The sequence below is a fragment of the Lycium ferocissimum genome, chromosome 10 (genome assembly GCF_029784015.1).
Source record: "Lycium ferocissimum isolate CSIRO_LF1 chromosome 10, AGI_CSIRO_Lferr_CH_V1, whole genome shotgun sequence".
Taxonomy (NCBI): Eukaryota; Viridiplantae; Streptophyta; class Magnoliopsida; order Solanales; family Solanaceae; genus Lycium; species Lycium ferocissimum.
Genome location: NC_081351.1, coordinates 1,179,695 through 1,242,188, shown reverse-complemented (window position 1 = coordinate 1,242,188; position 62,494 = coordinate 1,179,695). Strand labels below are relative to the sequence as shown.

General features: G+C 36.6%; 1 protein-coding gene and 1 long non-coding RNA gene across 6 annotated transcripts; both read left to right on the top strand.

The window, feature by feature from the left end:
- The first annotated feature begins 4,884 nt into the window (after positions 1–4,884).
- Positions 4,885–30,800, top strand: LOC132035405 (protein kinase and PP2C-like domain-containing protein). Of its 5 annotated transcripts, none has more exons than XM_059425668.1 (12): positions 4,886–5,086; positions 5,166–5,283; positions 6,383–6,549; positions 7,433–7,500; positions 7,641–7,864; positions 9,590–9,641; positions 19,262–19,793; positions 21,602–21,671; positions 21,783–22,002; positions 22,081–22,185; positions 27,600–27,695; positions 30,320–30,800. In XM_059425668.1, exons 1-12 carry the CDS (start codon positions 4,987–4,989, stop codon positions 30,512–30,514), a joined length of 1,947 nt encoding a protein of 648 aa, XP_059281651.1. In that variant the 5' UTR covers positions 4,886–4,986; the 3' UTR covers positions 30,515–30,800. The 5 variants fall into 5 exon arrangements, 3 of the variants coding, with proteins under 3 accessions (XP_059281651.1, XP_059281649.1, XP_059281652.1); XM_059425666.1 differs by having other exon boundaries at positions 9,539–9,641; XR_009409238.1 differs by lacking the exon at positions 27,600–27,695 and having other exon boundaries at positions 4,885–5,086; positions 9,539–9,641; positions 21,783–21,997; positions 30,320–30,457.
- An 11,594-nt stretch (positions 30,801–42,394) lies between these two features.
- Positions 42,395–43,477, top strand: LOC132034529 (uncharacterized). Its single transcript, XR_009409139.1, has 2 exons — positions 42,395–42,988; positions 43,116–43,477. It is a non-coding gene; the product is annotated as an uncharacterized LOC132034529 (long non-coding RNA).
- The last annotated feature ends 19,017 nt before the right edge of the window (positions 43,478–62,494 follow it).

Sequence of the window (62,494 nt, the reverse complement as noted above, 5' to 3'; positions counted from 1 at the left end):
GTATTTCGTCGACCCCCTTTTTCGGGGGCCGTTTCACGGGTCGGTCTCATTTGGGTACCCCGGTTTGGATTTCCATTGGCTATCTTGGAGCGCTCCCGTTGGACCTATATTGGGTGGGGACACCCCCGTTATATATATGTGTATATATATACAATTCGGGGTACGGCGGGGGCCACAATCGTCATATGATTACGTTATTACTCTTGGGGGTCATGGACATATATGTGGGTTGTGGTGGTCTTGTTCGTTGTGTACGTGTGATTTGTGTTTTGGACGTCCTTGTATTATGATAGCCTTGTAGGAACTTACATGCTCGACATTATGTTGCTAAAAGTTGTGCCCCGTCTGTATGTATATATATTTGTGATAGCTTTGGGGCGACGTTTCACTTTTACGTATGTATAAGTTATTTATCTTTTGTTTGGTTAATGGGTGTGTACGGGTGCCCGGCTCGGGCCTTGGCGGCCTACGGGGATGAGTCGTGACATGCGGCCCTCGGATCAAATGGAGCCTTTCTGTCTGATCATTAGTCGTAGCTTAAAGATGCAGTCTACGTATCTGTCTCTCAGGCGTGAGCCTTGGCAATCCACCAACAAAGAAGGATGTCGTTACGAATAATGTACTAAGTATGTAAGGCGAATAAGCAACATGATGAAAGCATAAAGATAACATAAGATAAAGAGGACAACACCTCACAATACCTCTTAGACGATTTCCGTGCATACTTAACCTTTCTACGAAAACATTTCATACATATACATATAATGCTACCATGCAGGCCATTATAGGTTCGATTGTCCTCCACCCCGTAATGAAGGCTCGGTGTTGTCCATACCTGACTCTAGTGATGTGGCAATGAGATATCATACCGAGCCATTATAGCTCGGTGTCGCAAAATAACTCTTTGTCATATATGACGTATACGAGTATCAAGGAAACATTCTGACTGTCGGGGTGACATAAAGTCAGTAAACCCCCGATTTCTATAATAGAATCACCATCATCATTATCATCATCACTATGGAGAGCTTTTACCAATTATATCATAAGAATCTTGAAAGTCATGGACTTCTAGCATTTGTAGGAATATGACATTACGGATATCTTAGATGGATTTACAATAAGGAAATCCTGCCTTTAGAAAGAAGGGTTAGCCTTACATACCTTTACGTCTTCTTAACTACTTAACATTCTCTCACTCCGAAGTCATGAAAATCTACATTGAAAGAGGATTATTACTAAGGTTAAGTCTTGAAAACATTCTTAAGTTCAAACTAGTGCAATTAACGAACTAACAAAATTTAGGCGAGCATTTCCTATTTTATCAACTACATTAAAATTACAAATCAACTCCCGAACAACAATAATAACATTCACAATACCATATTCAAGAAGTTACATTCAATTCGATCTCAATTTATTCAAAATCCCTTTTCGAAGTTCATACATGAGTAAATGCACTTCAACTTTGACACTTTATAACTTTTCATGAAAATTCTTTTCCTTTCAGAATTACTAAACCTTTATCAGCTCCACCTCATTTAAATAATAGGAAGAAAATAACTTATATTAGAGGAACTGCCTTATACGACTTCTTTTGAACAAGTTTATCCATGACTTTGAAGAGAAGCAAAAACAATCTCCTTCCATGGATTGCCTTTGGGTTTTGATGTTGATTTTCTCTCTTGATGATATGGAAAGGTTTGAAGTATGGAACCTTGAGAACTCTACATAAGTGCGGGGAAATAAGGTGGGAAGGTTGGTATGAAAATGGGATCTTTTGGGATTTAAAAAGGTGGCAAAGTCGCCACCCCGCACCAACTTGCGGTGGAGATGCGGCTCAGCATATGGGATACGCGGACGCATCTCCCCTCCTATCCATGGGATGGAGGTTGGGCTGTGAGGGCTGCCATTTTAGGGGGTTTGCTGCCCATATGCCGTCAATGCGAGTATGCGCGGCGTATATTTATTTTTGCCGGTTTCGCGAAAATGTGTTCTTTTCGATTCGTTTGACTTCTAATCCTTATGGAACCTTCTTGGCACTTGTGTAAAACTTCATTAAACATCTAAGGGGGCCTATATCTCCCCCTCAAGGAATTACTAAACAATTTATAACTCAAATGATGCGAAATCTTCCCAAAACATGACTCAAATTCCAATTCCTTCGACGAACTTACTTCGCGATTCATATGACTCCAAAACCTTAAGGTACGCGCCAAATTTATCAAATGCCAGAAAACATAAGGACTTCATGTACACTTTAGACTTGCGTTAGTCTACTCATAATGCAAACGACACGATATTTCCAAGATGTAACAGACCTCTCGTTGGTTGTCAGGCGATAACATAACGATCGATGATAACGATCAATGATAGTTTGACTTGACGAAGAAGTCGGTGAAAATCCTTGATCGTCGGGTTCGCAAGTTGAGGACGAAAGAAGTTGCTTCAGTAAAAGTCCTTTGGAGGAGTCAGAAAGTTGAGAAGGCTACGTGGGAAGCCGAAGAAGACATGAAGTCCAGATATCCCCATCTCTTTAAAGAGTCAGCAGAAAATGTTGAAGGTAATTTACCCTCCCATTCAAATTTTTATTCTATAGTCTCCATGTCTTTTCAGTATTCAGTCAGTTTAGTAGTCACTCAGCCCAGTGGTCGTTGACCAATTCGGTAGCTGTCCGGTTCGGAAGGCTAATCGATTTAGTATCTTTCGGTTCGGTTTTCATGTGTTCATGTCGGTTAGTGTACACGTATCTCGGCGATCCTCTTACCGAACCCGTAATTTGAGGACGAATGATCCCGAGAGATATTGTAATACCTCAGACCTTTAACTTAAGCTTTGACCATGATTTTAGACTTAGAAAATTAGATAGAGAACGTTGGAGTTGGAATTTTTGCTACTGTTCAGCAAATGGAGTTTTACAGCCAGGATTACGGACCATAACGTTAGATACGGACCGTAACTCGGTCCGTAATTATTGATTTGGTCACTGGTTTTGGACATGAAAATTACGGTCAGGAATTCTGAAATAGTAATTCAAATTACGGACCATAATTAAAGGAGTGTTTGGATTTGGGGCATTCTGTTTTGAGACATCGAAATTGCGCATCCGAAAATTATTGTTTGTAATTTGAATTATTGATACGTAATTCAGTCAAGTAAAACTGTCACTTTTTGAACATAAATACCTCGTTCCGATCCTAATTTTTATTTTTACAAGTCACAAATACAGAGCAGACCCGTTCTTCTCCTCAGTCTTACCAAGAACACTAAGGTAAGCTATCTAACTTTATTCAGTGATGGATTAAATCATGTGTTAAATCTAACCTAATTAGGGAATCATTGTTCTTAACCTAGGATTTTCAAGAAAACCCATATTAAAGGTTTGAGACACAAGCTTTTGGGATTCTTCTCAAAGTTCAGACTTTTATTGTGGATTGTGAAGCAGCTAAGGTATGTGAGGCTAACTATCTACGTTTGAGAACGTTTATGATTTTCCCTACACCTCATTCTACATGCTTATCAGTAATTTGACTCAGAATACAGTTTAGCCCTAGTTTCTTGAATAGTTGTAGAATTGCTATCTTCTAGGGTTATAGTTTCATAATTCGTTCATGGTGATCACTTTGAATATCATGAACTCAGTACGTAATCATTATAGACTTGTGTATTGACACCACACGAGTCTCAGTCAGTATATAAATAGTTATTTGTTTAAGTTCCATAATAAAAAACGATTATGATGCTATCGGTTATAACCGATCTCGATCTTGTAAATTATTTAATGTTGAACAAATGTATACGTATTTTGGGCCACTAGACCCGGTTTATGCATATATATTGCTTGGGCTTGAGGCCACGAGTTATATTCTGATCATACGGTGATCACTTCGTTCGAAAGCAGTCTTGGTCCTTTCTGTTTAGTTCAATTTCAATTTCGGTACTTATATTTCTTCTTTCGATTCTTTACATACCAGTACAATTCAAATGTGCTGATATTCCTTTTTATTGCTTGGGGGCTGCGTCGGCAACCCGATATAGAGGTTGACGATTGACTTAACTATTTCTTCCGTGTCGGTGATTGGTGAGCCCCGGTTCCTCCGTGGCGTTATCGCTTTCGTAGTCCGGTTTTAGACGGTTATATTTTCGGTATTCGTAGAGAACGTAAACGTAGTGCGATCGATCGGATATTAAGCGATTTTTATGTATTAGCTTTGTTGGCTATTTATTTAGATGTTTCAGACTTTAACCAGTATTTCCGCATTTAACATATTTTCAGTTAGACTTTTAGTAGATCAGCATGTGTTAGTCTTATTTCTATTGTGCATGTTTTGATATCGCGTGTTGATTGACCTGACTATGGGTTCGCTCGGTCGCATACGATTCGGCAGGAAGGTGTCTTGTTGCGCTGGAGTCGTGAGTTCGGTGATCTTAAATGTCAGCCAAAGATGGTACAAAATAATACCATGAATATTTTATCTAAGACATCCTACCAAACGGGCTCTTATAGGTAGAATATAATCTTTGTTATAGAGAAGTAAAATATAACATGAAAGATTGATTCTAAAGAAAATTATACCGTTATAGTAAAATGCTCTTATAACGAGGTTTGACTGTACATATTACAATTAATTGAAAGTACCCTAATAATAGAAATTAGTACTTAAAATAAGTTTAGAAATGTAAAAATTCCTTATTTCTTTTAGGACGGTCTGAAAAAAAAAAAGATAATTAGCCGTTACAAAAATGTTGATTTGATGAGATGGTGGGCCAATGGTGGACGAACTTGCTTACCAACCGCGGAAATTTCCTCCAATTGGGTCACTTGGGTCCCACCTTTTTTACTCAAGAAAGAATACGGTCACAATATATATATATCTGTTTCTGAGCTTCATCATTGTTCACGTGCCCATTGCTCTTCCTCGCTGCAATCTTGATTTCCTAATACAATTTGAGGAGAAAGAGAACTGGAAGAGGGGCCTGGAAATCATGGAACCAAATACGTGCATTCGTGGTTGTTGTACCAGCCAAAATATCCCCATTCATTTCCCTCCTTCTTCTTATTCTCTCTCTCACCCTATTGCTCGAGGTCTTATTCTTCAAATCTCTACACACACATGTAACTGACTATATACCAATTTTACTAATCATGATGCATTTGGTTGCAGGGGCTGAAAGTGTGGTCTATGAAGCCATTCTTGATGGTCAAAAAGTTGCTGTCAAGAAACCCATCCTGTCCACATCTGATGATATTGATAAATTCCATAAAGAACTCCAATTATTATGGTCAATTTTCCTCCCTTTATTTTATTTGACTATACTCTGAAGAGGGTACTATTTGTTGTCTCTTTTGCTTTAGTTTTCTTGATATGCTGATGTTGTTTCTCCTTTACTTGAGCCGAGGGTCTATCACAAAAACAGCCTCTCTACCTGCCAAGGTAGGGGTAAGGTCTTCGTGCACTCTACCCTCCCCAGACCTCACTTCTGGGATTACCTTTGGGTTGTTGTTGTTGTTGTACTGTGAAGAGGGTGTGTTGATTATACGTTTGAGCTTTGATTAATTTGTTTCTTTGTGCGTTTTGGTGTGAAATGTGCTTTCTATATAGCAAAATAGATTATCCTGGAACAATAAAGCAACTAGTTCTTACTTTTTCCTTACCTATGGGCAAATTGTTGGTGTGTGGGCTTTTGATTGAGCTTCGTTAATTTGCTTTGAGTGAATTAACCCCACACACCAACAATTCTAATAAATAAATAAATTGTTTTGGGTGTCTTGTTGTGAAATATAGTTTGAGTGTTCACTTTATACAACAACAACTTACCCAGTGAAATCCCACAAAGTAGCGTCTGGGGAGGGTAGAGTGTATGCAAATCTTACCCTTACCTTGGGAGGTAGAAAGGCTGGTTTCGATAGACCCTCGGCACAAGGACAGCCAACTCAAACCAGTGTAAACAAGCAATGGCAACTCAAATCCACTTTATGTGGCACTATTACTCTTTGGGGAGTCAAACAACTTTTTATTTGACCAAAACTTTTTCATATATGTTAAATACTTTAATGATAAACAGTTGTGATTTATTGTACTTGTTATTAGTTTTTGATCATGTAAATTTTAGTTAAGAAGATTAAGAATTCAATGTTAGAATTGAGAATAACAATTAGAATTAGCAAATTGTATCGCTTAAAATAAAAGAATGATATACAAAATTGCCATTTCTGATTGGCGAAGCCTAGAATATCTACCTTATCTTTCCATATGAGAATATTCCCTACTCGTCGTTGTTGTTGTTTTTCCGTACAAGAACATTATGATTTATGGTTATGTTTTTGAGCTTGATTAATTTATTTGTTTGTGAATTTTTGTTAAAATGTTTTTTGATATAGCACATTAGATCATCCGGGGATAGCAAAGCTAGTGGGGGCGCATGCCAAGCCGCCAAATTACATGTTTTTCTTTGAATATTATGAGTCTGGAAATCTTGCTGGGAAACTACACGTGGATGAATGGAGCCCAAGTATCAGGCAGGCACTTGAAATTGCAACTCGTCTAGGTGTGTTATGCATGTGCATTTTCCAGCTGCTTGTCTTTTCCGTGTTATTGTGGATAGTGACAACAAAAACAACGTACCCAGTGTTATCGTGGATAGTGAAAAAATATTTTTTCTTCATTGTAGGGATGTTTAACTTATCTAATAGGCTAATGGTGTGAAGTTATGTCAAAGAATTGATAACATTTTCCACGAAAGATCATGTTAGCAATTAATATTGTGAAACTTGCATTTAGAATGCTATGCTATTGTGTGACGAGGCAAGTATTTATCAAGAACAAGAGAAGATTGTGGTAAGGGAAACATAATAATTGAGCTTCTATTGGAAGACTACAATATCGGATTGTCATAGATGATGGCACATATGGACTAAAAAGGGAACGAAAGGGCATTGGATAATACTAGAATCATTACTAGACACCTGAACCGGTATGAGAATTTGTAGTTTAGTATATATATCAACTATTGAGAATTTATTTAACCATGATGAAATATATAGAAAGAAAAAATCATTGGGTGGTGGAGGTGAAAGAGAAAATTTGGAGGAGGGGAAGCAAATACCAAGACGATTTAGGAAATGCTAGCTAAGATGTTTTTCCTACTAAATTCAAGTATCTCTCACACTCTTCCTCCTTCCTCAGTTTCCCCCTAAAACTGCCCATCTTTCCAAATGGCTTTAAACATAAAAGATGTTTGCTGAGATGGCATTTCTTTCTCCTAACTCTTTTTGATATCGAAGCTCATCAGCTACCCTGCTGTTGTTGGCTACATAGGAAAGCTGTATTGAATTGTCTAGGCTACTTTTTTTCTCTCCTTTATTTCTCTCGCAATGAAAATGAATCAATTCAATTTTAGCAAAATTTACAGAGCTCTTTTCCTTCCACAGCAAAGGCCTTAAAATACCTACATAACCTTGGGATTGTGCACAGGGATGTGAAACCAGCAAACATTCTCGTAATGTCTTTGATCTTCCTGATTCTTTTGCATTTTTTATGTATATCATTGTCAACTTTAAATAAGATTAAACCCTTTTAAATCCCTCTCGCAATTATATAATGATATACTTCATTGGCATATTTTTTGCTGTACTTCAGCTTGATAGAGGGCTCCAACCATATCTTGCTGACTTTGGTTTGGCCGAATACAAAAAGAATCTTAAACTAGTTTCCACTGAAAACTGGAAATCGAATGGCAAGCCAACTGGAGGTTTCCATAAGAGGAATATGGTGGGTACGCTTATTTACATGGCACCGGAGGTGCTGAGGAAAGAGATACACACTGAAAAATCTGATGCATATAGCTTTGGAATAACAATGAAGTAAGTATTGCAGTCACCAGCTACTTTGCATTACAAAGAGAAATGCAAGTGATTCTGCAAATTTACTGACCCGCTACTAACTAGTTATGCCTGTTTTCAATGTAAATATATGCTGTTTGGATGTTGTTTTGCTTCTAAGCAAGTAGCTTCCTTTATGCTTTAGCATCACTGCTTTGTTGTCACAATGCCGGGCTGGACTTCTCCATGAAGATGGAGTAGCGAGAAGACAGGAAGCACAAAGGGATGAATATTTCTATTAAAAGTCAAATGAATTCAATCCAAATAAATAATTTAGGGATCAGCATAAACATGACACATGCTCTGTTTAGGGTAAAACGATCCATCTCTAGCAAGTGAAAACTCATACATTCCAAAAACATGTTCTGGTCTATCTTAAACCAGTCCACATGTTCATCTTACAGATACTGGAAATTTATAGACATTTAGGGTCCAGAGATATTTTGTAAACACATTAACCCTCAACCTTCATACAGAAAACTCCCACCTGAACTGAATGTTCTTTATGTAATGATATATAAAGCATAAACATGGATAAATACAACAATCTGAAGCTAAAAGATGCTCCAGAAAATTTAAATGGAATGCTTTAGATTTGACTTCATCAAAGTTGCTTCAGTTGAAGAATCATTGTTTTAGTGATATTGCAAGGTAGATATTTCTCTTTTGATAGCTGTCACAAACAGTGGTGAATTGCCTGGGGAATAGTTGGTAATTTATGTTCACATCACGTGCACCGCTTGCTTATCAAAGCTGGATTGACTATTGGTCCACCATGTAGCTCTTGTAAACTTAGCAAATTATGTGAACTTGTTGTCTTCCAAAAATAGTCGGTACATAAACAAGCTCGAAACATTTAATGATGTTGATTCATTGATTAATGCCAGCTTTTGTAGACTGTCCTACTTTACCTCATTATCTTGATGTCGTATCTCTGCAGCAACACGGATCTGTCGAGATTCTTGTGTGTAGGAGCAAGTTAATCAGCTACTCTGTATTCTCTCTTTCTGGACAACCCTAATTATTATCAGATAGAAGAACTGCTCACAGAAAGGCCTTCTGAGTTGTCAAATGTGGTTCGGCCATTGTTTTCCCCAACTTGAATATAACTGACTTCTTCATACTTTGCATGCAAGATGTTTCATGGGTAACTGCCCAAGTTCTGTGTTTCAGTCTTAATTATTGAAATGAACATATTAGCTTTTCTAAGTGACATCCCTCTTACCACCTCTATAATATTGTGGATAAGAATTTAAGAACTCCGTATGGGCTACTCTTGCAAGCAGAAGATTGTGCAACCTCTTACGGCCTCTGAAATTTATTCCAGGAAGTGTGGTTTCGGAATTTTTGTGTGTCCCATGATAATAATTTGAGTCACATTGATGTTTGCACCAGCATTACGTTTATTTTCTATTATCTTCTTTGCGAAGGATCATGGCAAAGACCAGGTTGTTCCCATAATGAGCTAGTTTTGTGTTATTGTATCCAATCTACTCGCATATACTTTCTCTTTTGTTAGTAATGCTATATTGTCAAATACATCGATGGGGCTGCTTGCAGCAGCAAGGATTAACCTGTCCTCATTTTGTAGTTGATGTCAAAATATGCACGGACTAACTCTTGACGTTTCTTTTGTTTTGAGAACTTTTTGTGAAGCGTAATTTTGTATTTCAACATTCTAAGAGCTTCTGGATTCATCATGTGCAGTGAGCTTCTTACTGGTGTAGTTCCATACACTGATCTTCGTGCAGAGACACAGGTTGGTGTATTTTCACTTCCCCAAATTCTCAACATTTGGTTACCATAATAGTTACACCTCAATCTCAAGCTAGTTAGGGTCCGTAAATTGTCAGCCTTATTTGACCTATCAAATTTAAGGTAATTTTTACCTTTCATAAAAACCAAAAAGAAAAAGAACCTGTATTAGGTAATTAATTACTCTTCAGTTCTATTTCCTTTTGTTGGGTAAACAGTTATGCACAATATAAATGAAGGTCTCTCCAAGTCCAGATGTAGAATGAGAAGAAGAGAGGAAGAAAATTGGTAATACACAGCTTGATCATTCTCTCAAGCCATTGAGACTTTAAATATTGCACATGCTCTAAAATTGGAAGGATTATAATGAATACCTAGTGAGATGAGGAGAATCTTCCTAATTTATTGTCGTGGATCTATCAAATTGATATTACAGTACATTTGCTACTCCCTCCGTTTTAATTTATGTGTCTTACATTCCTTTTTAGGTCCCTCTTTCTCAATTTAGTAAGTTTATAGTTCCAACATTTCCATTTTACCTTTAGTGACACTCCCTTGTAAGAATGACCTGACTTGTTTAAGTCCACAATATTCAAAAGGGTATTTCTGTTATGTCATACACACCTTTAGTGTAAGACCACAGGATTCTAAAGTCTTCTTTACATTTTCAAACTTGGTGCCTAGTCAAGTTAAGACACATAGTATGAGACGGAGGGAGCATATTTAAACACTTTACTTTAAATTGAAATGTACATATTATTTGCTACTATCTTGTTACGAAAGGTATTCGTTACTTTCTAAGTGATTTTGTAAGGATATCAGCAAAAGTATTCATTTGAATTGACGAAACTAATAATAGTACATACTGATTCGATCTTTGATAAAGTTGACAATCTATTCCTATGTGATTTGGTCTTCTGTGAAACACGGGGTATGAATTCATATTTATTGTGGTTTGATTGTTAACAAATCAGTGTTATTAATTCTTTCCTTCAGCGATTCTTGATAGAACGGTTTTCATCGTATAAGCTTACATTGTTTCTCAAAAGATATCGTATAAGCTTACATGTGGCTAAATCTATGGCTAGATACCTTACACTTGATCTGGCTATACTTTTGCAAGATATAAGATTACTGCCATTGAAAATGCAATATACTGAGGTGGATCGTCTATCTAAAGGAGACTGTGCCAGTTTGCATAAAAAATACTCAACAATCTTTACATGTGCGTTGTTCTCATATAACAGTCCTTCCAGGAGACCTCTAAGAATGGGAAATACAGCACTCCATTAACTATCCCAAGGAGCTTGGAGAAACTAAGCACAGTAAAATTGAATGAGATGTCGGTTCGTGTAATTATGAGAGGAGTTAGTTAACATGTCTCCCGTATCAACCTGTCCTTTAGAGGCCCCTTCTCCCAGGAACAAGTTAAACATTTGGGGTATCAGTAGGTTTGCAGTCCCTAACACCAGTTTCTTCCAATATATCTGACATGTACTTTCATCTGAAATGAAAAAACCACTACCGAATTGTGCCTTTCGGCTTTCGGTGGCTCAAAAGTTTTTCAAGTTCCAAAAATCCTTAGTTTGAAAGTAACCGGAGATATTGTTTAACTAGACTACTGGAGAGTGATATTTTCATGATCACCTATTATGAAAACGTCATCAAAATAACTGATCAAGAAAATGTGTCTGGCGTGAAAAGAATGTATGTGAAATATTGAAGATCTGCTTAACTTGAAAGTATGATGAATTGTCAGACAACAGTGCTGAAATGGCGAAACCGTGATCTTAGAGATTTTTTAAAGCCATAAAGGGATGACGCATCAATGCATTAATCTGGACTCCCTTTGAGCAACAAATGCTGGTGGCTATTCAATATAAACTGCCTCAGTACTGTCCCATACTTAGGTTCTACACTGGAGTAGACCAATCGACTAAGTTAGATCAAGAGGTTCTTGATTTATGTGCTAATAGATATTAAATTGTATGAATATTGTGGGCTACAGGACTCAGTTAAAAGTAATGAGGGAAGAAGGTGAGGCTCACCTATTGCATTAACTATATATTTTGATCCATTAGCTACTATAACAGGGGAAATAGTCGAACGTGAAGTATGTAAACAAAAGGTTGTTGTTGGATATGCGATTGTTGGAACCAGACTCTAGCATCCAGGACTCACAGGATGAAGATTGTGTAATTTATGAATTGATTACCAGGTTGTCATTTGGAAACAGTGGTGCACATTGTTGTTTAGTTGTTTGGACCACGCATAGTTTGTCGTAATCAACTACAATTAGAATAATAGAGTGAGGTGTTTGGTATGAAGGAAAATGTTTTTCCGCGGAAAATAAGTGGGTTTCTTAACTTATTTTGCGGTTTTTGGTAAGTAAGCAAAAAGTATTATCCCAAAACATTTGTATATAATCTAAGCAAACATTAAGGGGGGATAGGGGGTAAAGGGTAGGGGTGGTGGGGATGGGTGCTATGGAAGGGCGGGGGTGGGAGTAGGATGTATTGGAGGGCGGGGAGGAGACAATCGATGTAGAATGCCACTGTGGAACTTGTTTTCCTTACTTCCATCAAGGAAGACATTTTCACTATTTTTAAGGAACTTCCTAGAAAATTTTCCAAAATTTTTGACCAACCAAACATGGGAAAATTGGAAATGCACCCAAAATGTCAAACTTTACAATAATTGTAGAAAAGAGATCAAGAGAAAAGATAATTTTCAATTTGATTTTTAGTCATCATGGCTTCTTTGCCTTCTTTCTTTTTTTCTCCCCTTTCGCTTTTTCTTCAAATATGAGGCATAAGGCTTTGTTCTTATGTAATATCAGAGCAAAGTGTAACAACGTGAAGCAATTGAGTTGAAGGAAAAGTAAGGAGGATTGAAATCGAAGTTCTTACTGGACTTCGAGTTCCAAGTGGAAAACCTGAGAATTTGAGCCATGGGTTGATTTGACTTTTTGAGCACGAATTATTGTGATTTCAAAGATCTTTGTGATTCAGAAAGGTGTGAGAGACTGAAGGAGGAGTGATCATCAAGGAGATTTGGTTGAAAGACGTCTCATTTGTAAATGCATGATATCAGCAATGACATTAGTAGTTCATGTGATGATAAGTGGAGAGAACCTGAGAATTCGAGCCATGGGTCATTGATCTGACTTTTTGAGCATGAACCGTTGTGATTCCGAAGTCTTTGTGATTCAGAAAGGTGTGAGAGGCTCAAGCAAGGAGATTTGGCTGAAAGACGTCTCATGTATCTGCGCATGATATCAGCAGTGACATTAGTGGTTCATGTAATGATGTGAAGCAAACATGCCGCCACTGGGGATGGTTTTCTGAAAGCAAATTGGGAAGGATTTAGGACCGTGTTTATGTAGCATGTGAAGTGAAATGATGCTTTGACAGTGAGACTGATAGTTGGACCATATTTCATCATGAGGTGATGCTTTAACGGTGAGATTGATAGTCGGACCATACTTTGCTGCCAGGGATTGATGATAAGGTTTACGTAGGTGGCAAAGTTACATGATGCTTTGAAAATGAGAGATCGATAATCAAGACTTTCATGGAAACGTGTCTTTGCCTGAAATGCCTTTTTTCTAATATATATATGTAGAGCAGAGAGAAAACTATTTAGAGGTCGACTAATATGCTAGCTCTGAGTGGTGCAGCAATTCGTACTAGGAAAGTTGCTAGGAACATGCTCGTGTTTTGGAAGAGAGTTGACGAGAAGATGGTACTTAAATTATACCTTTCTATATTATTTCATCTGAACTTATTGCTATTACGGATTTACTGTATGTATGAGAAGTTGCTATTCAGGAGCAACCTGAGTAGCCGGAGTGCAAGGAGGAAGGAAAAGTCTGTCACTGTTACCTGCATCCATTTTTTTTTAATCAAACATGGTTAATTGCATCCTCTTTTTTGTTTTTAATCTACGGAGAAGGGCCAAAAATGCCCCTGAACTATCGGAAATGGTCTAAAAATACTCTTCATCCAACTATTTTGCTAAAACTACCCTTCATCCACCTTTTTTGGCTCACTTATGCCCTTTGACTAACAACACCGAATTAAAAAAAAAAGTTTATTTAAATTCTACGTGGCATTTTATTACCGGTCCAATTTTTAAACTCTAGCCCAATTAAATAAATCTATCCACCCGATTTTCTCACTCACCCGATCCGCCCAGAAAACATAAAATATTGGCGGAAAATCATTTTCGGTCATTTTTGCTCTACTTCCTCATCTTCTTCAAGCTTTCTCAAAAACCTAACAATGATGTTTTTGAGATTATTTACTTAAGTCTTCCCATCTAGAAGTTATTGTTCACACTCATCTCCTCTTCATGATGCTTCTGAAGGTCCTGTTGCTATCGATTACCAGTAGGTTTATTGTAGTAACAACTTTTAGTTCCGATTACTTGCTTCCAACTTCCAAGTTTGGGATTTTTTGTTGATTTTGCCGAGTACTTGTTGTGATTATAGAATTTGCTTGAATAGCTGGAAAACGAAGATAGAGTGTTTATAACTAGAATTTCTTAATCATCAATTTTCTTGAAACTAGTTCGATCTTCTTCATTTTTTGTTGCACAATTGGGCATACGACATACCTTAGGAAAAGGGGTTATACTGGCGTGAAAGGGGGAAACTAGAAAGGACTGAGTTTTCATTTTCTCATTTCTTGGCACCCTGCTTGGCAAATTTTGAAGGGTAGGCTATGTTTGTTGATTGTGATTTCTTGTTCTTAGGAAGACTTAAAGTGAATAATCTCTCAAAAACACCATTGCTAGTTTTTTTAGAAAGCTTGAAGAAGATGAGGAAGTAGAGCAAAAATGGCTGAATGATTTTTTCAGTGAGATTTTATGTTTTCCGAGTGGGTCAGGTAAGTGACAAAATTAAGTGGGTGGATTTATTTAATTGGGTTAGAGTTGTAAATTGGACCAGTAATAAAATGCCACGTGGAATTTAAATAATTTTTTTTAGTTCAATGTTGACCATTAGTCAAAAGGTATAAGTGAGCCAAAAAAGGTAAATGAAGGGTATTTTTAGCAAAATAGGCGGACGAAGGGTATTTTTAGACCCTTTCCGATAGTTCAGGGGCGTTTTTGGCCCTTTTCCGTTTAATCTAACATAGTTAGCTGCATTCTTATCCTTTTTTCAAACTTGTTTTCATAATGCTTTACTTGGGCCGAGAGTCTTTCGGTAGCAGTCTCTTTACTTTCACAAGGTAGGAGTAAGGTATGCGTACACACCACCCTCCGCAGACCCCACTTGTGGGATTACATTGGCTATGTTGTTGTTTTTGTAATACGCTAGCTCTGATACCATATATAATAAGAAAAAGAGAAAGAAAATTGAAGAATGAGATGTGAAAGAGACTATAAAATGGCAAGGGAGGGAGTGTAGCAGTAAAGAGCCTCAACCTCCAATCGCGTTTGAGTCACCAAAAGACTAAAGTGGGAATAGTCCACTGTTTGACTCCTGGTTTTGTGGGTGGAGTTTCCCATTTCAAAGAATGAGAAAAAGAGGAAAAAATTTAGGAATACTCAACTTTGTTATCCCTCAAGTTATTTGGAGTTTTTTTTCATAAGGTAGAATTTTATAAACGTGTGAGCATCAAGAATATCTTGGGTAGGAACATAAGTGTAAACCAAAAAAGTTCCTAAAGAATGTGTAGATAACTTATAAAGTTAACCATAGCTTCTACACCATCAGTATCATCTACATTTGCCATGTTGCTCCAAAAAGAAAGCAAAGAAATACAATGAAATCTAAGACTAATAATATCACGACCTAAATTTGGATTTAGGCCACGACAGGCACCCAAAGCCACTAGCCATTTGACGAACTGTCTAAGCTAAAGCATGCTCAAAATGTAGAATCAGAGGAGAGAATACTACTAATACTGTCTCAAATAGATATAAGTGAGCAAGCGCAATACAAAGTAGCGAAAGTCAACCCATATACAACCCAAAAAGAGATTAAGTCATGGTGTACTAATTCTGAATACAATTGATACGAGACGTAGCTCGACAAAGATAAAACACGAAAACGGATAGGAGCTTAAAGCCACCTCCATGGACTAATTGTGGCTCACCTCAACTAGATAGGACTTACAACTGGCTGGAATCATTGGTCAGGAGCTGGATCACCACCTACTATACCTGCACACACGCAGTTACTTTGAGTCTAAAAGACCCAGCAAGATGATTGACTCGCTCTATCAGCCTACCTATGTGTAAGTCTTTAGAAATCGATGGTAATGCATACAAACACCTCATCATTGCAATACAAGTATAGATATGAAATACACGTAAAATAATTGAACTGAATCATGAATACTGATACTGAAAGTGGACATGATGTACAAACTTCTAAGCTGTGATGGTAATGAGACATCACCACTAGACAGAAAGTTGGTTGGCTGCAAATAGATCTTCCTTTGTGAAACATAAAGGTGATGGCTCGATTGAAGGATTCAATGCAAGATTAGTGGCTAAGGGAATCACTCAATCTTATGGAGTTGATTATCAGGAGACATTTACCCCAGTTGCAAATATGATTACTATCAAAATTCTTTGTCTTGTACAACTAATCTTGATCGAGACTTACAAAAGTTTGACACATTTCTTCATGGAGATTTAGAAAAAGAGGTTCATATGAAGATCCCTTATGGATTTGATTCTAAACAAAGTCAGGCAAAGGTATGCAGACTGAGAAAAGCCTTGTACGGACTGAAGCGATTCCCTAGAGCATGGTTTTACAAATTTTGCAAAGCGATGCAATGATCTCTTTGGGCTACCAACGAAATAATATTGATCACACCCTCTTCATGAGACATCAAAAGGGTAAATTCACTCTTTTCATAGTTTATGTTGTTGACATAGTAATGGCAGGAGATGACAAAGATGACCCGATTGAAGAAGTTATTAGCCCAAGAATTTGAGATCAAAGATCTAGGAAAATTATAGTTTTTTGGGGGGAATTGAGGTTGGTCGATCAAAAAAAGGAATCTTTATTTCTCAAAGGAAGTGTATTCTAGATTCTGGAAAGAAACTGGTATGATACGTTGCAAACCAACAAAATCATCTATTGAAAGCAATCCTGAAGTTACAAACAGGGATGAGACAGTCAGTTGATAAGGAGAGATATCAGAGGGTGGTCGGAAGACTCATTCATATCTCTCACACTACACCAGACATAGTTTATTCAGTCAGCTAGGTGAGTCAGTTCATGCATGGTCGTCGAGTTCTTTATATGCAAGTTTGTCTTTCACGTTTTGCAGGGAAAGGTCTGCTTTTCTCTAAACATGGTCACCGCCAATAGAAGCATTTAGAGATGCGGATTGGATTGGATCCTAAGATGACAAAAGGTCTACATCTGGCTACGTTACACTCGTAAGAAGCAAGAGGTAAAGCGTAGTTGCTAGATCTAGCGCGCAAGCAGAATATTGAGCTATGGCCTAGGGCATTTGTGAGCTTCTCTGGCTACAATAGTTACTGGAAGAATTGAGATTGTCTGGAAAAAGGAGAACTTTCCTTGTACCATGGCAACATAGTTACAAAGATTATAGCTCAATATTCCGTTCAACATGACCCAACAAAACATGCTGAAGTTGATCGGCATTTCATCAAAGAAAAAGTTACTAGTAGTACCTTGATTTTGTTTCATTATCACCAAAAATGCAGCTAGTGGACATGCGTACCTTGAGTTTGTTTCATTATCGTAAAAAATGCAGGTAGTGGATGTGCTTATAAAAGGCGTCAGCAAAAGGACTTATCATACTTTGGTTGCCAGTTGGGTATGTGCGACATCTTTGCAGCAGCTTGAGGGCCGTGTTGAGTGTGTTAATTGATTAGCATGATTTTAGGAGACTTTATTTTTCTAGCATAATTATTGGAATAAAATATTTTCTTTATTGTAATTGATTGTCTTTCCTTAATTAGATATAGGATTCATTGTATAAATATCCCTTCTCATCGGATGTAAAGATATACAAAATATAAGAAGTTGTTCTTCTTCTGAAAATCTTCACTAGTCCACAAAGAATAAGAATCAGTCAATTCTAGACGCTGCACAAGATACCTCCCTTGTGTCGTAAATAACCCTCCATGAAGGTCCAAATCAATTAACTCAAGTTCCTGAACGGAATTGGGAAATTCCGTCGTGCTGCCAGCAGTGTTGTCAAAGGCGCGCTTCGCCTCGCTTTATGTGCGCTTCAGTGTCATCATCAAGGCTCTAAGATATACTTTTCCATGCCAATGAGCCTCTTTTGAAGAGATGACACTAGATAATTGATATTTCACTTTATCATAATGTATTTACGATTTCTTTATCCATATATTTGTTATTCATGCGTATTATTATTAATCTTGGACTAAACATATATACATTTGTATTTTTGCGCCATTGTGTCTTTTTTCAGTAAAGCCCCTGCTTTATTTGCGCTTAAAGCCCAGCTGACCATAGAGCTTTTTTGCGCTTTTCGCTTTTGATAACACTGGCTGCCAGTGAGTGTTTGCGAATGTCTTCTTTCATTCCGGAAACGAGTTACACCCTCCGTTTCAACCGACACGGAGTTTAAGAAAATAAAGAATACTTTTGAATCTTGTGGTCTTAAACTAAAAATGTGTGTAATGTACCAAAACGCCCTTTAAATATTGTGGTCTTAAGTATACCATGTAGAATGTTGGGTATAAAGAGTTACTAAATATAGAAAGTGACATTCTTTTTGAAACAGAGTAAAAAAGGAAGTAAGACGAACAATTTGAAATAGAGGGAGTACATTAAAATCTCCACAAATAACCCAACGGCTGTCTGCCATACCTCTCATTGCTGATTTATTTTTTGAGAAAATGTAAGTGTATTAATGTTAGGTAGCACCAAGATGATGCTAAGAGTGTTACATCCAAAAACTAGCGACAAGGCTCCTCCTAACTATTCAAGCAGCTAACAAAATCAATCAAAGATTCTGTGTCATTCGCATGATCCAATTTACACCAAAAGAATCTTCAGTAAACAATCAACTTTTGTCAAAATTTCGAAGTGCTACCAAATGCTGATCATTTTAGTTTTATCCAGCTCAGTCCATTTCAGTATTTGGCCACCAAACAACTCTTAGAAGGATCTTGTTAATTGAAGAGTGAGGAACTTACCAATGAGATAATTCAATAGAACAAGACATTTTCTTAAAAATGGATTATATGTTTTACCCTTCATTTCCTTTTCTCCTGTATGAAGATTTTAAATGAATTTTTATTGCTACAATAAAGTAATTGTTGTCTATTACACTGGTCAAAGGCATGCTCATTCTAGTCATGCATTTTCTAATTTAATTTATGTCTGAGCACTATACTAGATAGACAATTTTATGGTTATAAAGATTAGAATACCGTTCTCCTTCTTTTACCTGATTAAAAAAATGCCATTCTCCTTTTGAAATGGTGGAGAACTGGAAGTTTTTCTACTCCTCACACAAGATGGGAGTTGGCTTTTAATTCAAAAAATTGTTTTTCCGAATATATGATTCTTTTTACATCTGGAAAGAGATTATGAGCAGTTGATTTAGTCTGTCATATATCTTATATGCTTTCTGGTTCCTATATCTCGTATGGCAGGCCCATACTGTGCTTGAAATGAACTACACCGAGCAGCAGCTTACTGCAGCCATTGTATCTGAAGGCTTACGACCCGTTCTAGCTGATCTTCAGTCCGGTGCTCCAGCAAGTTTAGTCTCGTTGATAGAAGGATGTTGGGACAAAGATCCACAAAATAGGCCCTCTTTTGACGATATTGTTGTGGAACTTGATTCCATTCTGGAACATGAAATTGGAAGGAACTGTATGGAGAAGGCCTCAGCGGAATCTTTTATTTCTTCAAATGGTGTTGATGCTGCAAATTTCCAAAGCTATCAGGAGAATATTAGCTGGTTCAGTCAAGGTAACGGCTTTTTGAAAAAGGTTCCTACTGCCCTTGCTGCTAGCACATGGCTGGATTCTTCAGATGATCATGTATATAGTCCAGTTCTGTCTTGGGGTTCCTTTGCATCATGTGGGAGAAGGGAAACGATGGAAGATAGACACTTCCTTATGCCTCAGTTATGTGATGAAAAGGATATTCACATGTTTGCAATCTTTGATGGTCATCGAGGTAGGATACCAAGTACTTTTCTCTGTTTGATTTTTTACCGTTGAATTGAATCACCACTGAGTATTCTACTTGTGGAAAAAAGGAATAGGATGTTAAAGGGAGTGGGATTGAACAAATTTCTTAATTTCTACCGTTATACCCTTAGGTTAACCATCATTTAGAAGGGAATAAATAATTTCTTACACACACCGAAACTGAATGTTCTCATTTGCTATGTCAGATTGAATAACTGGAAATGTGGATGTCTAGTAATTTTTGGAGGAACACGTTGGTATCATATGTTACCTCATGTATTTACTACTTGTTTTTAAAGAACAGGGAAGATTGTGTGTGATATCATAGGGCCTTTTTTGCATTTGTATATAGTTATAACAGTAACCAAACTCAAGAGCCTTTTTTGCAGTTGTATATAGTTATAACAGTAACCAACTAAGATAGTAATAAATACTAATATTAATAAAGTAGTTGTTCCTATTATTCTAATTATTGTGATAACAATTTACTATTATTATGACTCCGCGCGTTCCTCTAAAAGCTTTTTTGTGTTTTTTTAAAGAGAAAATGGAGTATACTTTGGAAAATCCAAAAAAGAAAGGTATTTAAATATTCAACACGATAAGCGAGTAAAGCAATTTCCTTTTTTTGTTTGTAGAATGAGGTAAGGGCTGCAACTTACTTGTTACAACAAAACGTGGGAAGTGTTGATGAATAGTCAGACATAAGATTAATTGATTGTAACTTTACCAGGTCATGGTTTATATAAATAAATTAATGCCTTATCACTGCCGAATCCTATATAAAAAATTGATTTACTTCTCCATTTGCTAAATGATCATCCTTACCTTGAAAAGCACAAGCAGCTTTAAAATCTGTTTGCTTCAGCGGGCGTGTCATTAGGGAAGAAGGTGGGGATATTCTTACAGCTTGCCCCCTCCTCTTCTTTTTTCTTCCCTATCCCTTTGTATCAATAGCAAAGGTCCTTCTCGTTCTATATGTCCTGTTGGGACCACTTGGTTGTTGATTGGTTGGTGGGAGGAATGTGTAGTTGGTTGGAACGACTTGTTTCTTACGTCAGATCAACATTATCCAGTTATTCCTCATTGCAAGAACAACTATGCTGGAAGTTTATCATTCTGGCGTTATGTTCTCTACTAAAGAAATTGATAAGATTCTAATTTTTGTTTTTTTGAGGGGGAGCAGGGATTGGTTAATTTGGGATAAGATGGGTGGACCACTGGCCAGTGGCCACAAAGCCAATCTTAGATAGTTGGTTTGCTAACTTGTAGTTATTGGGATTATAGAGGTCTCAGCATGGAGTTGCAAGATGAGTGTAAATAGGAAAGAAGTTTTGCTTGCTTTCAGTTATATCTTGCTATTATTAGTGTATTTTTAGCAGAATCTTGTGACATTGTCCGACAGGATTTGACAAAATGATTCAATGGTGAACTCCATTTATTGGACTATACCAACCTCACCTCTAATTTAGCATTATTGCAGAGCATCCCTTTAATCTGGAAATTGCATTGGCATTTGACTCCTTGGTGTTTTCTATTTGTTGTACTCGAAACTAAACTTTCCATTTCTCGAAGCTTTTTAAAATTGAATAATTTGGTATTCTAATAACAACTCATGATGTTAAAGAAGTTTTGAGGACGCTGAGGGAATTTTTTCACCTAAGTGATTGTATTTTATGGTTAAGCAAACAAAGGATGTACCAGCCACTATGAAGCCCTTTTATTTCTCGTAAATGAAGCTTACTAGAAACATCTTTCACTGGAATATAGCAGTCTTAACTAGTGTGTCTACAGGTTCAGCAGCTGCTGAGTTTTCCACTGGAGCTTTACCAGGATTTTTGCAGAATCTTGGTTCAGTTTGCAGGTTTTACATGCTTAACTTGTGATTGCTCTCCAATTGTGTTTGTGTGTGAATGACCAAGAAATTTTTAAGAGAGACAAGGCACTCAACTCATGGCTGTTTATGACTTTGCAGTCCCTCTGATGCGCTTTTTGAAGCATTCATAAAGACAGATGTTGCATTCAGGACACAACTTGATTCTTGTCGCAAACGCAAGGGAGCAGTTCAGAAAGATTGGCACCCTGGTTGTACTGCAATAGCTGCTCTTATCATCAGAAACAAACTAATTGTTGCTAATGCTGGTGATTGCAGAACAATCTTGTGTCGATCTGGGAATCCATATGCTCTAAGTAGGGTGAGATCCTTCATTTTCATAAGTTTTCTGATGAATCAGAGGGCTTTGCATTTCCACTAATATAAGGTACTGTTGTAGGATCATGTTGCAAGTTGTCTTGAGGAGCGGGAACGTATTATCCGTTCAGGTGGCCTTGTCAAATGGCAAGTGGATACATGGAGGGTGGGTGATGCGGCCCTCCAGGTTAGTCTTTCCAGTTTCACGTATTTGTATAGCGCTGCTTAATTATTTGCCTAGTATCCACAGCATGCTGTTTTTTTTTTTTCCTTACATTTTTACCAGATTCTTGTCAACTGTTATATTCTTGCCCATTTTTTCCCTTTGGGTTGGATGTTCTTGCTCCCTTCTATAGGCGTTCATATATACTGGAAGTCCGCATTTATGCAAATTTCCCAGTTGGTTGGAGTAGTTCCCTTGTTATATTTGATCAGGAGAATCCCCTTGTTTATGATTCTTACTTTCCTTCTGATCCCAGTTCTGTTTGAAATAGATATCCCCAATAAGGCATAACCAAAGGCTCTTAACCTAAGTAGGACTCTACGTAAGTCCACCCAAAAAATAGTTTAAAAAAATATTTTTTAAGTATATAAAATAGTTTTTAGAAAAATAATTTTTAGGCATACTATTATAGTCCATATATTAATCGTATTCTACGTATATAGTCCATTTTTATTCTATTTTTGGTCAAGTTTTAGTCAAGTTTTTTTTTTTTTTTTTTAGTCTAAGTCTAAATAGTCACAATCAGTCCCACAAGTTCTGAATATCAGTCCGTATGTCACAAGTCCAGAGGTTTTATAAATGGTTCAAATCAGCCCGATAATTCACGAAATCGATCATTTTTAGTTCAGATTATACTAAATCAATCCATTTGAGGTCACAAGCTATATCAAAGTTTCCAAAACCAGTTTTGTATAGTTTTAAAATCAAGTTTATGTGACTTTAAATGTGGGATAACCTTAATGGTTCCAATTTATAAATAAATACACAAGTATAGAATTTAAATGCATAAATAAAGAGATAGGGATATTGGGCCGACCAAGCCCAACAGAATAAATGCATATAAAATTTATCCGCTCCAGGTTATGCTCCATTTTTTGCTCCAAATTGGTAGACTCGATCTAGATACGCTAGTGGGTCCCAACGGGTTTGGATGGACAAGGGTACAAACGGGTATACAAGACATTAGTACACATTCGTAAATTAAACTAAGTACAAGAATTAAATTGAATTATAATTATTACATAGCCAAAAATGAATTACAAATAACATTGGGCCAAGCCCAGTAAGATAACTCAGACTGGTAGCAAATATCGCAAAGGTGGCCTAATAAAGGCTAAGGAACTATTGGTCTCAGAAACACATAACAAAGTAGCCCAAAAGAAACAAATGATTAGGGCCCAGAACTGGAGGCCCAAGGCCAAACACCTCAAAATTCCACTAAGGCAGGAAACTGCAATATTCACTAAGTATACACCGGTATACATTCTTTTGGAGGGCAACACAATATGTTGCATACCCACCAAATATTCAATATACGTCCCAACTTAACCATTCTAATTCCCAGAAATGAACAAACTATGTGAGCAAAGCAACATCACTGTTTTGAGCGTCAAGAAAGCACAGTAACACAACACACAAGTTACTTGGTGTAAGAGCACCTAATCAGGAATCCACAGAAGACAAACAAAACTTGGACTACTCATAAATAAACCTTCAAAAGCTATAAGGAACACATTGAATTCAGTTTTAGGATGACAGATTAGCTAATAGGTAGGATTAGGATCAAACATGGTCAAACTAAGTGCACATAAAGAGTGAACCAATCTAAAGTTTAACGAACAAGCCACAGCCTCTTTCAAGCTCTTTCATTAAACAAGTAACCAAGTTACAGCCTCAAAATTCATTTGACTAGGTTAAGAAAACCATTTTATCTCCTTTAAACAGTCACACAAAGTTCAAATAGGATAGAATAGCACATAAATTCAACAAGTAGGTTTAAGAAACACAAATCCAAATTCTCACATCTTAACACAACTAGCTAAACCAAACAGAAGAAAACATGAATCATTCTAAAACCCTTTTAAACTAGTTTGCAGGTAATGGACATATAGAAAGCACAAAGGCAAGTTCTCAAATCCACTTTTCGAATTTGAAAAACAGTCATAAGAGGCTAGCAAGAGGTCAAACAAGCAGGACACAAACAAACATTTTGGAAAAACCATTTTTTATCTCAGTTTTGCCTTCAAAGCCTTAAAAACAGGAATCACAACATGACCAGTACCAAATAGGGGACAGGACATCAAGATTTCAATTCTTGATACAACACAGAAGTTTAGTAAAAGCAGTGTTTAAGCCACAGCAAGTTATGAACTTCATTTGAAACCATTCTAAACAGGAAATCCTTTAAACAAACAAGCAAACACACAATGATTCATGTCTTAACCTCAAACAGCCAAACAATACACCTCAAACCTCAAGGAACCAATGGAACAGTAACTCCAATCATAAACAGATCCCCTTTTGTCATCTTAAAACCATTTCAAGACATCAAATCCTTTAAAACATCAAGACACCACTAACAAACATCTCAAAACCTTGAAACAACTTAAACATCTCAGAGCCAAAAGAGAATTCTGTAAAACAGTAGGCATGAACACAATATAGGTTTCTTTGGCTCAAACATCCATTTTCAAAGTTCTAAAATATATTAAACAACATCATAAAACACTCAAACAAACTCCATATCCTTATTTCACACATCAAAGCAGTTTCAAAAGCTAAATGGCATAATATGATTTAAGTAACACAACTAACAATATAAGCTGTAAATAGAGTAAAATAGGTTGGAATAGGAGTGTTACCTTTTTGTAGGGCAACCAAAAGATCAAAATGGAGGGATTGAGTCAACTTTCAAACACCAACACTTGAAAACCTTTTAAAACAGCCTTTTTCTTCTTAAATCTTTGTATAATATGTGTATATTAGAATAGTATAAGTAGGTATATCTTATAGTATTGTTAAAGTAGTGGTCTATTTGTAGTGTTTAGTAGTATATATATAGTATATAGTATATTTTGGTTTTTTCGATTAATATCTGAGTAGTAGGAGGATTGTATATTTTCTAAATACTTAGAATTTTTAGCCAAAAGGTCGAATCCTTAAAAATGGCACAATTGCCTTCTATTTATACCAAACAATTAACGCTTTAGTTGGACAAAGAGGATGTCAATTCATCCAAACGAATTCTTTCCTACAAGGTCTGAGTTCGAAAAAATGCAAACTAATTTCAATCTTACAAATTCAAATTCGAGTAAAGGACCAGATTATTCCTAACAGAATTGTACTACCTTATTCAATATTCAACAATTTTAACAAAATCAGATAATTTCCAACGGATAGTACTAGAATTTACACACAAAATATCTAATAAATCCCTAAACTTTAGATGATAAAAGAGTCAATGTCGTACATCCCAAAAATAGTACAACCTACGTTACAATAGTACTAATTTAGGATAAAATCATAGAATTCCTTTTACCGAATCGATGGAAGTTTTCACTTTTTAAAAACTTCCGTTTGGTGTCGTGGTGCTCGAGATAACGAGCTCGATGAGCCAATCATGGCTAATGGCATGGAAGAATTTTAGGATAACGTCCACGTTAGGGGTTCATTAGACTTGAAAACATAAGTCAAACATAAAATTAAATCGATAATACATTAGGATAGAACGGGAGACAAAACCCCTCGAAAATTAATGGAATAGCCGCGTTAAAATGGCTCTAATTTCGATCGCATAAAAAACCCTAAGTCGCCTTTTGAGAGAAGAAAGGAGACTAGGATCTCGGTGTGAAATAAAAAGAGAGGGGGGGGGGGGGGGGGGGTTTGGAAGTTTTGTTTTGGCTTTCAACTCCCTCTTTAAAATCTAATTCCCAAAAAGTTTTTAAATTATTTAAAAAGTCAAACATGTTTAGAATTACACACTTTTCAAACTTTGTACTCCGTTTTGAATAAGTACCTAATTTACCCCGCAAAAATACGTATTCATCTAAAACCCATGAAAATGGCTTATTTTTTATAAAAAAAAAATTTAAGTCGCCATTTGAGAGAGAAGCTTTAATATAAACGAGGATCTGACATAGTTAAACGGGAAATAAAAAAGGTGTGAGGGGGGGGGGTCAAAATGGGGGTAATTCATATGTCGTTTTAATTAACAATTTTCAACCCCCTTTAAAATCGGGATACGTATTCCCCCAAAAGTTTTTAAATTATTTAAAAAGGCCCCCTATGTTTAGAATACACACTTTTCAAACTTTGTACTCCATTTTTGAATAAGTACCTAATTTCGCAAAAATACGTATTCATCTAGAAACCCATCGTAAACTTATTTTTTATAAAAACAAAATTTGGAATACGCCATTTTAAAATACGAGCTTTAATATAAACCCAATATTGACATAGTTTCGGGTAATATTTAAAGGTGTGAAAAATGCGATCAAAATGAGCCGTAATTCATATGTCGTTTTAATTAACAATTTTCCCGAGTTAGACGGAGCGGGATACGTATTTTCTTTTTGAATTATATTTATGAAAGTAAATAACTCGTAATTTTCTTGCAATTGTCAATTTTTACGGAATAATAATTAAATGTCAATTTTTGCAATTTTCTCGGGATTTTTGAAATTTTACTTTCTTTAAGGGTGCATCCTTGCTCCGTTTTTGACTCGGGAATTTTGAAAATTAAAATACGCATCTTATGAGGTGAAAATTAGGTGTCAACAGTATATGCACATTACCCAGTCCTTTTAGTGAGGGCAAGTGGTGTCTGCACTATAATCCTTCATTAGCAGTTACAAAATGTACAGATATCATGAAGCTCAATGATCAAGTTTTTATACAAGTTATAAATGTATTAATATCAGAATAAGTAGTCATTGAATGCACTACCTTGACTCGTTCATCATGTATGTATTGTATGGTGAATGGTAAGTTAATGACTTGTGTTATAGAAGTATGGAAAAAAATTTCACATCCAAATATTATATGAAGGGGTGCTCGACACCTTTAGGCTAGCAGCAAATAGCAATGATTGGCTGGAGTCTGTTGCGTTTTGCACCCCTAACATATGTCCTCTTTTGTGATATGCACCCTGTCATTTTTTTTTATAATTCGCATCCTATCCTCTTTATTTTCGTGCAAAAATAATGAAACCACTCTTTTTGTAAATTTTCCAACAGGGCAAAACTGGAATACAAATAATAAATCGTCTAATTTGTATTCCAGTTTTGCCCTGTTGGAAAATTTACAAAAAACAGTGGTTTCATTATTTTGCAACAAAATAAAGCGGTTAGGGTGCGAACTACAAAAAAAAAATGTAGGATGGGGTGCAAATCACAAAGAGGACATACGTTAGGGGTGCAAAACACAACGGACTCATTTGGCTGAGACCAACTATAAATAGGATACATTATCTCAATAGTTGGTGATTTAGGCTGGCCTTGTGTGGAAAACAAAGAAAGAAATAGTTGGTTAATTAGGTTCTTTCAAAATATAGATGTTGTGTTATCATTTAGTAATCTGATTACATTTGCTTTCTCTAGGTCACACGGTCTATTGGCGATGATGATCTGAAGCCAGCTGTAACTGCGGAACCTGAGATAACTTCGACTACTCTTTATGCCGAGGATGAATACATTGTAAGGATTACAACCAATAAATCTTCCATCTTGATGGGACTTAGTTTACTCAAGAAGAGTTATCATTCCATGATATTTCAATGACTACTTATTCTTATCAAATTCTAGTAGTGAATCTATCTATATATTTATATGTGACAACATTTTATTTACTTTCAGACCAAATTAGTTGATTCTCAGATTAGACTTAGCTTCTTATCTCTGGTTGTATGAAAACCAGTTATTCCAGGCATTGTGTAGAAGTGTTGATGGGTTTACAAACATAGTGCATTGTTGCACAATCAGTTCCCACATGAGGGTCTGTTTTTTAACTTCCATTAAAATATGATGACAAACAACATGCAGCTAATGATCTGGACTCCGTTTTGGCACTAATATTGTTTGTTGGTTTGAGGCCCTATGTTTCCTTGACCTTGTTGCTTCCCCTTTGCGGCCACTCTTATTACTTTGACTTGGAAATGTATGGGTACATTCAGACTTTCTCTTTTTGTTTTCTTCCCTTTTTCCTTTGGTTTGAATTAGGGGTTGGATATTAATTTAACTGGTAGCGAGTATGTTGGGTGGGGAGGGAAAGTGGAGTAGGGACAGGAAAGTCTACGCTGGTATTGGAATTTGTGAAGTGCATTAGAATTTTGATGGGCACTCACAAGGTCAGTTCAAGGCATTCATAAGAAAGAAAAGGCTATGAAACTCCACATGAATGGGAAAATATGGACGTTTGCAAGAGGAATTTGACATCAGAATTACTGATTTCCTGTTAGTAAAAGGTATGCATAGTTGTTGTTGTTAGTTAAGAAAAGCGAACCCAAAAGCCAAACCTTTGAATGCTTGTTCCAATTAAGAGGTTACCTAAGCCCGTGAGCCCATTGTGCTTGTCTTTGGGTGGTAGCCATCCTTCTAAATTGAAGTTACATACCTTTAAAACATTTTATCCTTAAGGATCCTTTGGAACAGCCTCTCAACCCCGCAAAGGTAGGGGTAAGGTCTGCGTACATCCTACCCTTCCCAGACCCCACTTGTGGGATTACACTAGGTGTGTTGTTGTTGTTGATCCTTTGGTATGGGAATTTTCCAACAAATTAAAGCCAGAAAGGTTTTCGGTCAAGTGTTTGCTAGCTTTCTAAGTTTCTATCTCCACATAACTTGATGGATCATTTATCAGCCAGTTCTGGATGTAATAGTTCTAAAGGAAAAAATAGGATATTAGGGTCCCTCTAGGTATATGTGGTAAGAGATATGTAGCTCCTTGTGTATAGAAAGAGCACACTATCTTGTGAATCCTCTCTTTCTTTTTCTTCATTCTCTCTCTTTCCCCAATCTCCTTTAGGCTCTCCTCCTGTGCAAGCCCATGCCCTTGTGCAATTTCCGCTCTTAACTTCTCTAGTGGTATTCTCCTATCTCAGCACCACTGGTTATACGCTTCCTCCATATCTCCTTTCCCTAACCATTCTGCTCACTCTCGTCAAGCTTTGCCCAACATCTCCCATGAAGTCCTCTCGTAGTCCACCGACTCAGATCTGCCCCTAGATATCTCTATGCCTCAACCCCCTTTCTCCTCTCCCTCCTTTGCTGTTTCATGCGTCTGCCTATGGCATATCATTTCTCCTGACAAAAGGAGTTTGCTGCTCCTTGCACCGCTTACATTGGCAATTGACTTCGCTTGCTTGGCGGGCTATTGCTTCCATTTTTTTCCTTAATCATTTTTTCGTGTCTCCATCTTTTAGTTTCCTTCTTTCTTTTTGGCCCCTCCCCCAACATCCCCGTTCAAAATGTTTTAGCTTTTGTGTTAAGAGAATTGATTTTAGTGTATGAATTAGTGATTTTAGATTTTGTTCAGTAGAGGTTTGTTGTGCTGAAAGATAATTTGCATGGTTGGATACAAAACTCAGATCGTGTGGATGATTGGATATGATATTTTGTTGACAAACTAATGGAGAACATATAATTTTTTCTCATATGTATTCTGGGTTTAATGGAATTATTGACAATTCATTTGGTAAGTAGTCTGACATAACAAATAGTGGTCAAGAATACTAATCATGTTGTAATATCCTCATTGTGATGAAGTCCAAGAGAGATAGAGTCCACCGTATCTTGTTCGGTGTGGCGAACAACTAAAGAGTACTATGAACATGGTGCACCACTTCATACTTTGTCTTCTAACGATTAATCTACATTTACCACATACCATTATTCCTATTACCTTGTTTGTTATCATGTTTTCAATAGATCTCTTCGTGTTGGATGGTTATGCGTTATAATGATAAATCCCCTTATCTTCGTTGCATTTTCTGTAAAATCAGTGTGGATCTTTCTTGAGAAGTTATTTTGGATAGAATTTGCTTGATATTGTTCTATAGTTTCTGCCAAGAAATAACTTTCTGTCTAGAATTTCTTCTCTAATTTGACAGTTCTTGGAGAATGCTGTGCTCACTAGATTCTGTGTGTATATTTGGACATTGTCGTTGCCATTTTGCTTCTAATATTGACTTGATAATGTTGCTGGATCCTCTGTACTAACGTTGGTTTACAAATCTCAATTAATCGCTCCCGTAGTTGAACAATATCTATATAGTCATGCAAGTTATAGTGTTCATTTGCTTATGTCTTATTCAATTTATCAGGTAATGGCGAGTGATGGCCTTTGGGATGTTGTTAGTGAGACGGATGTGGTGAACATAATCAGAGATACAGTGAAAGAGCCAGGAATGTGCTCAAAGAGATTAGCAACAGAAGCTGCAGAACGGGGAAGCAAAGACAATATAACCGTTATTGTTGTTTTCTTGCGTCCAGTTTCCACAGCCGAGAGAATTTATTAGCTCTGGTATCATCATTCATCATTCTTTGCAAAAGGTGCCATTCGTGAACTTCCTACAAATCGAAGATTCTTTCTGTGAAGTGCAAATCAATTGATAAGAACAAACGTGATGTATTTAATCAGTGGAGTTATTTGGATAAGTTAATTGTCCGCTTTCAGCTTGTGATAGTTGTTTTCTGATTTGTGATCTTGATTCAGAATAAAGTTTCTCTTTTCGGACTTCCTTAGTTGTTCCCGATACTTTTTCAAAATAACATCATCATCCAATGATAGCAAAGAGTGTAACATGTGAATGTCTTTATATGAATTCGTGCATATTAGTGCTATTGGAACAACAACAACATACCCAGTGAAATCCCACAAAGTAGAAGTACTGGAGAAGTGTAGAGTGTACAGATGTGCCTGGCCTCTACGCTTGGGAGGTGGAAAAGGCATTTCGGGTAGACCCTCGGCATTTGGACAAGTAATTCAATATTAGTGCTAGTGCAAAGTTATGAACTCCTTGAACATCTTTTTGTGCAGCTGGCTGTTTTAGATTAACAAATTTCCTTTTATGCATATTGTGATGTGAATATATACTTAGTAGTGGATTTGTTGCCCACATTATTGGCATCCACCAAGCACCTGAAAGATTGCAGAAAACATTTGCAGCTACAACATTATCATAAAACAACTCACTAAAAAGATGTTATTACATTTAGAGCGGTTACATCCAGACAAATATTAATACAATGAAAACAAAAACAAAAACACAAGTCTGGAACCTAAACGACAGGAAAAAAGTCCAAATGGACGGGACTAAAGTGTAAAAAAAGTTGTAACTTTTCTACTTTTAATGCAGTTTTTTTATGCGCAAGTTATCCTGATGAATTAATTGGCTTTTGGTAACCTTTTAGTTTTGAAATTATCACAGGTGACTTGTGGGATCACCTGAAATCAAAACCCAAATTGAAAATTGGGGTACAAAATATATTTTTTCAAACTTCTTAATCTTTTACAAAATACAAAAAGACCTCAATTTAATCTAAAAAAAACCCTCCTCCCACCCCCACCCCCTGCCCACAACCCCATCCCCCCAAATTTTTTTTAAAAAAGTTTTAACTTTTTTATTTGCTTTTTACCACCTACCCCCTCCTCCTTCTCCCACCCCTCCCCCCAATCAATTTTTTTTTTTTTAAGTTTTGATTTTCTTTATATAAGTCCTCCTCCCTTCCAACCCTACCCCAATTTTTTTTTTTTCAAAAAGTTTTGATTTTCTTTTTATAGTTGTTGTTTTGAAAAGTTTTTAGTTCTACAACTTGTTCCAAAAAATAAAATTATTTTAATAAGTTTGAAAAGTTTTTATTTTTTTGCACCACCCCCCCCCCCCCTCTTCAAAAAATGATTTTTCTTGAAAAGAAGTTTTGAATTATTTTTTTTGGTTTCTTACTTCCCCCATCCACCCCAAAAAAAAAAATGTTTTAAAAAAAATTTGAAAAGTTTTTATTTTTTATTTTTGCACACACCACCTAACCCCCCCCCCTTTCAAAAAAAAAAAATCTTAGTTTTGATTTTTTGTTTTTGTTTTTGTTTTTGGGGTAGAAAATATCCTTGTTGATTTGTGTGTTTGTTGAAATAGATGGTTTTGTTCTTTGTCTGGTATGTTTTAGGGTTTGGAAAATATACAAGTAGTTTTTTTTGTTCAATCTGTTTGTAGAAGATAATCAATATATTTGTAGTTATGCAACAAGTTCTACTTTTTGGACAAGTATAATAGTTAACGAACTAACTGCTGATATGTTGGTTCGTTTGTAGAAGATAGTATTTATAGTTATCAATGATTTGTAGTTGTTGCAACAATTACAAATGTTGGACATAGCTTTAGTTCTTGTTGCAATAAGTAGCAACAATCTATTTATGAACGTAGACAATGTTGAGGAAAGATATAGTCAAATTGACGTAAGATGATATTTGTATTGTTCGCATTGTCTAGAAGAGATGAAGAATAGAGTTGAGGAAAGATATAGTAGATACAAATGAAGGAAAGAGATGACGAAAGAAGAAGCATTAGATAAGATGAAGAAGAACTAGAAGATGAAGAAAGCATTGATGGAAATGAAGGAGATGGAGTAGATCAAGGAAATGCTACACCCAGGCGATTCTTTGAATGAATTATTACTTAAGTTGTGGTATTTGGAGCCAAGGTTATTGTTGAACAATTTTTTTTTTTTTTTTTTTTTTTTTTTTTTTGTCTTTTATGTTATTTGTGAATGATGTTTATAAACTTATTTATTTTGATTAGTTGTGGCATTTGGAGCCAAGGTGGCTGTTGAACAATTTCTGTTTATGAACTTATTTATTTTGCTTACTAATTGTTGCAATAGATGCATACAGTTGTTGAAGAAGTTGCAAGAAATTACTCTTTTGTTTCAACAAGTTACTAATCTTTTTTAAGCAAGTTGCTTAGTTATTGCAACAAATTACTCACCTTTTTGGAAAAAATCAAACAATTGCTTAAATTATTGCAAAAACTAAAAAAATATGTCGTAACAGATGAGTTAATTATTGCAACAGATCATACACTTGTTGAAGAAGTTGCAACAAGTTACTAATCTGTTTCAACAGATGGATCAGATGTTTAAGCAAGTTGCTTAGTTGTTGCAATAGATTAATCATCGTGTTTGAATTATTGCAACAACTTACTCATATGTTGTAGCAGGTATCTCATATGTTGCAACAACTTACTCATATGTTGCAGTAGGTATCTCATATGTTGCAACAACTCCTCTATTGTTGCAACATATTCACGATGTTGATCACATTGAACTCCTTTTTTTATATTGAATAACATTGAATTCATTTGTTTATCACTAAATATGGTTGAATTAAGTACTTCATATCAAATCACTCTAATGATCACTCGATTTAGGAAGAATACATTGCCCATCTAATCCATGAAATTACTATCCAATCCATTAAGGATGTTAGTAGATATATATATTCATCACTAAATACCATTTATTTTGTTACACCTCGGAAAGATTTCATGTCGTTGTGCTGTGAATAGGCCAACGTAAGTTATGATGTCCCTACTAGTAAGAAGGGATACTTAATGATTCTAATTAAGATTCCAAAGACATTTGAGGAAAAAGAGAAAAAAGCTTGTTGGAGAAAGTTAAGGTAGAGAATATCTTACCTCGAATACAATATACCAACAGGTATTCCTGGTGGTTTACGGGGTTAGAAGTTGAACGGATCGAATCGGCGAAATCTAAACTAAATCAGGGAAATTCTGCAGACACCAGTCACTGTCGACGGACTGTCACTGTGCACAGTCAATATGTTTTTACAGACTGAGACCTGCAGGCGCAAGTTGACGGACCAAATCGATGGACCGTCGACACGTCGACCTGACTGTCAACATGTTTCCGCATCAGAGATTCTTAAGTGCAAGTCGACGAAGCAAGTCGACGGACCGTCGACGGGTCGTCGACCCGCTCGTCGAACCGCTTCTCTGGAACTTTCCAGTTTCAGCTATAAATAGACGAGTTGTGCTCCAAATTTTCAGATTTCAGTCTCTCTCTAAGTCTTGAAGGTTCTAGAAAAATTCTCTCATCATATCATCATATATCCAAGGAAAATCAAGGAGTAAACACCAAGAATTAGTAGAATCAAGTGCAAGGATACTCTCTAGGGTTTGTGAAAACCAAGAATCTCTTTGGTGTTGAAGTGGGGTTTTCTCCAAGTGAAGAATTTACATCCAAAGCCCATTCCTACATCATCAAAGGTGATTATTATGTTCAATTCGTGTTATTAAGAATATTGAGAGGTTAAAAGACTTAGATTATGGAAGGGAGGAGGATATGGAGTGCAAATATGGAAATAGTGATGTTCTTGAATGATGACTTAACTTAATAATAGTTTTTGACGTGTTATGAGTACAATCTTATGTTGAATAATACAAATGATGTTAAAAGATTATTATATGAGAATGAACATGAAGTTGTAATATAGGTATGGTTATGGATGATTTTGAAGGTGGATTTAAGAAGTAAGCAATGTTTAACTTGAAGAATTTATTGGCTATGTTGTTATGAGTGTTTTTATTGATGTTTGAGGGTTGTCTTATTTTATGGAGGAAGTTGTTGACACAAAGGAAATGTCACCAAATTTTCATTGACTCTTAGTTGATTTAGCTTAAGCTTAAGTATGTTTCCGGTTGTCTAATCCTAGTACAAATTCCCTTGAAGGTAGAATCGCGAGCTCGAAAGGCAAGCAAGTAGACAATAGAGTTAAAAAGATATAAAGGTATGTAAGGCTAGCCCTTCCTTCAAAGGCATGATTCCTATATATATTGTAATTTCTTTCCGGTAATTCCTTTGACCTTCACATTCTAAAAAAAAAGAAAGCTAAAGAGTATTAAAAGTCTCCTACGAGATAGAGATGAGATATGTTCCATGATAATGATATGATGCTATTATGATGTTAATGATCTTTAAATGATTCCTTGATGCTATTCATTGCTGATAGCCTCGCCTTATAATGCTAGTTCCTTCAAGGTGAGACATAACGATCATGATGTTCCTTAATGTAATCGGAGGTTACCGACCTTACATCACTCCGATAGAGTTACAGTGTTTACTTGAGCTCTTATGTATGCTTCATGATAAGTATATATATGTATTATTACACCGCGCCTAAATGGCCGGGCATGACACCGCTAAGGCGGGCGGCTTATGATTACATCGTGCCTAGATGGCCGGGCATGACACCGCTAAGGCGGGCGGCTTATGATAACACCGTGCCTACTTGGCCGGACATGACACCACTAGTGGGCGGCGTGACATGATTACCCCGGACGCAGGCTAATGATGTTATTGATTCAGATAGCTTATGTATGTATGTGTGATATGTTATAAAGGTAAAAAGTAAGCATGCATGATCCCGCCTCAAGAGGCAAGCAGTTACAATTATCTTTTCTTCTCATGTTTTCTACATTTCCTTATTCTGTTACCATGTATGCCTTACATACTCAGTACATTGTTCGTGCGCGTCCGTCCTTTTTTTTTTGTGTGTTTATGCCCACGGTGGACGGGGGGATAGCCTAGATCCTTAGGGAGCTAGATCGGCTTGCACGAGCACTTCCTACTCTCGGAGGTGCGATTTTTGATATATTCTTTTGTGTATATATTCGGGCAAGACGGGGTCCTGTCCCGTCCTTATGTTTAGTATTCCAGTTAGAGGCTCGTAGATACATATGTGTAGGTAGTGGATGTCTTATGATCATCCTAGTGTACATTGTTGTATATCAATTTACGTACCGTGAGGGGTGGTGCAGAAAATCAAAAACAAAAACTTTTCAAAACCTTTTTTTTTAAAATTTTTTTTTTTTGGGAGGGTGGGGGTGGTGCAAAAAAAAAAAAAAAAAAAAAACTTTTCAAAATCTTTTTTAAAAAAATATTTTTTTTTTTGGGGGGGGGGGTGGGGGTAGGGAGGGGCTTGGGGGTGGGGGCAAAGTGTTAAAAATAAAACTTGGGAGCAAAGTATTAAAAATAAAGCTGAGGGTCAAAGTGTTAAAAATGAAACTATTGGGCAAGTCCAAAACTCCTTAATCACTAATCAAAAAATCATCACCTCCACTCACTTGAGTCACCTCTACTCAATTTTAAAACTTAAAGGTCACCTATAATTAAATGCCCCGAGGTTTTTTTTGTTTGTTTGTTTGTTTGTTTGTTTGTTTGTTTACAAAGTTACGTAACGAAGAGAATATTTGCGCTATGCAAGTCTTAGTAACTTTGCCTAACAAATGTTGTGCTTTATTGGTATTCTATAAGCAAGTGCACTTTTTTGTTATCGTTTTTTTAATTGATACTTCTAAATTGTTTTTCCTGCATAATAAAATTTTGTGTATAATTATTTTAACGAACGATAGGTAGAAGTATGGCGAAAGACCCACGAGTCTAAATGATTCAAGCTAAACAGATAAAGTATCTAGAGTGCAAGTTCAGTGGCGTGACACAGGAGGCTCGCATTGGAGGTATTGTGTGATAAAAATGTGTCGCCAAGGCTTAAAGGTAAATTCTATAGAGTGGTGGTCAGAGCCACTTTGGTGTATGAGGTAAAATGTTGGCCAATCAAGAATGCTCACATCCATAAGATAAGTGTAGTGAAGATGAGGATGCTCAGATGGATGTATGGGTTTACTAGGAAGGATATAGTTAGGAACAACGTTATAAGGGTCAAGGTGGAAGTCGCTCCCATGGCGGACAAGATGAGCGAATCGAGGTTGAGACCGTTCAAACATGTGAAGAGGAGGTGTGTGGATGCGCCAGTGGGGAGGTATGAGAGGTTGGTTATACTAGGAGTTAGAAGAGGTTGGTTATACCAGAAGTTAGAAGAGGTGGAGGTAGGTCGAAGAAGAACTGGGAGGAGGTGATTAGACAAGACATGACACCGCTTCAGCTTACTGAGGACATGACCTTAGATAGAAAGGTATAGAGGCCGAGGATTAGGATAGGATGTTAGTAGGTAACCGAGTATTCTCCTTATTATTAGTATTAGTTAGTAATCGCTTAGATTCTTTTCTTCGAGGTGGTATTTATATCTGTTGTTTCATTTGCTTTTTATCTTGCTACTTTGTTGTCATAATTTTCTTGATATCATGTTTCAAATCCTTTTTTTCTTTCAAGCAATCGGAAACAGCCTCTCTACCTCACAAAGGTAGGGGTAAGGTTTGCGTGCATCCTACCCTCCCCAAACTCCACTTGTGGGAATACACTGGGTATGTTGTTGTTATTATTGTTATATTTTAAGAAAATCATAAATATAAGACGTAGCTCATGCTTAAGAAAACTAATATCCCCTCCATATCAATTTAAGTGTCTAGCTTATGCTTATGAAAAATAATATCCCCTCGTATCAATTTAAGTGTCTTCCTTTTCTTTTTAGAAAATAATTATAATCATTTTTTAATACAACTGAAAATATAAGATCTAGCTCAAGCTTAAGAAACATAATACCCCTCTGTATCAACTTAAGTGTCTTACTTTTTTTTTTTGGGAAAAATAATTATAATAATTTTCTAAGACAACCAAAAATATAATACTTAGCCGATGCTTAGGAAAATAATATCCCCTCCATATCAATTTAAGTGTCTTACTTTCTTTTATAAAAAATAATTATAATTACTTGTAAGATAACCAATCGAAATATAAGATTTAACTTATGCTTAAGAAAAATAATATCCCTCCGTATCAATTAAGTGTCTTACAAAAAAAAAACATAATAAGTGTCTTACTTTTTTTTTTTTAAAGGAAAAATTATTTAAATTTTCTAAGTCAACCAAAATATAATACAAAATTATAATACTTAAAATATTTAACCAAAATCTTATATAACCAAAAACCATTTTCTTAAGCATATTTTCTTACAAAATGATTATAATTATTCTCTAAAAAGAAAAGTAATAAGACACTTAAATTGATGTGTGTGTGTGTGTGTGTGGGGGGGGGGGGGGGGGATATTACTTTTCTTAAGAATAATGTCACGTCCCTAGTTTTCAACTAAACGCACGTGCGACACTTGATAACTCGCTCACGTTCTTGCACAACTTGCTCACGATCTTGCTATGCTAAGTTAGCCTATATTACTATACTCAAGATCACTAAGAGAATGGTAATTAAGAAAGACAAGTGAAATTTGCTAGAGGAAGCTTTTATATTAGAGAGAACTTCTTGATTTTGCTTGATGGATTTACAAATGAATGCCCCTCTATTTTACTCACCTAGGGGCTATAGTGTAAACATTAATTATTATACAGGTCCTTAATATTTACAAATGAGGGCTTCCTCTAGAACACTCTACATGGCTAGAAAGTTCCAAGCACCTTCCGTGCAAATCCATGGAATTCTAGGGTCTTCCAAGGGATATCTCCATATGTCTCTAGAATTTTTCCATAATATCTAGTCTTCCTCTTATGTAACTATTTCACATGACAAATATATATGTCAAGTAGCACCTAGGTGACATGATGACATGGTGGGTCCTCACATCTAGGTCTTATATTTTTGGCTGTCTTAGAAAATAATTATAACTATTTTTCTTTAAAAAAACAAAAGTAAGACACTTAAATTGATATGAAGGAAATATTATTTTTCTTACACATAAGCTAAGTCTTAATTTTTTGTTGTCTTAAAAAATAATTATGCTTATTTTCTGAAAAACACATGTTAGTGAGGTCGCTTGACCATTCTTCAAGATTTGTGTTTTTTAAAAGTCTAACTATAGCACTTTATTTTTTTTAAATGTGACTACAGATCTATTTTTGTCCATATAAGTTTTAAAGAGTTGAATTGGTGGTTGGACAAAATCGAAGTCATTGTCAAAGTTCCTTGCCTTTTCTACCTATCAGTCATCCCTCGATTCTAAAATGATATGTAGGCTAGTTGTTGACACAATTTTTTTTCCCTGGTTTTCGAAAAGAGTTGAAGCTTTGGCCTTGCCAGGTTTCTTCATCATTTTAAATAAATAGTCAAGCTTGGCCCTCCACATTTTAAATAAATAGTCAAGCTTCTTGAATTCCAAACAGAGTGAAATGCATATTTGTAAAAGTCAAAAATATTTTAAAACTAGTTTTGGAGTTATTTTGCCATTTCATTTGGAAAAATATCCTAATATATATTATATATTATTTTACGTATTAATTATGTTCAAAATAAGTACGTTTGATTTAGTATTTATTTCAAATTGTCAAGATAAAAGTCATTTATGACTTAATTACTATAATTAGTTTATTTTTGCAAATAATATTTTACTTTGTTAAGTCAAGAAGCTCAACTAATTAATTAATTGGTTCGTCTTAATTTCATTTCAAACCAGTCATATTGTTAACAAAGAGGCCATATTTAAATGTATTTCTAGCATTCATTTGGACCCTTTGAACTTATTTTCATTTGGACGTGGTTTAACATCATGAAAAAATTGTCATGAACATCATGAATCGAGTTGATTTTATGTCAATGCCCTTTTCTGTCCTTTGGTGTTTACATCCCACACCGCGTGTTTTTCTCTCTCTTCTGGGAGCCAACATTTTTTTTTATTTTGTTATTTTTTTAATCAAAAGTTCCATTAATGATGCAACCCCTAACAACATGAATTTTTTTTATTGTATTTATTGAGCGGGAATCTAAAATGAATTGGAGGGTAAATTAAATTTTCTACTACTATGTTGGGCGTGTATATATATACCGAGTCCCAGTCCCATTCTATATATGAACACTAAGCTCCCACACACAAAGAAGAAGAACAAAAATATGAACAATCGATCGTTTGAAGTGCATATGACAGATTCTTACATCAACCATGATGATTTGGTATGTTAATTACTTTGAATCTTAGTCAACACCTTCGTCCATCACCGGAGTTTACAGTTCTATCTTTGTCGTGGGCACTATTGGAATGTAACTCTGGTTGCTCATGGTCGAAGAAGGAGATTCAGACAAGGTTGGAGAGAATTTGTAGAGGATAATCATATTAGGAGAGGGTGTCCTTAGATTTAGGTTGGTTCAAAATGATCAAGGGGGTGTATGCTTCCTTGTTGATTGGGATGAAGGAACAATGCAAGATATCATCTTCATTGATTAGTTTTTACTAGTAGTAGTAGTTTTAAGCAAGTGTGCATATAATAGTAACATGTATCCTCCATCACTACTTTCTGTCTGTAGTTTTAATTCTCTAATTTTAATATATAATAGTAGGATTTTTAGACAATTGTTCTTATAATAGTACCATATCCTCCATTTTGTTTTTATGAATATTGGAAAACAAACTAACAAAGAAAATTCCAATCGCATTTTAAAATCGACACATGAATTCAAATTGCTCAGGCATGAATTGTTTCAATTGATTTTTTTTACAAGGAAACTAAAACGATTTGTTAGTAGCATATTATATATATTTCAGAGGAAACTAATTCAATCTCTTTCAAACCTGATCATTTTTTCAATGGCTAATTAAATGAATTGTTGGAACTCATCTTTGACCAGATGCATTGTTACTATTGAATTTCTTGAGAGGCAAAGTAAATTGAATAGGAATTCTTGGTGGAGGGAAAAAGTTCATTTTTTAAGTATGAATTGATTGTGTATGTACATACATACTTTTAATTTCATCTCTTTCATACCGATTTCTTTATCAATGGCTATTGAAATGAATCATTGGAACTCATCCACATGCAGTGCTTCTAAGTAAATTTTTGAAAGGGAAACTAAATTAATACTAGTAGTACTTAATAATCTTAATGGAGGGAAATTTCAGTTTTTAAGAACGCTGACCGTGTATTTAACTTACTCGAATGCATTCCTAAAGGAAATACTTTCATCTCTTTCACACCTATTCCCTCCCTTTTCAATGGCCAATTAACTTTAATGAATCCTTGGGATTCATCTTTGACCAAGTCTCATTGTTTCTATTGATTTTCTTGAGACAAGAATTAAATTGAATATGAATTCTTCTTGGAGGGAATATTAAAATTTGAAGAATGTTAGGCGTGTATGCATATACATATTACATTTATTTAGAAAATAATTGCATCTTTTTCAAACCTATTCCCTCCTTTTTCAGTGGCCAATAAAATTAAATGAATCCTTGGAACTCATATTTGACCACATGCATTGTTTCGATTGAATTTTTTGAGAGGGAAATAAATTGAATATGAATTTTTCTTGGAGCGAATATTAAAATTTGAAGAATGTTGGGCGGGTATGCATATACATATTACATTTATTTAGAAAATAATTGCATCTCTTCCACACCTATTCCTTCCTTTTTCAATGGCCAATAAAATTAAATGAATATTCCTTGGAACTCACATTTGACCACATGCATTGTTTCTATTGAATTTTTTGAGAATAGGAATTCTTAATGGAGGGAAAAATAAAATTATAAGAATGTTGGCCGTGTATATATATAGAGCACTGTCATACCCCTAAAAACAACTTAACAAAACAATCGAACGATTGAAGCGTGTATGACAGAATCTTACACTATTCTCATACTACTACTGTGAAAAAAGAACCCTTATACTACTAGTGCAAGCAACTCCATTTAATCCCTTTCACTCTACTTCACCATCCACCTCGACAGCAACAACAAGGCGTCTAACATGGTGGTGGAGGACAGGGTTGTGGCCAATAGTGGCGTACAAGTTAAATTTTGAACCCCCTAAACTACCCTTGTAGCATTTTCTCTTGTGTTCATGGTATTTCGGTGAAAGTTAATTATGGATGTCCTGCATTTGAGAAAATCCCAAATATGGATGTTTGTAGTGGTTGCAGTATCAGTTATCAAATATGGATTGTATGTGATGTTCGTGGTAGCTACAAAGGAGGTGGAGGACACGGAAGGGAGGATATGATAACCTTCGCATGTCGTATGGAACTAATTTAATAGTAAGTTTGTGTGTAAAATTATGCAAAATCCAGGACTCATTGATTTCACAAATTACTTGAAGGATGTATATGTATTTATAGGATGATGTTTAGGCTCAGCCGGTTGGTGTTATCCATCTGACTATGATAGGTGCATGTAATTGGCGATTTCAATGTTGAAGTTCATAGTAGTATGTGTGTGAAACTATCTACTTAAGTATTACTACTAGTAGTTGGTTTATTTCTTCACAACTTCCTAGAAATTTGGATTATTTATGCCCTGTAATTATTTTATACGATTTAGTATTATACTTTATGTCTTTGTTTATTTCTTCAAGCATTATGTTCGAATTATGAGGATTTAATTATGTTCGAATTATGAGGAAATTAATTAAAAGAGTATTACCCCAAGAGACCTTTTTTTTTTTTTTTAATTTTTTCCTATAAACTTTTACTTTTTAAAAAAAAGTTGGATTAATGATGCATCTCCTACATACGAGCCTCTTACTAGCTTCAGCTCTATTTATTTAAGTAATTTTCTTTTTGAACTTGAAACTCATCTTTGACCACATGAAATGTTTCTATTGTATTAGCGGGAATCTAAAATGATTTTTTCAAACTTTTTTATTGCGTCTTGAATGAATGATTTTTTTTTTCAAGTTCAAACGATCGATAAATTAAATGTTTTAGAAAATCTCGCATCTCAAAATTGACTAATTCTATTCATTAGGAATTGAAAAGACACTTCGTTTATTACCATCTGATATTTCGTTTCACTAACCACCATCATTTATGCAAATCCATGAAGAGATGGCAATTAACACATAACCACTCGTGTGCCTCTCCCTTTCTACTTACTTCCACTATAAATGGCAAGGTTGTTGCTTGCTTTCCCATACATTCCAATTCCTCTCTTGTAAACACAAGGTAATCTTATCATAATTATTCCGATAAATCAGTATGGCAGAACCCTCCCTCTCTTCACTTCCGGTAGAGGTAATTGAGATGATCTTTGAGAAGGTCCTTGAGCAAAGTGCATCCAAAGCGAATCTCAGCAGCATTTCCTTGGTGTAAGAGTTATTTTTTGTGAAAGATGTTACTCTTAACGTTACTTTGTTAGACAAATATTCAAATAGAACAGGTTAACGTATTTTCGATTACTCCCGTAAAGTGCATTTTCTATGTATTTAACCGCAGGTCCAAGCATTTGAGAAGCATAATACTATCAAGGCGTTTCGAGTACTTCCTAGAATTGGAGGAAAAAACTCATAAATTACCTGAGGCCGGTCCACGTGTGATTCAGTTTATAGATTGGCGCCACACTACTACTAGGCACATATCGATTCTTTTACGAGGATAGACAAGCAAAGTGTTTTAACCTACTGGAACAAGCTGCTACTGTTGAGATGCATGATATGGAAATCTATTGTTATGGAATGCATTAATTTGTTCAGGGCGGCACGAGACAACAAGTAGTGTGTTGCGCCGCACATGGAGCAGTCCTATTGGTAGAATATTACTGATGATAAACCGGGAAGAATTCCAGCAGATGCTTGGTCCTGAAAACATCGGTAAAATTCAATCGACCACCATTTGTACAGAAAAAGGAGATGGTCACTAGTCAAACAAAATGACCTACACCATTTATTGATTGAATGAAATGTATGTAACGTGCAAAAATTGCATTCTAGACGTAGAGGTTTAGAAAATAAATTTCCTCCTGGTTATGTATAAATATTCGAAGTTCACCGTGTTCATGTTCCGTTCAGTGTGTGAGTTGCAATACCATATTTTTTCCTTCTCCATTTTACCTTTGCAAGTCCTTTACTTTTTTACCAACTCCCTACTGTCTTTGCTCAGTCTTTATCACTAGTGTTTTATCTTACTATACTGCGCATATTGTCTACTAACTAATTAACGATGAAAGAATATACAAAGATGGAAAAAGTATAAACTACTGAAAATAAAAACAGTTCCGGCGATGTTTAGATGTGTTGCATATACAGAGAACAAAATTTCTACTACTCCAAAGAGTACTCTAATTCAACATCTGTTGTGAAAGGGGATGTTCTTTCAAGGTAGATATCTTAGCTTATGCATTTCAACATCCACTATACATCATTCATACGTAACATGAAGTTCTCTAAAGCCATGAACGGAATCTAAGTTTCTTAGAGACCAATGAGTTTCTCCTCTTTTTTTACACAGCAATTGTGAATGTGTTTTAGTTAGATTCACCCGTCCAATCATTGCTCATAGATCACCTCGACATTCTATCATAGCGATTCTACCATTTGCTAACTCCCATACGTTGCACAACACTCTCCGTCCGATATCAAACTTCTTCAACATTAGCATGGCTATTCCAAAGTTGTATCTTGCCCGGACAACATTAGCAAGAGCAGCTTTTCTAAGGAGTTCTAACCCCTCCTCATTACCATCGATTTTTTTTTTTATGCATCCCAACAATCATTGTTGCATAGTCAATTCCTGCTCTACCTAACCTATCTATAAAATCAATAAATCTAGGATGGGTGTTGGGCAACTAATGTATTTTGAATTCAAAGTTCAGCAAGTGTTAATTGTCCTGGGGAAGTATGATTTTTCGGAATTCCTTGCACCTGAAATTACATATAGAACAAGACCATCAACAAAGGAACACATGGGATTAACAAAGTTAAAGAGGCAGGACAGACTTACACAAAAGTAAGATTTGAAATACAGGTTGGGGATGCATTCGATTTCAGAACTTTGTGAATGATAATTCGTATGATCTCAGACGGAAGCTTTGGAAGAGACAAAGGAATCACCAATAGGGCAAATAGTTCCATTCCAATAGATCGGAATGGGGACATATTAGAAATCATTTTATGATAAATGTAAATCAAAACAAAGTAGCAAAGGTAATTTTGAAACCACAAATGCTTCTAATGTAATTTTCCCAATATGGATTCATGAGTAAAATTAGCAAGCCTGAACAAATTTTGAGGAAGTGCAACAGTTTAACATAGATTCACGAGTAAAATATTATTAGATCACACAAACCAACACATTCCGCCGGTACAAGTCGGAATACAGATCTATGCTACAAATCAAACATAAATAATAGAAAGATTTTGTGGCTCTGATATGTTGTCACCTAACGTTAAGAAAAGAACTCTTCTTCCTTTGAGATTTGTGAGAGAATGCACAATGAAACTCCGTATGTGAAGTGATTTTTCCGTTGTAGGCTTTGTTTATGAATATATGAGTTCTTGTGTTTGAGCAATGAATACAGAGCACAGAACCAAAGAACTTTTGATATATGGCTTGGTTAACACACCTCATCTGAAAAGAGGAATTTGACTTATCTAAATATATTTAATGTTTGGTTTATTTTATATGACATGTTAAGCACAACTCCTTTAATTAAGTCAAATGTATTCGTTAATAGACTATGACTCGTGATTTATGCCGGTATTAACAATAATTGTATAATAAATCAAGATGGAGACTTTTGTAATAGGGGTAACTGCTTTTATATATATATATATATATATATATATATATATATATACATATATCATAATATTGTGGTCCTAGAACCATACACATCAACGAAAAAAAAAAAAAAACAAAAGACACAATCAACATTACACCTTAACAGAAGAGAAAATCCACAATCTACCCTATATACCCCCATCCCAGCAACCACCAACAACTAGGAGTTGGCGATATTCGGCTCACTGTCAGCTTCCTTGGCATTACCATTGCCCGAAGTGTCCCCTGAGAGGATTATAAGCTCCACAGGACCAAACTGGTGGGGTGGTTGAGTGGAGGTTTCATACAGCCCAATAAATGGCGATTCTTGGAGTAAGAGGGCCCTAAGAACCTCAGCCCCCATTTCATCATTCAGCCTCTCTATGAAGGCTGAAACATTTCTCTGGAGGCTCTCAAGTTTGTTGTTGCTGCATTTGTACAACAAACGCAACGTGTCGGGGGAAGCTGGGATGGGTTCATCTCCCGGTTCACCGTGAAAGAGGCTTCGTCTGGTGCTTTTAGGTGTGTTAGACATAGTTGGAAGATATTAGTTAACTGCAAAGAGAAATGGTTAGTGTAGATATAGCCGGTGTGTGTTTTATTGTGGTCGTTATAGTTCTTTCGGCGTTTTCACCCATTTTCGAGCATTGATTAACTCACTTTTGACCCGAGGGGACCGCTGATATGCTTCTCGAGGTGCCTAGATCGAATTCGGGCAACTTTGGTGAAAATATAGGCTTAAAATAAAAAATAGTTGACCCAAAGTTGACAGTTGGGCAAACGAACCTTTTTCAAAATTTCATCAATTCCGAGAGATCCGGATGGTTGTTTAGAACTTGTGTGTGTGTGTTTGGTCCCATTCCCAATGCACTTGGGTGCATTTCGGGACTTGGGATAGAAATTTGGAATTAAGGCACCGGGGATTGACTCGGTTAAGGAGACCTTCGTTGGGAATTCTAAGGCCACAGGTGCGTTCGTAGCACATCTTTATGTCAGACTATGTGTCTGATATGTGAGCATATGGCCTCGGGAATTAGTCAAAAAATCGGATCGAAAGGAAATCTTGGGTTAAGTTTCGGTGTCTCTGTGCCCGTTTTAGCGACTAGACATGCACGGCACCTTTGCTTAAGTGGTAGCCACTGTATTTGGAGAGGTCAATGACTTTTAGTTAATACCTTTGAAGCGAAGCTGTGTGGTCGCTAAAGGGGCCCCATGTACCGCATTACTTCGGCGGGTGATGAAGCGATTAATAATATTAATGAAGTGTTAAAAAGCCCTAGACCCTCATTTTACCCCATTTTGATAATTGAGCTTGAAGAAACTGCTCTTAAGCATATTTGGAGGAAAATCTTAGAGGTAATTCGGAATTCCTACTCATTTCTTCATTCTTCCTTTAAACCATAATCATGTTAGATTCCCCCTTCTCCCTTAATGAACCCAAGGTGGTAAGAGTTGAAAGAGGGTTTGGAAGAACATGGTCCCTAGGATTACTAATGAATAAATTGGTGATGTTTTGTTAAATATTAACTAATATAGGCTCATTAACCATAGATCTTCCACTTTTAACGTTGAATTTCGAATTTGGAGATTTAGAGTTTATACCTAATTTGGGGGTTTTCCATGAAATTAGAATCTAGGCTAATTATTGAGCTAAATCAGCAATTAAGGGTGGGATTATGATTGCCTAGTACTTAATTTGGTATTTTGCCTGTGAATTTCCCGTTTTGCCCTTGTGGAGCCCGTTTTTCTAATTTCTAGGGTTCAAATGGACCTAGTTGACATCATAGCAATGTTAGTATCATTCTTCATGATTGCTAATAAAGAATTCGATTATGCTTAGACTACTTTGGTTCTGAGCTTCAGAGGAAGGGCAAGGCAAAAGAGTGACTTGTTAGTGTTGCGGTTCGGCAATCCAGGTAGGTTATGGTTTACCTTTAGTGAGACTTCGTATAGTGAGTCACATATTTAGATTATCATGTCGGAGACAGCATGTGAACCTTCAGCACGAAGTCGGGATGGATATTACCTTAGGTTGGGCCACGATGTGTGTTGGGACTAGCCACCCCGTTACGTGTGCTTTGATTATTCAATTGTGTTGGCTTGATGCCATGTGTAGTTGGTATATACCGACTTATTTATCATCCGGATTTGGATTAATTGACATACCATGTTGGTATTTATACCCGGATATATAGTTGGCGTACCCACTGTTGGTACTTGACTTATAGATATATATTGGCATACCCACTGTTGGTATTGTGATGTGATACGTTGTTGGCGTACCCCGTTGAGGTACTTGTGATATTGAACTTGATTGTTGATGATTGACATATGCATTGCACGCATTTTCTCATATTTATCATGCATGGCCGATACCCGGTGATGATCTGGTCATCCGGTCATCCGGTCTATAATGCAGAAGCGTGTCTAGTATAGTCTCATGGATCGGTACAATGAGCTCCGTACTTATCTGTGAGAGGTTATAGGACATTTAGGAAACTTCACTTTCCTTCATTCTATCGTGCGACTTTATTCAAATTAGTATCTAGTCGATTCCAATTGGTATCTGAACTCTCTTATCTCAATCACCCACGGAGGGTGGAAACTCATCCTCAAATTCTTATGCGAATGGTCAATCTATGACATGTTGTGGAATGGTACGAGATGTGTTATCCTGATTCGAACGTGTGATCCAACTCAGTCTCTAGTATGGCCCAAGGATTCGACTGTGGAGTCGCGATTAGACTCATTTATTGTGGGGGTTCGTGAGAAATAGGAAAGATAGTTCAGAGGGTTACATGATATCCATGTTTCAGTGTTGGGTTGCTCAGAAGTGACAAGTGCATTGATGGATTAACAATAGTGGGTTGCTCGGTGATATGATCGGTTGACTTCAACTTCGTCAAGGCTTTATGATGGTGTGCATGACACTGGTGAACCAATGGCAGGTCGACGATTCAGCAATGGTAGAGTATTAGACTGCGGTATGTGAGAACAAGTGTAAGTTCGGTGATGACCATCGAATGTGGGCAAACGTATTGTGATCGCGGGTAATAAAGAAAAGAAGTTGACAATAAGGACATGTACGAAGTTTTTGTGGAAAGTGCGAAGCGAAGTAATACTTCTTTGAATATCTTGGCTATGAGTACTTTTCGTAATATTGGAAAAGGAAAAATTGGTATCTAACATGGTTGTCAGGATAAGGTTGCAATGGATGCGAGGGGTATTTTCGTGTTCGGTTGTGAAAGGTAAATGGGGGTTCAGCATGACAGAACGGTACCGATGGAGGTGGTTGTCTGAGTTATAGTTATTATGGAGTATTGAATCTTGTAGGAATAATTAGGCATGGGTTGGTAACGGTCCTACTTACAGGTTCACGTGATATCTCGGGGATATGGTACTAAAAGTCATTCTCGATATAAGCTCGTTGATGTTAAAGGACTGCTTTGTTAGTAAGTCAATGCTATGGTCTCATCGTTTGGTCGGTAAATTTGACTGGGTGGTAGGCTCCTGAGGAGCTAGTAATCGACTGATAGAAATGACTTCAATTATGGGCGTATACGATGAGTTAATGACTTGGGAAGTTACTGGTTGCTACACTTCGATTTGAGCAAAAGTATTGATATTGTTTGTGGTTCGTTCGGCTCAGAGGGATGATTGGTTTAGAGGATCGAGTGGACTTGAGTGTTTGTTGGTTAATAGTGATGAAGTGATTTGAAATGAAATACGGGAACTGGAGGATTACACTGAGGCATCTTACTATCGGGTTCAGGAGATTAAGGTTCGTAAGACTTGAGGTGAAGTAACATGGGTACGTGAGTCGTGTTTGGATTGCGGGGGCATTGTTGACACCTAATTTTTGACCTCCCATAATTTGTTTTAATTACCCTGAGTCCTTGAATATTAAACAGAGTAAAATATATATTTTCAAAAGTCAAAATAATTTTATAAAATTATTGAGATATTATTTTACCAACTTTGTATGATAAAATAATTTCTATAATATTATAAATTAATTTAAGTATTTTTACAATTATAATACTTTTGCTAAAATTAACCAAGAGAGAAAATAATTTACCACAATTAGTCACTTAATTGTCTAAATTGTTAAAATATCAATTTGCAAAGTATTTTGCTCTGTTTAATGCAAGGAATCTGTTTAATTAAGTAAATTTGCCATTTTTACCCTTCAATTCTTATTTAGTCAATTTATTAGAATTTTGTCATAATTAATTAAGTTTTAAATGTGATTTGATTCTGAAAATTGCCCATTAAACGGCTGTAATTGAAATAATCAATTATTAGCGAATTATGGCAATAATTGAAAAAGCCAAACTCATGGCCTAATTCAATTAAGGTCACTTTTAACAAAAAATCAATTTTTAATTAGCAAATTAGTTTAAATATGGCCCTAATTTAAATGTCCAACTGAGGGACATTATTTTAATTTGTCTACTTATTCAATATATGACCTTTCATATACATATATACGCAGATATACACATGTGTATACATATACATATGTGTATATCAAGTATATATGTATACAATTGGCTGCCCCATTTGTTTTTTCTTTAATCCAGACCAGGCCAGCCCAACGAAGGGCTTGACCCGGCCCATTCGGTTGCTAACGGGGGATACCCCCCTCCCCACTCTCTTTTCCCTCATTTGGTTCAACCAAACGACCCATAAGCGAAGAGAGAGAGGATTTCCTTTTAAGGAAACCCTAGCCGCCGCGAGCCATCCCTCCCTCCTCTCATCGTTTAACGCCATTTTGGCATAATCTAAGAAGTTTTTCGCTTTCTCCAGGTCTGTATGGCCTTAAAGAGTAAGGCAATTAATGTTTTCAACTATTTCCATCATAAATCGACCAAACAAGGTATTACCATTGTTTATTTTGATACTGTAAATCTTTAATTATTCTTGTTTGTTTCTGATTTTAGAATAAGGCGTTCTTATTGGTTCTTGAAGAACTTTTGGGATTGAGTTTTGCTGGTCAAAATCGGACCTTTGATGTTCTATTTGATTTGATCCTATCCCTAAGATGTTATATGCGAGGAGGAAATCCCAGGTTTGGGATTTATCCCATATCGATACACCTAGGGCTTGGGGGATTTAGCGATTTCTATATAAAAGAATCCCTAACTTGCATTTGAAAGAGGGGAATCTGAAATTTCCACTTGCATACACATAAACTCGAACTACCTATGGTTTCAAACATTTTGAAACCTTTAACTTTTCTGAGTTAGTTATTTTTAAAATTTTGTGTCTTTTTTGTTCTCATTGGGTTCGCGGTTGAGTTAATTTGGGAGGAGAAGATCTTCAAGTCCAAATCTCGATTCAAGGCTGCGCCAAGAAGAGGTAATCTTCCCCCTTTTTTTTTTTCCTGCAAACTCTAAATTGTTTAGTTATTTAGTTATCTGAGTCAGATGCTTTTATGTGTTAATTTAGTTTGAATCTGGTTAAAAATGCTTTTTCTGTGCTTGTTAATTTAGTTCATGTAGTATGCTTTGGTATGTTAATCTTAGTCTAAGATTTGTTTAGTTCTTATTATATCTAGTTTAATCTATCTTAGTTAGATGAAACTTTATGTATTAGATTAGTTTAGCAAGCATGTTGGTTATGTGTTAGTTAAATAAAAATGTCATATGTCTTAATGTTGTTTAGTGGTAGAAACCCATCTTTGTGGGGTGGTTTAGCTCAGTCCCGTTGGTCCTGTATATCAACTTAGCCTAGTCGTATGCATTTGTCATGTTAAACAGGGTTTAATTTAACCTGTTTGAGCCCAGCCTGTTCTTCACAAGTGTTATTTTGGTTTGGTTAAGACCTGTTATAAAGGCATGATTGTTGTTAGCATCTAGGTTAAACTATGGACCTAGAATTTGCTAATAATGATGTTTGTCTATTGCCATGTTCTAATATGATTTAGAAGCTTGCCAATTATATTGATATAGTTAGTTTCATCATGCTTAAGTTGTCTTGTTGGCTATTTGCATTTGATTTCCTACTCCTGAACGTTGGTCATATCTTTGTTTGGTTTAATCCACCCCAATTAAGTATGCTTTTATGTACTAGCTTAGTGTGTTTAAGTATGTTTATGTGGCAGCTATACTAGATGAGTAATGTCCCTCTGCCTTAGTTAATGCTTAGTAGTTGGACCTGTTTACATGTTTTGACCCTTGTTCATTGCCTTTTTTTAAATGTATTATTTTGTCCTGTCAAAATCTTGTATGGTTCATGTATTATGCTAGAGGTATTCTGATAGCATGACAAAGGGGAATAATACTAGAAACATCTGGGTGATTGAATGCTAGCCTGTCTTGGATCATATTGTTTGCCTAGAATATTCTTTGATCCATGATTTATTAAACTGAATCACTTTTAGCAAATGTTCAATAATGGAACTAATGGTATGCCCACATTTCTCAAACCTGTACACTGATTATCATTTTCAGTCTTTAAACATAAGTCTGTGTGGTCCATTGCTAGGGCACATGACCAATGCTATGTTCTGTTAGTTTAGAAGTCTGCCTATATGTTAAGGGGATCTAGGTTCACATGATTAGTGATCTGCCGATTTGTTTGGGTTAAATGTCACTATGTGTGCCCACCCCTGTCTAAATGCATGTCCAACAGGCCCCTAAATCTTTTTTTTTTGACAATTAGATTAGTACACTAAACTATCTCCCTAAATAATGGATACTGATACTTGAAGCATGCTTATACTTGTTGAAAGCTTAAGTTTAAAGTCATTTGTGACCCCTACTTGGTACACTAGTTTGTTTGGTTTTCTTACTATGTTGTTTGAACTGGATACTTCCCTCATTCTGTGTGATGTATGATAAAGTAGGAACTATTATGCCTACAAGACTTAAAAACTGCATCCTTAAGGCTAAAATGATTGCTTACTTGGCTTAATAGTGGCCAGAACCTTTGTATGTCCCTTTTGATATCTGTTTTAAGCTATGAGATCTGTGTCACTTGGCTTATTGATGGTTCATAGTCACAAGTCTCAAAAAATGGTATATTTGAAAGGGTTTAAGGGATTTTGAATCCAGTTTCAGTATCTGCAAACTTGTATTAGTAATCTGGGGAGTCTTGTAAGATTACATTTAATGTCTCACTGATAGAAACTTTCACTTTATATTATGTATGACTCTGTATGGATTTTGTCTGCCTATTCCATTATCTGTGACTCTAAAATGATTACTTGTCTTTGTTTATGGTAAAAATGGCCTTAAGTATAGTGTGAAATGGATGGAAATCCAAACCAAAGTATTGTGCACTGATAAATATGTTGATAAGACCTGCTTGCATGCTTTGTTCATTTGAAGTCCACTTTTAAATGATTCTGTAGTTCTTGCTTATCTGAGGTTGAATATACTATGAACATTTTGGACTTGTTTGAGATATTGTCCCTTTGTCTTAAACTTCATTTGGTATTTTCTCTCTTTTCTGTATATGTGGCTATTACATTTAACACGGGAACTGTGAAATATGCATAATTTTCAGTATATTTTCCTTAAAAAATTGTTGATGCCATATTGATTGTATATGATAAAGGGTAAATGTGTTTTATATGTACAAGCTGCATTCAATCACATATATTTCAGTTTATGTGAATTGGTATACCTGCATATACATGGCATATCGTCCCTTCTTGATCACTTTTGTTAAATGTTGGGTTTTTTCCATATTGGGCCATTAGATATACACTTCCTCTCCTATATACTATGAACTTAACACATAAATGGAGAGACAAAAATAGCACTTAGGGATTAAGCTTAAGCCTTCCCTGGTGTCTGCCATGTCTGGGGTTCCTGGAAACCCCTTGAATCTTGTGCGACATTAGGAACAAGAGGGTGAAAGCTTTCACTTTTGAGCTATTTTAGTATCTCCATGGGTGTGTATATCAATAGTATATGGTTGATAGGTGTATATAGCTACTCGTGTGGCATTGCCTATTTTTGCTTAAGAAAATGACCCTATGGGCCTATTTACTTTATTTCAGTTTTGGGCCTGTTTCCGTGCCTTTTCAATCTATGTGGGCATTAAGTTCTAGGCCTACAGTTATTTGCATTTTGGGCTTGTTTCTTTGTTGTTTCAGTCCATGTGGGTGTGTATGTTTTAGTCGAGTTTCTATTTCATCAAAAGTAGTACATTTTTAGAATCATATGACTTATATTGTATTTATTACACAAAGCTTTGTCTTCATCAAATCTTAGTTTTAGCTGCTTTCTAATCCATATTTCTCTTTCTTCTTTGTTTGCATGAAACATCATTGTTTGGTCGGCTTTTATTGCATAAACCTATTGGGCCAACAACCCAATTACCTTTCTTGATCGAGTCCGTTGGAAAAAATGGAAAGAGAAGCTGATAATTGTGGAAGGCCCAGCCAATGGGTGAAAATGGCACTGATGGGCTTGGGTAGGCCCATCAATTGTTTACAAATATTTTTCCTACTCTCTCCCCTCCTCCTATTTTGATATATGGCATGTGTGTATATTGTATACACCGAATGTGCTAAATATTGGAACCCTTATGTATGTTTAGAACCTAGGAAAACACTTAGTATCTTTAGGAAGTCGCCTAAAACATTTTAAAATTCGGCTAATCTCAAACTTGCATGAATTGATACTTGTTTTGATTTTCTGAGGCTTAAACTGGTTTAACACTTTAATAAGGCTAAATGATTTCTAAAAACAACTAAGTGGTAATTTTTTTTTTCTTGGGCCTTTCGCCCCTTTGGCAAAATCTGGAATGATTTGGTTGAAGATAAAAGTGGTCTTGGGCCTTAAGCCCGTTATTAAGAATTGCAACAGTTTACTGGACTTTAAATCTGATTTGAATTAAGTGGAAAAATGATTTTGGATAGATTTGTGATTGTGAATGGTGATGAGCCTTCTTTAAACTTGGGCTAAAATTTTAATAAGAGATCAAAATTTGGAAAATTTGCAGAAAAAAGCAAAGGAAAATTTTGGGGTTGGGTGTTGCACCTCGCATTCTCAGAGCATAAGCATGCCACGTACTTCACCATATTAATGGAGTATCGGAGACGTTCTATGAAGTTTTGGAAGGTACAAGCCATGGGAAGTTCGTAACAAGGAAGTAAAGGATGAATTACGATCTCATAAGTCGTAATCGGGAAGGACAATCTTGAAACCAAAAGACATGACCATTATCAAGTATGATTAATGATAAATATCATGTATATAAGGTATACCGAAAGGTTTTATAAGGAAATGAGTGGAAGAAGTGGAGTAGTACGACTTTGGAGAAAGGATGGGTAATGTTTGGTGTGAAAATTTTGGTCCAAATTGAGGGATGAATATCTCTTAGCATATGAAGTGTTTTGAAGTGAAACAAAAGCCTAAAATGAAGTTCGTCGAGTCTAGTTTCCAACGCAATAAACCGCTCATCGATAGGACATCGGAGTAGAGAATTATGGACATTACAAGTTCAGCTAACGAGCGAAACGCGTGCTATAAATGCTTTGCTACATCTTGACGCTAAAACGCTACGGTAAAATGCTACGTTGACCCAACCCGAATTTACCCTTATATAAAGGGTAAAAACCCTTTTTGTAATTAAATTTTGCCGTAAAATTCCAGAAATTGAAGAGAGAGAGAGAGAGAGAGAGAGAGAGATAAAAAGTGAGCAATTTTCAAGTAGCGGAGTAGTAGTTTAGGTCCGGATAACAAATGGTTGTGACTCTAGTATTGTTTTGCGGTGAATTTCAGCGTGGATATTAAGGATATTACTGTCTTAACAAGAAAAAAGGTATGAATATTTATCTTTTGGTATTATCTAAGGCTTATTCTCGGAGACAAAGTCGTTAAAAAATTGTGTAGTAAGTTGGTTAGTTATGGAAGTTGAAAAAATAGCATGTGAGCTATTTTTACGGTATATATTAGTGTTGGAAATGATATTATTGATGTTGGTATTGTTGTTGTTGTTGTTGTTGTTGTTGTTGTTGGTTCTTGAATTGTGATTTCGGGCTAGGCATATAAACGGGAGAGTCTTGCCCGAATTTGATATTCTAAACTAAATTAAATGAAGGCTTAAAATGAGCATATGACATTGAGCCTAATAATAGTATGAATGGTTTATATGTAGATTTACGATGTTGGAAGGATAAACGTTGAACGACTAAGGCGATCGAAAGTTATGTTAAGGCTCGTCCCTTTCTTTCAAAGGCATGAGTCCTATGGTATGATTCCATAAGTGTTTCCATAACCTCCTTGATTTCAAAAAGCTAGAAGTTATGACTCGTAAAGCCATGATGTTAAAAATGAGAATTTTTTTATGAGGATTACGTGGAGGATGACTTTATGCTTAAAGGTCTCAAATATGAATTCAACGATGATGTAAAAATGTTAAGCTATTTCATGATTTTCTCGATTAATTTCATTGTTGTTGATCTCACCTTATAAATTGTTCCTTGAGGTGGGATAGAGCGATAGTTTTTAGTTGAACTCCCATGCATGCCATGAGTATAATATATGTATATAGCTATTTTGTGACATTACAGAGTTCTATTATTTCATTTTGATTATGCACTGCACTCATTTTCATTCTTCATGTATATATAAGGCACAATTGTGAGAGGGAGGCACGCTCGTGACCTTTGTTGTATATATATAGGCACGATTGACGGTGGGTGTGTGTAACCTTTGTTGTGTGTATATATGGCACGGTTGGGGGGTGACACGTGGCCTTTGTTGTGTGTGTGTATTTATGCAGCCTCGATTAATGGGGTGTGTGGCCTTTGTTGTGATGTGTATATATATGACACGATTGAGAGGGGGTGACGCGTAGCCTGCGTTGTGGTGTGTATATAAATGGCACGATTGACGGGACGGGGGTGTGTGTGGCCTTTGTTGTGATGTGTATATGTATGGCACAGTTGACAAGGAGTGACGATGTGTCCTTTGTTATGGTGTGTATATTTATGGCACAGTTGACAGGGGGTGACGCTATGGCCTTGTTGTGATATTTCTATGGATATATGTGCTTCTTTGATATAGCTGTACTGATGCATTTATTTTGCCCATTCATTGACATGTCTCAAATGTTTTCTAGGATTTTATGTACATGTTGATTTCATGCCTTACATACGCAGTACACTATTCGTACTGACCCCCTTTCTTCGGAGGCTGCGTTTCATGCCCGCAGGTATAGACACTTAGTTTGGTGATCCTCCGGTTTAGGACTTCAGCTCAGCTGCTTGGAGGGCTTTAGTGTTCCGGAGCTCGAGTCGTTTTGGCATAGATCCTTTGACATAGGATTTGTTATACTCTTAGATGTCTGTAGACATCTGTGGGTTGCGTATATACGGTTTGATCAGCTATGCAGATGTAGTTCGTTTTGGATATTCCCGTGCATAGTGGCAGCCTTATCGGCTTGCATATTTTGTTATGTTTGGTTAGCTGTGGCTTCTCAAGGGACAGGTTCTTTTTTATGTATGATATGATGAGTTTACAGCGTGCTTTTACAGATTGCCATATTGTTTCCAGTTTCGATCTGATCATATCGAGCAGGTTCGTATACGGGTGTCCAGTTCGGGCACTGGTCATGGCCCATCGGTTTGGGTCGTGACACTGCGACCCCATACCGTGTCCGGTAGAGTCTGTTTATTACTAGCACCCGCGATCCGGCATTTAGGAATCTCTCTTACTATGTCCTCTATCGTTATCACGCTCACCTCGGTGAGGCTGCTGTTGCTCCTCTAAGTTTTGAGCATGAGCCTGGATACGGGAGATGTTCATCCCCTCCTGAAGTGAAGCTGTCAAGCAATCTTTAACCAGGTGTGGCCCTAAGCCACTCACAAACCCATGTACCTGATCTCCCATGTCAGCCACCATAGCCGGATCATACCTAGCCAATGAATTAAAGTGAAGGCTGTACTCCCGGTCACTCATATTCCCTTGCTTAAAATTCAAGAATTTATCAGCTCTGGCCCGACGGACCTCGGGTGGCAAATAATGACGGATGCAAGCATTTACGAACTCTTGCCAAATCGGGGGCGGTGCATTTTCCCCTCTTGAAGAAATTCAATTACTATACCAAAGAACGGCTACATCCCGCAACTTGTAGGACGCCAACTCCGCCGACTCTGTATCTGAAGCATGGATAATCCTCAGTGTTCTCAGCATCGCATCTATAAAGCCCTGCAGGTCTTCATCCGGCTTTGACCCGAAAAATTCTAACGGGTTCAAGCTCATAAAGTCCCAGGCTCTTGCACTAACCGCTCTATCACTGAGGCCCGTACTCTGTTGTTGAGCCTGAGCGGTAACTAACAGAGTCAATAGCTAAATAGCCTCAGTCATCCGCCGACCGGCACCGGTGGAGGAAGCCCAGGAGGGATGCGGAGGCGAGGCCCGGGGCCCGTGCCCTCCTAATATAGGCGGAGTATGACAAGTTTGAGATGGAGCCTCATTGTGGGACTCGCCCTCCTCTATAGTTGCTGGTGGCTCCTGTTCAACCCGCCTTCCTGTCACATTCTTGCCCTTCTAGGCGGCTGTTGCTTTCCTCTTTACCGGCATCGCTGAAATCATAACGCACAATTAGAGAAAAAGGAAATCTTACAACATAGCTCTATCGCACGATCTATAAAGAAGGAAGACGGTTATTATTCCTAAATGCCCCGCAGCCTCTTGTTTATAAGTGTGGCACGTTTCACACCCAGAAACAAAACTCTACTGGACACGGCTCGCAGACACACCCTAGGATGGAACTGCTCTGATACCACTTTGTCACGACCCAACTAGTGGGCCATGACGGGTACCCGGAGGTGACCACCGAGCACCACTCATCACGCTATCTACCATACTCAACCTGTACATGCATCAACCTCAACACAAGATTCATCATGAAACAATCTCCAAATATCTCCCAAAGTATGCATGTATGCATAAGCCCACGAGGCTACAAAAATGGTGTACATAATATACAACCCACATATAAGTATCTACGAGCCTCTAACTGAAGTACTGAAATTATAAGGACGGGACAGGACCCCGCCATGCCCCCAATATGTACACAAAAGAATATACTAATAAGTAGCACCTCCGGAGTAGTGGAGTGCTCATAGCAATCACCGAGAAAGATCCTAAGCGTACGTAGTCTCCATGGGCATGAACACGGATCCGTAAAAGAGAGGACGTCGGTACGAACAATGAAGGCGAGTATGTAAGGCATGTACAACGACATAATAAAGAAATAAAGGAGCATAAGATGAAGAGCAAACCGGGCGGTGCCTCTCAAGGAGGAGTCATGCATGCTAACTTTTATAATATTAATATCATATCATAAATATATAAGCTGCCTGACCATATAGGTACGGTGTGATCATCATTAGGCCGCGTCCGAGCCTCCGCGTCGGGGCTAAAGGCGCATTTTGCGGTGGTGTGTACGCCGCCTATAGGGTAGCGCGGTGTTATCATACATATACATAATATGAGGCATGCATAGGAGCTCAAGTAAAATCAATAACCCTATCGGATTGACATAAGGTCGGTAACCTTCGATTATATTATGGAACTATCGTGATCATCATGTCTTACCTTGGAGGAACTAGTAGCATGAGGTGAGACTAACAACAATGAATATCATCAAGGAAAACATAGGATAAGCTCATAACTTCATAAAGGCATTAATTCATGACTTTGGGGTCTTTAGAAATTAAATCGTCATCATCAATATCATGGAACACATCTCATCTCTTCCACTTAAGGAATCCTCAAGAACATTTAACTTTCCACATAGAATATAAGGAAGTCATGAAAATATAGAGGAAATTGTAAGGTAGGAGTCATGCCTTTGGAAGAAGGGGGGCTAGCCTTACATACCTTTATGTCACTCTAGCTTTATCGACTAAATGCTTCCCTCCAATATTCACAATTCTACATTCAAGAGAATTTGTACTAAGGTTAGATAACCGGAAACATACTTTAGGTCTCAATTAACAATCATAGAACTAACGAAAATTGGGCAGCATCTCCTTTGTTTCAATGACTTCCTCCACGTAATAAACAACTCCCAAACATTAATAACAACACCCACAATATCATAATCAATAACTTCATCAAGCTAGACATTGTTCAATTTTCAACATTCCCTATCAAAATCATTCATAACCATAACTACTGCACAATACCGTATCCATTCTCATATAATACTTCTTTAACACCATTTTCATCATTCACTACAAGATTTTACTCATGGCATGTCAAGAACTATGATTCATGTCGTGTTACCATTCAAGAATTTCACTTTTTCCATATTTGCACTTCCTACTCTATTTTCTTCCATAATCCAAGTCTTTCAACCATTCAATACTCTTAATAACATGAAATAACCGAAAAACTCACCATTGATTAGGTAGGAATGGGCTTTGGATGAAAATACTTCACTTGGAGAAAACCTGAACTTCAATTCCAAAGGAATTTCTAGCTTCCCATAGCCCTAGCTAACATCCTTGCACTTGATTCCACTAATTTTTTATATTGATCTTTGATCTCCCTTGATTTTATGTTAGTATGGTATATGGAATGTTCTAGAGCTCTTGAGAGGTGTGGAGAAGATGACAAATGAAAAATATGAACTTGGGACTTATATTTATAAAAAGTACAAAGCTGCTCATCAAGAATTATACGGACACTTATATGGTCCATATAATTTTATACGATCCGTATAGGTCATCCAGTGATGACCCCTTCCCTGTGACTGTTATACAGACCATTATACGGACCGTATAAAGTTATACGGGTCATATAAATGGTCGTATAACCCACCTTTCTCCTGAACTTGTTCTCGTCGATTCATTCGATCTCCAATCCTTATGGAACCTTCTTGCCACTTGTTTAATACTTCATTAACCACCCAAATATCCTTATAACTTCTTCCCAAGACATTACTAATCAATCCTTAGCTCGATAGTTTGCGAAACCTTTCTGAAATACCACTTATACCTTACTTGCCTTTGACGAACTTTCTTCTCTTGCCTCAACTGTCTTTGGAATCTTAATTAAAATTATTAAATACTCTTTCTTACTTATAGAGACTTCATGTACACCTTAGCTTGCGTTAGTTTAATCACCGCACGGCGACACGAAATGTCCGAGGTGTAACATTATGTCACTCCGATAAAGTGGTAACTTTTATTTGGGCTCCCGTGCATGCTACTTATATATATATATATATATATATATATATATATATATATATATATATATATATATATATTGGGAAAGGTGAGGTGTTATATACGCATAGCCACTTGATCAGTTGGTATATCATGACATAATCCCCGACCGGGATACATGGGTATGGGTGAGAATTGCGTATTCAAACCTTATTATGTTATACAAGTATGAGAAGGGTTTTTATTAAAAGACTAAGCATGCATGATATTCTCCCTAAGAGGCAATCGAACATATAGGTTATCCTTATCTCATGTTTTGTTCTATATTTCTTATTATGTTATTATTCATACCTTACATACTCAGTACACTGTTCGTACTGACGTCCTTTTTCTTGTAGATGTTGCGTTCATGCCGCAGTAGACGACAGACGGACACGATCTCCAGGAGCTCCGTCGGTGGCATCTGAGAAGCGCTCAATTGTTCGGAGAGGGCTTTTGGTACTACTCATTTGTACGTAGCACGCTTGGGCATGGCGAAATCTGCCCATCTTGTAGATCCATGTATTCTACTTAGAGGCTCATAGACATGTGCATGCTGTCAGATGTTCAATAGCTTCTTTAGTTCTTATTACTGTATAATATTTTGGTAGTCTCGTTGGCTTATGCTTGTGAACACTGTTGTTGATGGTTGTACTAAGTACGATATTCATGAGCTATCTATATGGCCCACTTAGAAATGGTTATGGATATGTTACACTGGAGGTGCTCGGTAGGCTAGTGCAGGGTACCTGTCATGGCCCTCCAGCGGGGTCATGACATTGTGACACGGAATGATCGAGATAGAAATACTAATACTATATTGTTAGGCTTTGTGATTGGTACTGATCACAGAAATGAAAAGGAAACATTGATGAATTTTATATTGTGAGACTTGATTATTAGTAAAATTGAGAGTTGTGACTCCTGTGTGGTTTATCTCGTTGCCTTGATGCTAATATTACTTGTGCGCCCCTTCATGGCACGATTGGTTGATGGTTGATATGATTCATTGATATTGTACTTGCATTATATTCTTACTTCATACATTATTGCATTGGATCTTAGAGTCACCTCTGGGCTGTGTGCGGAGTGATCGATATTCTTCTGAGACATATTTGATATTGAGTCATCTCTGGGCTGTGTGCGGAGTGACTGATATGGAACACTAATATTATGAGACTTTCGGATATTTGGTCCTCTGATCTGTATCCGGAGTGACGGTGCTTGGACTTTGCGGGTCCCCTATGGGTTGTGCTGCCGAGGCGTGGAGGTATTTCGCCGTCGGAATACAAGAGTACGAGCATTGCATTGCATCGTATTCCATTCATACCTCATATTGCATTGCTTGTTTATACTTCTTGGTTGATTATGACTTGGTTATGGTGTTGGTTATACTTCTTGGCTGTTTGTGAGTTAGAATACGTTGATTGGATCGTACTAGTATGTGAATGGTTGGAACAATTGAGATTAGTTGCTATAACATAAGGTTGGATATGAACGGTGATTACGTGGAAAAGCATGACTTGTATTCTATCGTTTACTTGTTTTCTTTTACCTTATTGTCTTTATATATGTCAACTAGTCTTAGCCGGCCTATGATACTTATCGCGTTGTTTTGTGCGACCTACGCTTGTCGCATTCTTTTATGGATGCGAGTATTAGATGTTCACCTTTCTCTCGCGGTTGATCGGCGCAGGCTTTGTAGAGTCATTCCGGGGTGTGTACGATGACGGCTGCTGCCGGATGTTCTTTCCTTACTTACTTGTCTTACTCTATTTCGAGGCAGTTGTATTTTGAGACTTTTTCATCTTCGGACTTGTAATATTTAGTTAGTGCTTTTGTATGACACGACCATATACGGGGTGGTTTATGA

Bases quoted from the DNA above. Each gene is read 5' to 3' on its own strand.
- LOC132035405 (XM_059425666.1), top strand. From the start codon at position 4,987: ATGGAACCAAATACGTGCATTCGTGGTTGTTGTACCAGCCAAAATATC. The intron at 9,642-19,261 runs GTTGGTGTATTT...CTCGTATGGCAG, and splicing joins ATCTTCGTGCAGAGACACAG to GCCCATACTGTGCTTGAAAT. The intron at 22,003-22,080 runs GTGAGATCCTTC...GTACTGTTGTAG, and splicing joins ATCCATATGCTCTAAGTAGG to GATCATGTTGCAAGTTGTCT.